The sequence below is a fragment of the Sphaeramia orbicularis genome, unplaced genomic scaffold, assembly GCF_902148855.1.
Source record: "Sphaeramia orbicularis unplaced genomic scaffold, fSphaOr1.1, whole genome shotgun sequence".
NCBI lineage: Eukaryota > Metazoa > Chordata > Actinopteri > Kurtiformes > Apogonidae > Sphaeramia > Sphaeramia orbicularis.
In genome coordinates, this window is record NW_021941459.1 from 137538 (window position 1) to 209626 (window position 72089).

Below are 72089 nucleotides of genomic sequence, written 5' to 3' on the forward strand. Positions count from 1 at the left end.
GCACTTTTCTCTCCAACGCTGCTCCGCTTTCTCTCTCCGTTTCTTTTCCAAAACCGCTCGTTAATAAAGTATTCGTGATCTCTGACGGAGCGACGACGACGAGCGCAGAGACGGAAAGACGCGAACGAGTCCACGTTCAGCGTCTGTAGAAAACAGCAGAACGTTCAGCAGGTTTAGATTCAACAGACTGAAGATGAATCTGCAAAGGAACATGGAATGAACCCTTTAAGGGTCACAGAAAGAAGCACTCCGACGTTCGACATATGAACCTCAGTCTGCTGTAGGTCTGTGGGTCTGCTGGTAACTGGATTTTCTGTTCAGAAACAAAAGAAAACTACTGGTTAACTGATTTTCGCTTTAAAATAAAATAATTAAAACTGAATTTCTGGGCATTTTTCTTTTTCAGTGTCAGAACAGAAAAACCACATTTTAAAAATGGAATCTTTTTGGTTTGTTTTCTCTTTCTAATAACAAGAAATAAAGTTACTAACTGACACAAATGGAAAAATGGACTAAAAATGCCTGTTTTTTTTTTTTCATTTTCTCAGACCAGATGTTGTCGTTTTAAAGGACAGAGCGCTAATGCCTCAGTCACGAAGATTCTTACGAACAATGGGTTTGTACAAATCTTCCAGTTCGTAGACATTCATGGAGGGAGCGTGTCTACAATGTCCAGATTTTGTACGAACTGGAAGATTCGTACAAACCCATCATTCGTAAGAATCTTTGTGACCTCGATGGCATTAGCGCTCTGTCCTTTAAAACGACATCTGGTCTGAGAAAATGAAAAAACAGGTGTTTTTGGTCCGTTTTTCCGTTTCTGTCAGGTACTAACTTTATTTGTTATTAGAGAAAATAAAAATCAAACTGTTTTTTAAATTTGGTTGACCTGTTTTGGCTAATACCATCAAGGTCACAAAGATTCTTACGAGCAATGGGTTTGTACAAATCTTCCAGTTCGTACTAAATCTGGACATCGTAGACACGCTCCCTCCACAAATGTCTACGAACTGGAAGATTCGTACAAACCCATCGTTCGTAAGAATCTTTGTGACTGAGGCATTAGCGCTCTGTCCTTTAAAACGACAACATCCGGTCTGAGAAAATGAAAAAAAAAAAAAAAAACAGGCATTTTTGGTCCATTTTTCCATTTCAGTCAAGTAAGAACTTTATTTTTTGTTATTAGAAAAAAAAATTCTATCTGTTTTTTAAATTTGGTTTATCTTTTCTGACACTGAAAAAGAAAAATGCTTTGAAATTCAATTTTAATTCTTCTACTTTAAAATGAAAATCAATGAACCACTGGTTTTTCTTTTGTTGTTGAAAAGAAAATCCAGTTACCAACAGATCCACGGACCGTTATTAGACGACCTAACGAGACTTTATTACTTTAATGACATTTTTTTGTAGAACATGTAGAAAAATCAAGGTCAGTGAAGTTACCATATTTGGTTCCTTACCAATAAATGGTAAGAAAAAAATTAAAAATTCAAGAAATAAATATAATAATTACAAGAAAAACACATGTAAGGTGAAGTCTGTGTGGGTTCTCATTTATCCAGGTCATTGTTCTTGACAGTTCAGCTGGACCTGGTTTTGTCTCAGTTCTGAAAAAGAACTGAAGAAGTCTGTTGGATAAACGACGAAACCTTTTCAAAAGAGCGAAACTAGTCCAGAACTACCAAGAAGAACATGGAAGGTGAAAGGAACCTTCCTTTGGTCCCCTTAGAACCTTGCTGACCCTGTAGACCACATTGGACCTCAGATTGGGGACTCACTGGAACTGTTACCGTCACTGTCTTGTCATGTATGTGGAAATGACCGAAAATAGTCACTTGCCCAATAAAGGGTTAATGCTCATTTATTCCAGACTATCTCCTTTAAACTCCTTAAACTAAAACAGCTACTTTAAATGTGTTTGAGGAGTTTTATCTGTTATTTTATGACTGAATATAAATAATCGGTGACTTCAGGTCAGTTCATGGTGGTTTTTTGCTTCGATCGACAGAAAAGAAGTGAAACGAGTCTGAACCGACTGAAGGAGAAGACTGAAACTGAGCTGAAACCAAGAAACGACCGTCAGAAGAACGGAAAGAAGGAAAAGAAACGAAAAAAAGATGTGTTTTAGTCCAGGTTGGACCTCAGCTCATGGTGGATCTGAGACAAACACACAAACTAAAACATTTCAATTCACCTTCTTTTAGTTTGGAGTTTTCAACCCAAACAGGAGACGTGAAGGGACGCCATCGGATCAGGATCCAAACCTGTTTAGAAACTGAAACAAGAAGTCTGTTCTTTTCTTCCTGTTTCAGTGGATGTTCGTCCACAGATGAACCTCTAACCCTTGACTTTTTGCTCTGCTTTGGTTTCCACCAACTCCTGAAAAACCCTTGCTTACTTCTGAACTGCAACAGGAAGTGACCGTATTTGGACAAAAGGGGCGGAGCTGCGGGAGCCCAGAGGATCACGGGTGAGCTAATGCTAAACGTTAGCATCCTGACTCCATCAAACATTTGCTCGACAGTTCTGTCACATTGTGTTTTTTTCGCGGCTGAAGTCGAGTCGTTTGTTCGACTGCGATAAAATCAGATCGGATTTAAAACCGAACAGATGGAACGGGTTTATTCTGTTTCATGGTTTTTGTCTCTGCATCTGTTTTTCTTCTTCTCTCTTTTTTACATGTTGTTCCTTTTCGTTTGTTTGTGTTTTGACGCTTTTCGTCGCCTGTTTCCAGTTTTGTTCCATTTCATCCTTTCATTGGTTCTTTGTCGTTTGGTTTTTGTTGCATCTTTGACGTCATGTTTCCAGTGGTTTTCATTTTCTTGTTTCGTTTGTCGTTTTGTCTTTTACTTCTTAACTTGTTTTGGTTTATTTGTTTGTTTTACATTAAATCCAGAATCAGTTCAACCTTCATTTACTTCCCTTGAACTTTATTTTTTCTTTTAAGGACGTGAAGGAACTGAGTCACAGAACCATGATGAGTTTAAGACTTCTGTTCGTCGCCCAGTCCAACAAACACTAGGTCTACTGGTCTACTGGGTTTACTGGTCTACTGGTCTACTGGTCTACTGGGTTTACTGGATCTACTGGGTTTACTGGTCTACTGGGTTTACGGGTCTATTGGGGTTACTGGGTCGACTGGGTTTACTGGTCTATTGGGTTTACCTGGGTCTACTGGGTCACTGGGTTTTACTGGGTCTACTGGGTCTACTGGGGTCTACGGGGTTTACGGGAGCCTACTGGGTTTACTGGGTCTACATTGGTTTACTGGTCTATTGGGTTTTACTGGGTTCTACTGGGTTTTACTGGTCTATTGGGTTTACTGGTCTACTGGTCGACTGGGTTTACTTGGGTTTAACTGGTCTACTGGGTTTACTGGGTCTACTGGGTTTACTGGGTTTACTGGGTCTACTGGGTTTACTGGGTTTACTGGGTTTACTGGGTCTACTGGGTTTACTGGGTTTACTGGGTCTACTGGGTCTACTGGGTTTACTGGGTCTACTGGGTTTACTGGGTCTACAGGGTTTAATGGGTTTACTGGGTTTACTGGGTTTAATGGGTTTACTGGGTCTACTGGGTTTACTGGGTTTACTGGGTCTACTGGGTTTACTGGGTTTACTGGGTCTACTGGGTTTACTGGGTCTACTGGGTTTAATGGGTTTACTGGGTTTAATGGGTTTACTGGGTTTAATGGGTTTAATGGGTCTACTGGGTTTAATGGGTCTACTGGGTCTACTGGGTTTACTGGGTCTACTGGGTCTACTGGATTTACCGGGTCTACTGGGTTTACTGGGTTTACTGGGTCTACTGGGTTTACTGGGTCTACTGGGTTTAATGGTTTTAATGGATTTAATGGGTTTAATGGGTTTAATGGGTTTACTGGGTTAAATGGGTTTACTGGGTCTGCTGGGTGTAATAGTTTTAATGGGTCTACTGGGTTTAATGGGTTTAATGGGTTTAATGGATCTACTGGGTTTACTGGGTCTGCTGGGCTGGTTTTACTGGTTTTGTTGGTTGTATTACATAGTTCATTAGTTTTACTGGTTTTCCTGGGCTTGGTTTGGTGGGTTTACTGGGTTTGTTGAATTCACTAAGAGTTTTCTTGCTGGATGTGCTGGTTTTGCTTGTTCTGGTTCTCTGAGTTCTCCGTGTTCTGGTTCTGTTGGTTCTGGTTCTCTCAGTTCAAAGGTTTAAGTATCTCTGTGTTGTGGTTCTCCGTGTTCTGATTCTCTTGGTTCTCCATCTTCTGGTTCTCTGGGTTCTGCATCTTTTGGTTCTCTGCATTTTCTGTGTTCTGGTTCTCTGGATTCTCCATGTTCTGGTTCGCCGTGTTCTGGTTCTCCTTGTTCTGGTTCTGCTTCTCTCAGTGCGAAGGGTTAAGTATCTCCGTGTTCTGCTTTGCCGTGTTCTGATACTCTGGGTTCTCCATGTTCTGATTCTCTGGGTTCTGCATCTTTTGGTTCTCTGGGTTGTCCCTGTTCTGGTTCTCTGGGTTCTTTGTGTACTGGTTCTGTTGTTTCTGGTTCTCTCTGTGTGAAGAGTTAAGTATGTCTTTGTTTTGGTTCCCTGGGTTCTGGTTCTCTGTGCTCTGGGTCTCCATGTTCTGGTTCTGTTGGTTCTGGTTCTCTCAGGGCGAAGGGTTAAGTATCTCTGTGTTCTGGTTCTCTGGGTTTGGTTCTCTGTGCTCTGGTTCTCCGTGTTCTGGTTCTTTGTGTTCTGGTTCTCTGGGCTGTGGTTCTCTGTGTTCTGGTTCTGTTGTTTCTGGTTCTCTCAGTGTGAAGGGTTAAGTATCTCCATGTTCTGGTTCTCTGTGTTTTGGTTCTCTGGGTTCTCCATGTTCTGGTTCTGCTGGTCTTGGTTCTGTTGGTTCTGGGGCTGTCAGTGCGAAGGGTAAAGTATATGTGTGTTCTGGTTCTGCTGGTTCTGGTTCTCCAGGTTCTCTGTGTTCTGGTTTTCTGTTGTTTCTGGTTCTGTGTGTTCTGGTTCTGTGTGTTCTGGTTCTGTGTGTTCTGGTTCTCTCAGTGTGAAGAGTTAAGTATCTCTGTGTTCTGGTTCTCTGGGTTCTGGTTCTCTGTGCTCTGGTTCTCGGTGTTATGGTTCTGTTGGTTCTGGTTCTCTCAGGGCGAAGGGCTAAATATCTCTGGGTTTTGGTTCTCTGGGTTCTGGTTCTCTGGGTTCTCCATGTTCTGGTTCTGCTGGTCTTGGTTCTGTTGGTTCTGGTGCTGTCAGTGTGAAAGGTTAAGTATCTGTGTGTTCTGGTTCTGCTGGTTCTGGTTCTCTGTGTTCTCTGTGTTCTGGTTTTCTGTTGTTTTTGGTTCTGTGTGTTCTGGTTCTGTTGGTTCTGGTTCTCTGTGTTCTGGTTCTGTTGGTTCTGGTTGTGTTGGTTCAGTTGGTTCTGTTGGTTCTGGTTCTGTTGGTTGTGTTGGTTCAGTTGGTTCTGTTGGTTCTGGCTCTGTTGGTTGTGTTGGTTCTGGTTCTGTTGGTTGTGTTGGTTCAGTTGGTTCTGGCTCTGTTGGTTGTGTTGGTTCTGGTTCTGTTGGTTGTGTTGGTTCAGTTGGTTCTGGCTCTGTTGGTTGTGTTGGTTCTGGTTCTGTTGGTTGTGTTGGTTCAGTTGGTTCTGGTTGTGTTGGTTCTGGTTCTGTTGGTTGTGTTGGTTCTGGTTGTGTTGGTTCTGGTTCTGTTGGTTCTGGTTGTGTTGGTTCAGTTGGTTCTGGTTGTGTTGGTTCTGGTTCTGGTTGTGTTGGTTCTGGTTCTGTTGGTTCTGTTGGTTGTGTTGGTTCTGGTTCTGTTGGTTGTGTTGGTTCTGGTTGTGTTGGTTCTGGTTGTGTTGGTTCAGTTGGTTCTGGTTGTGTTGGTTCTGGTTCTGGTTGTGGTTGTGTTGGTTCTGGTTCTGTTGGTTGTGTTGGTTCAGTTGGTTCTGGTTGTGTTGGTTCAGTTGGTTCTGGTTGTGTTGGTTCTGGTTCTGGTTGTGTTGGTTGTGGTTCTGTTGGTTGTGTTGGTTCAGTTGGTTCTGGTTCTGGTTGTGTTGGTTCTGGTGGTTGTGTTGGTTCTGGTTGTGTTGGTTCTGGTTCTGGTTGTGTTGGTTCTGGTTCTGTTGGTTGTGTTGGTTCTGGTTCTGTTGGTTGTGTTGGTTCAGTTGGTTCTGGTTGTGTTGGTTCTGGTTCTGTTGGTTGTGTTGGTTCAGTTGGTTCTGGTTGTGTTGGTTCTGGTTCTGGTTGTGTTGGTTCTGGTTGTGTTGGTTGTGTTGGTTCTGGTTGTGTTGGTTCTGGTTGTGTTGGTTGTGTTGGTTCTGGTTCTGTTGGTTGTGTTGGTTCTGGTTCTGGTTGTGTTGGTTGTGGTTCTGTTGGTTGTGTTGGTTGTGGTTCTGTTGGTTGTGTTGGTTCAGTTGGTTCTGGTTGTGTTGGTTCTGGTTCTGTTGGTTGTGTTGGTTCAGTTGGTTCTGGTTGTGTTGGTTCTGGTTCTGGTTGTGTTGGTTCTGGTTGTGTTGGTTGTGTTGGTTCTGGTTCTGGTTGTGTTGGTTGTGTTGGTTCTGGTTGTGTTGGTTGTGTTGGTTCTGGTTCTGGTTGTGTTGGTTCTGGTTCTGTTGGTTGTGTTGGTTCTGGTTGTGTTGGTTGTGTTGGTTCTGGTTCTGGTTGTGTTGGTTGTGTTGGTTCTGGTTGTGTTGGTTGTGTTGGTTCTGGTTGTGTTGGTTCTGGTTCTGTTGGTTGTGTTGGTTCTGGTTCTGGTTGTGTTGGTTGTGGTTCTGTTGGTTGTGTTGGTTCTGGTTGTGTTGGTTCTGGTTCTGTTGGTTGTGTTGGTTCTGGTTCTGGTTGTGTTGGTTGTGGTTCTGTTGGTTCAGTTGGTTCTGGTTGTGTTGGTTCTGGTTCTGTTGGTTGTGTTGGTTCTGGTTCTGGTTGTGTTGGTTGTGGTTCTGTTGGTTGTGTTGGTTCTGGTTGTGTTGGTTCTGGTTCTGTTGGTTGTGTTGGTTCTGGTTGTGTTGGTTCTGGTTCTGTTGGTTGTGTTGGTTCTGGTTGTGTTGGTTCTGGTTGTGTTGGTTCTGGTTCTGGTTGTGTTGGTTGTGGTGTGTCGGTGCTTAAGGGTTAAGTCAGTGTGTGTTTCCCGCTCGGCTGCAGTCGGTCGGTGGGTGCAGACTCTCCGCCCCTCCCTCGCTCTCGCTGTCTCCGCTGTAATGAGCTCCAGATGTGGAGCTGAGGACGGGGTTCTGCAGGGGGGGGTTCTGGAGGGGGGGGGGGGGGGGTTCTGGGCTGTAGGCGGTGGGGGAGCTGCCTTGTATGTCATGTGCTGAGGCGAGGAGAGACGCTGTCCGAGGGGACGCTGTCAGCCCTGATGGAGGAGCTGGGCCGGGCCCCGGGGCCACGGGGGGGGGGGGGGGGCACGAAGAAAGGCCACGAGGGGGGGCGGGGGGGCACGAAGAAAGATCCACATCTGGAATCACTTCAGGTCAACCCGGGCCCTGGCCGTGAAAGGTGAGCCCGGGCGCCTGGCAGGGGACGGGGTGGTGGTGGTGGGATGGGGGGGGGGCAGGGGGGGGTGTGTGACAGTGGACATACCACAGTCAGGGATCAGCGACAGCAAAACAAGCAGCAGCACAGAATAAAACAGCAGCAACCAAACACACACATGCACGTTTTAATGTGGACGAGGAGCCGCTGCAGGTCAGACCACTTTAAAGACGGGGGGGGAGAAAAGACCCCCACCCCAACCCAACCCCCCCACCCCCGCCTCACTGAAAGTCCTTCTCCTGTCAAAATAAACACATTCTCAGGAGTTAAACCGCCCAAATTGGAGATAATGAAGTGATGAAAAGCTCCACAAATACTGGTGTTTTCACAGGGATTTTCCTGCTTTTCCATCAGATGAAGATTGGAGAGGATTCCACCGACGACCAACCCCGACCCAAAGCCCGACCCAAAGCCCGACCCAAAGCCCGACCCAAAGCCCGACTCCAACTGCGAAGGTGAAAATTGAAAAATGAGGCTGTTTGTGAGTGTTAGGAAGTGGAGGCGGGTCGCTCCGATCAGCAGATAAGAAGTGAAACGAGTCCGAACCGAGCGGAGGAAAAGACTGAAACTGAGCTGAAACTAAGAAACGACCGTCAGAAGAACGGAAAGAAGGAAACTGAATGTGGAAATGACCAAAAATAGTCACTTAATACTCATTTATTCCAGACTATCTCCTTTAAACTCCTTAAACTAAAACAGCTACTTTAAATGTGTTTGAGGAGTTTTATCTGTTATTTTATGACTGAATATAAATAATCGGTGACTTCAGGTCAGTTCATGGTGGTTTTTTGCTTCGATCGACAGAAAAGAAGTGAAACGAGTCTGAACCGACTGAAGGAGAAGACTGAAACTGAGCTGAAACCAAGAAACGACTGTCAGAAGAACGGAAAGAAGGAAAAGAAACGGAAAAAAAGATGTGTTTTAGTCCAGGTTGGACCTCAGCTCATGGTGGATCTGAGACAAACACACAAACTAAAACATTTCAATTCACCTTCTTTTAGTTTGGAGTTTTCAACCCAAACAGGAGACGTGAAGGGACGCCATTGATCAGGATCCAAACCTGTTTAGAAACTGAAACAAGAAGTGAAAATCTGTTCTTTAATGTCCTTTTATGGACTGAACAGAAATGAACCATTTCATGTTGGTTTTTTTAGAGATGGAAGTTCATATTTCTTCATGTTTAAGTGGATGTTCGTCCACAGATGAACCTCTACTTTTTGCTCTGCTTTGGTCTCCACCAACTCCTGAAAAACCTTCACTGACTTCTGAACTGCAGCAGGAAGTGACTGTATTTGGACAAAGGGGGCGGAGCTGCGGGAGCCCAGGGGACCACGGGTGAGCTAATGCTAAACGTTAGCATCCTGACTCCATCAAACATTTGCTCGACAGTTCTGTCACATTGTGTTTGTTTCACTGCTGAAGTTGAGTCGTTTGTTCGCATTTGCGATAAAATCAGATCGGATTTAAACCCAAACAGATGGAACGGGTTTATTCTGTTTCATGGTTTTTGTCTCTGCATCTGTTTTTCTTCTTTTTTTACATCTTCACATTTTTATCTATTTGTGTTTTTACTGTTTTCATTGCGTCGTTTGTTTCCATTTTTGTTTCATTGCATCTTTTCGTTCATTCTTTCTGTTGTTGAACCATGAAAAATAAAAGTTGACCTTCTTTCAGTTCAGCTTTTGACCCAAACCTGAGGCGTGAAGTGATGAAAACGTCAGCTGAAGGATTCCACCGACACAAAACCACTTTAGAAGCTGAAACCAAAAGTGAAAAGCTTTAAAAACCCAGTGCAGTTGAACACGTTCCTGAATGTTTGGCCGTCTCAGCTGCAGTTTCATCATCTCACCTCATGTTGAATCTGAAACTGAAGCCGATCCAAGTGTCAGATAAATGGAGGAAAACGTCGTCCAAGAACCAGAACCGACTGAGAAAGAAAAGACTGAAGCAACAATAAATGAATCCAAAGCCCGTCGTCCAGCTGAACAGGAACCAAGAGCAGACGAAGTTCGACAGTAAAACACAGAAAACAGCGAGTTCCACTGGAACGCATTCAACTGGAGACGACGTTCAAGAGCAGAATTCAACTGGAAACAGAAAGAAAGAAGATCAGGTTTCAAAAACTGGGACTGAAGATCTGAAAAAGATCTGAAAGATCTGAAAAGATCTGAAAAAGATTAAACTAAGGATCTGAAAAATACACAAAGTGGAGATAAAGAAATGATGAGTTCACTGATGAGCATTTAGTAAAGATTATATCAAATGAAGGCTTTTAAGGAGCTAAACATAGGTACCAGGGAACAGAGGTACCAGGGAACAGAGGTACTAGGGAACATAGGTACTGGAGAACATAGGTACTAGGGAACATAGGTACTAGGGAACATAGGTACTAGGGAACATAGGTACTAGGGAACAGAGGTACTAGGGAACATAGGTACTGGGGAACATAGGTACTGGAGAACATAGGTACTAGGGAACATAGGTACTGGGGAACATAGGTACTAGGGAACATAGGTACTGGGGAACATAGGTACTGGAGAACATAGGTACTGGAGAGCATAGGTACTAGGGAACATAGGTACTGGGGAACATAGGTACTAGGGAACATAGGTACTAGGGAACATAGGTACTGGAGAACATAGGTACTAGGGAACATAGGTACTGGAGAACATAGGTACTGGAGAGCATAGGTACTAGGGAACATAGGTGCTGGAGAGCATAGGTACTAGGGAACATAGGTACTGGGGAACATAGGTACTAGGGAACATAGGTACCAGGGAACATAGGTACTAGGGAACATAGGTACTGGAGAACATAGGTACTGGAGAGCATAGGTACTAGGGAACATAGGTACTGGAGAACATAGGTACTGGAGAGCATAGGTACTAGGGAACATAGGTACTGGAGAACATAGGTACTGGAGAGCATAGGTACTAGGGAACATAGGTACTGGAGAACATAGGTACTGGAGAGCATAGGTACTAGGGAACATAGGTACTGGAGAACATAGGTACTGGAGAGCATAGGTACTAGGGAACATAGGTACTGGAGAACATAGGTACTGGAGAGCATAGGTACTAGGGAACATAGGTGCTGGAGAGCATAGGTACTAGGGAACATAGGTACTGGGGAACATAGGTACTAGGGAACATAGGTACCAGGGAACATAGGTACTGGAGAACATAGGTACTGGAGAGCATAGGTACTAGGGAACATAGGTGCTGGAGAGCATAGGTACTAGAGAACATAGGTACTAGGGAACATAGGTACTGGAGAACATAGGTACTGGAGAGCATAGGTACTAGGGGACATAGGTGCTGGAGAGCATAGGTACTAGGGAACATAGGTACTGGGGAACGTAGGTACTAGGGAACATAGGTACCAGGGAACATAGGTACTGGAGAACATAGGTACTGGAGAGCATAGGTACTGGAGAGCATAGGTACTAGGGAACATAGGTACTGGGGAACATAGGTACTGGGGAACATAGAACATCGGTCCGCTCCTGTGACATTAGTGAAATGATGACAAACTAATGTCCTTTTTTTCAGGTCTCTTCTGCTTTTTGAGTCTAAACCTTTGTTTTACTGTGAAATCAAATGTATAAATGTATAAATGTACAAATGTATAAATGTACAAATGTATAAATGTACAAATGTATAAATGTATAAATGTACAAATGTACAAATGTATAAATGTACAAATGTATAAATGTACAAATGTATAAATGTACAAATGTATAAATGTATAAATGTATAAATGTACAAATGTACAAATGTATAAATGTATAAATGTACAAATGTACAAATGTATAAATGTACAAATGTATAAATGTATAAATGTACAAATGTACAAATGTATAAATGTACAAATGTATAAATGTATAAATGTATAAATGTACAAATGTACAAATGTACAAATGTATAAATGTATAAATGTACAAATGTACAAATGCGTCCAACTCCACGGCTTCTAGCGCTCGGTGCAGATTTACCTCGTGTGTCTTTTTTTTCGTGCCCTCATGTCGTATCTGTGACGTGGATCCAGCTGTAAATAGACCAGGACTAGAACAGAAAAGACATAAAAGACAGAACAGACTTAGACCTGATGAGGAACCAGCGCTAACGTGGACCAGAGGACGCTGGGCGCTAACATGACTGAGGTCAGCGTGCTTCTTGTTGGTTTTTGGAGGTGAGTTCAGGTCAAATCTGGAGGATCTGAAATATTTCTAGTGTTTGTTCACGTCGTCGTCTTCTTCCTACATTCGTCCGATGCCTTTAAATTTGAGCCTCCGTCGTAAAGCGGCCTATTTACGACCACGTGCTGCGTTGGAGGAGCGGCCTCCACATGTGTTTGTGGACGGCGGAGGTTACGAGGGTCTGCCGGCGGCGGGATCCCAACGAGGCCCCGGGGTCCACATATGAGAGGCAGGATTTCCCTGCTCGTAAATATTCAGGTTTTAAGGTGGAAATTTCAGAAAAAGAAAAACACACAAAGCAGCAGCGGCCGGAGGTTTTCTGAAGGAGGCGCCGTAAATCTGGGCTTTATGGACCAGGACTGGGACCAGGACCAGGACCAGGATCCACTACAGAGGCCTAGTATTCAGGTCTGATCCACTGCCTTTACAGCAGGAATATGAACCAGGTCAGACCTGATCCAGACCCTGATCCAGACAAACACAGTCTTTAATATTTTCTTTAACGTAGTCAAACTGTCGTCTGACACCAGAACAGATCCATGTGGCTTAAAGGGGGTCAGGACTGTGGATGTGGTTCAGATCTGGACCTGCTGGTCTCAGGTCCTTTAGACTCTGGATCATAGACTTAAACATGTTCTGCTCAGTGATCTGGACCTTCACATAGATCTGACCCACATAGACCTGAACCACATGGATCTGAACCACATGGATCTGACCCACATAGACCTGAACCACATGGATCTGAACCACATGGATCTGAACCAGATAGATCTGAACCACATGGATCTGAACCACGTGGATCTGAACCAGATAGATCTGAACCACATGGATCTGAACCACGTGGATCTGAACCAGATAGATCTGAACCACATGGATCTGAACCACGTGGCTCTGAGCCTTTTGTTCATCTTTCTATTTTATTGGTCCTTATGTTGGACAGAACGCTCCTGCTCCTCCTTGCGGCTCTTGGACCCTGGTGTTTCAGATTCATGTCCAACACACATAAACAAACAGGTCTGATCAGCTGAGACCTGGACACTTTGTTTGTCTTTCGTTCTAATTGTTTCAGATCCTGTTTTGTCTGTATTTATGTCACTGATCATCGGCGTCAAACTCAATCTGATCCCAAGTGGACTGAACCGAACCGAACCGGACTGAACCAGTAAAATAATAACATAAGAAAATAAGTGCAATTTAACAACAATACGCCTCAGTTTAGCATTTGTTTGTGAATAGATAGTTTGTAAATGTGAACATTTTCACGTAATTTTCCTTTTTTTACACTAAAAGAGAAAAATTTTAGTTGTCATTATCTTTTAATAGACTCTGTGTGTGTGTGTGTGTGTGTCTGTGTGTGTGTGTGTGACATCTCTAACTCCGTACACAGCTGACTGCTTGTGTTTGTCATATTTCTGTATTTCTGCTCACTGCACAGACCAGTGAAAATGGAAAGTTGATCAGACCAATATTTTGGCGGATAGTAATTTTGAGTCCAATAGCCTTAGAATGACGTTGCTATGCCCATGATGGTTGACGGGAAGTGCAGTACCACACTGCATGATGGGAAATGAAGTTTAAAAAAGGAACAACGTATTTACTAACTTCAGTCCCTTTAAATATATTAATAGTTTTTTTTATTTTAAAGAATCCTTTACCAAACAGTTTTTATGTCAGTACTTCTATCTTTTCCCAACAGTCAGTTCTGCTCAGCATCAGAACGACCACATCTAGAACCCGGGGTTCCCCACAGGTCAACGCACTCGTTTATAGGTTATTCCAGTGTTTTTCAACCTTGGGGTCAGGACCCCATGTGGGGTCACCTGGAATTCAAATGGGGTCACTTTAAATTTCTAGTAATTGATAAAAAAAAAAAAAAAAAAACACAAAAAAATTAATAATAAAAATATATGGTGAGTTGAGAAAGACAATCACAATCCATGAAAGACAAACTGTGGTTGTGAAACTGCAGCACTGTGGTTCTGTTTGTGTCACATGTTCACTGTGGTCAGTTTCAGATGCTGCAGCTCTTTCATAATTCCTAGTTTCAGTTCTTGTTTGTTCAGTATTAATTGTCCTCCTTGTAAATCCCAGCTGGACTGACTGGACAGATCCTGAGCCTTTGTGCAGTAATCCACGCCTCTGTCCACAATAATAGACATTATATAGACTAAATGTGTCTAAAATTAACATTTATTTGCAACATAGTATAGTAAACTATTACATGACCAAAAACAAATTAATTTTAGCCACAAAACAAAAAGTCTGTTTTGAATGTCTGGGGTCACCAGACATGTGTGATGTTAAAATGGGGTCATGAGACAAAACAGGTTGGAAACCACTGGGTTCTTCTGTTCTTATTCTACTGGTTCTGATCCACTTCAGATCATATTGGTCTGAATGTGGAACAGGTTCATCCATGGACCAGACTAGACCCTTAGGCAGGCCAGTTTTGGCCCGCGGGCCACATGTTTGACACCCGACACAGATGATTTGTTCTTTTTCTGTCGTTGACGGTTCTCCTCCCAGAACCTGAGTTCCATCCAGTCGTTCAGATCATTCTATAAGGACTTTATAAAACACCAAACTCCGCCTCCAACGTGTGTTTAAGGCTCTTCTACGCTCGTGTGTCGTCATTTAATTCGTCTGATTGGATGAGGTTAAAGCCTCTGGGATAAGACCACGCCCACAACCAGAACATGACAGACAGAAGGTTCTGGATCTGGAACGAGCCCGGGTCAGATCCGTCAAACGTTACTGAGAAACGGGTCGTTGTTTTGTTTTCGTCTGAGTCGACAACATTCTGAACGAACACCTGACGGTTTTCTACAGAAAACAGGAAGTTGTTGGAGTTGGAGCCGCCTCCTCCTGAACCTGAGACGCTCACTCGTTTCCATGGTAACATCCTGTAGTTCTGTCCCGACTGGTTAAATGAGGTCCTGTGGTCTCTGATGTCAGATTCATCATCACGTGTGATTTTCCTGCGTCAGGACACTGGGCTGAAACTAAAAGCAGCTGTTTTCACGTCAGTCTGCTTGGTTTTTCATCTCACATGTTCTAAAAAGGAGAAAAACTAGAGCTGTTGAGATGCATTTTTATTCATATACAAGTTTTATTCTGTTACAAATAAAGGATATGATAAAGGAATGAGGAGGATCTACTGGGTTTGGGTTCAGACATACATCCTGTATACTGGACGAGTACATGAACAAACACAAGGTGTGAAAGTGTGGAAGCTCAGTGGTATAAAAGGAAAGAAAAAACGACAAAAACCAAACTAGAACAGGTATAAATGTCCCCGTCGTCTACGCAGGGGAAGTCTGTGTCTGCAGAGTAGATGTTTATCCGTTCAGTTTATCCATTCAAGGAAAATCCGCATCGTCCCAACGCGAGTCTGCGTCTTCTGAGTCCGAGGACGAGATTAAAAAAAAGACGAAACGCCTCCAGAGACGAAACAAAACCAGGCGCAAGTTTGGAGACAAGACCAAGACCTGGTCCAGGTGCAGGTGGGACCAGGACCAGGGCCAGGTCCAGGACCAAAGAGCAGGGCCAGGTCCAGGTCCAAAGAGCAGGGCCAGGCCCAGGTCCAAGGAGCAGGGCCAGGTCCAAAACCAGGACCAAGAAGCAGGTCCGGGTCCATGAGCAGGACCAAGTCCCGGTCCGGGTCCGAAGAGCATGGCCGAGTCTGGTCCAAGGAGCAAAGCCGGGTTTGGGTCCAGGTCCAAGGTGCAGGACCGAGTCCGGGTCTGGGACCAGGACCAGGTCCGAGGAGCAGGGTTGGGCCCGGGTCTGAGGAGCAGGGCCAGGTCCAAGACCAGGACCGATGAGCAGGGCCAAGTCCGGGTCCAGGTCCAAGTAGCAGGGCCAGGTCCTACTTCAGGACCAAGAAGCAGGTCTGGTTCCATGGAGCAGGCCAGGTCCAAGACCAGGACCAAGTCCCGGTCCGGGTCTGAAGAACATGGTCGAGTCTGATCCAGGGAGCAGGACCGGGTCCTGGTGTGGCTCCAAGGAGCAAGCCCTGGTCCAAGGAGCAAAGCCGGATTTGGGTCCAGGTCCAAGGTGCAGGGCCGGGTCCAGGTCTGGGACCAGGACCGGGTCCGAGGACCAGGGTTGGGCCCGGGTCTGAGGAGCAGGGCCAGATACAGGACCTGGACCGAGAAGCAGGGCCAGGTCCAGGACCGAGGAGTAGGGTCAGGTCTGGCAGGGGCACTGGGACCGGGATCGGGTCCAAGGAGCAGGACCAGGTCTGAGGAGCAAGGCCGGGTCCGGGTCTAGGACCAGGACTTGGTCCGGGTCCAAGGAGCAGGGCTGGGACTGTGTCCTAGGAGCAGGGCCAGGTCCGGGTCCGAGGAGCAGGCCCGGGTCCAGGTCCGGGCCCGGGTCTCAGTTGACGGTGGGGACCTGGTTGAGGCTGTACTCCTTGGCTTTGAGCCTCAGGTTGGCGATGCTGTTGGCCATGTTCATGCCCTGAGACGTGTTGGTGTTGGAGCAGGTGGGCGGGTACGTCGCCATGGCGCTGAGAGACGGGGGAGGGAAAAAACAGGACAGGTCAGATCACCTGGACCAGCTGTGGAAACACACAGGACACAGTCTGAGGACACCGACCCGGTCCTGGAGGTCCACGACCTCCTGTGGGTCTACGTCGGACCACGTGACGCATCGACAGCGTTTCAGACGCAGATGGAACGAACCTGGACTTGAACGAGTTTACAGTCGGAAAACGATTTAAAGGAACAGGACGAGTTCAGGTCTGTCCAACTGTCCAGGGTCAAAACCAGGGAAATTATAACGTTTATAAAAGCAGTGGGCGGAGCAACCGTGACATCACCGGTTTCACATTGTTTTTTTGGTCGAAATAAGTAAATATTTCATCATCATACACTGTAAAAAAAAATCTGTAGTTTAACAGAATTTTCACTGTTTATTTTACAGATTTTTCCTGTATTTTTAAGATACAGGAAAATATCAATGAAATGACAAAAACAGACTGATTTTACATGTCAAATGGAAATTAACTAGGGCTGGGCAAGTTAACGCATTATTACCACGTTAACACATTCATTAAATAACGCCAACGATTTTTTAATTCTCCCGTTAATGCCGTTCTGCCTTTCAGGCAAGTCTGAGTTCATTTATACATACAGACTCTTATTTTGAAACTCATGCTTTTATTTTGGCGCTCCACACACCGGTGCTCTGTGTGAACTGTGCACGAGCTGAGAGGAGAAAAGAGCGAACTGTTCCGACTAATGCTGAACCAAACTGTTTAACTGCTGCAGTTCAGCGCCTGTATGTGTCAGTCATTCTGTTGTTTGATAAATAATTTCACATGTAAACGTGTCGTTAGAAACATGTTTATGAGGTTATTTTGGATGTGGTTATTACAGTGTGTTATTAACATGTTTAAGCTACAGACGTCTTAGTGAGGACAGTAATTTTTCTAACTCCTATTCTTCTGCTTGTGTGCGTGTAGCGATTAGCTGCAGATAGACAACAGGTTTACCAGGAAAAGCCCAAAACTTGTGTCCAAATCTGTTCCTGTAGACTCACTGTAAAACTGACACATACAAACTAAATCTGTCTGAGTTCTGTTCACTGCCTTAGCACATTTACATGGCATTATACATTTAAATGAATGGGAAAAAGACCGCTAGCTTGATGCTAACTTGAATGGGAAAATCCATAGACACGCTAACGATTAGCATTTACAGATTAATTTAAGATTTTCTTAAATTAACCCGTCTTTTTATTCAGTAACAAAGGTTCACATCAGCGGTATTTGATACTATTCATTCTGACAACAACTGAACAGAAAATACTCACAGGCAAACGTTTTTGGGGCCATACAAACAGAGTGAAAGAAACGTGTCTGTTAGTTCCTTCTTATGTCTGAACTGACTACGGGAACACCGCAAGGACAAAACATACGTTAGTACAATTTATTCCCACCACTAGAGGGCCCCCTTTGTTTACTTTGAACAACTGAACATCACATATTATTGTTCTTATTAGTATTAGTACTGATTAGTGGGACTAAGACTCCTGTCAATCACTCACAAGCGTACATAAACATGTGTGGACATAAACATGCGTAACAGTAGCGGTCTGTTCCATGGACATTTTCATTGTAAATGTCTTCAGATGGTGGGGGGGGGAGGACACAGGTGTTTGGAAGCACTGACATGTGCAATTATTTTTATCAGCGGAGTACTGCAGTCTGAAATATCACTGAAAGGAAATACACACTGTTGATGCTGGCACCCCCCCCCCCCCCCCCCCCAGTATAACTATGCTATTAATCGCGATTAATTGTAGAAATTCACGCGATTATTTGCGATTAAAATTTTTAATTACTGCCCATCACTAATATTTATAGGGAATTGGATTGTTTTAATACATGAAAATATTCTTTATTAAACATTAAAAAGTCAAAAAAAAATGTGCAAAAGCTGATGTAAAGTTAGGGCAAAAAACTGTATTTGAATTATGGAAAATTACCATTTTTTTATGAGATGGTTATTCTCTGTTATTTTACAGTATTTTTTCAGGACCCCAGCTGCTGGAATATTACCCTTTTTTTCTGTTTTTTTTTTAGTGTATATTTGAAACGCAATATCAGAAAGTGATAAACTGTGTGAAAACTATGAAATAAAAACATTTTAATGCAGCTAATCTGATGTTTTCTCAAATTTTAACATGCTCTATTACTAGTTATTACTCACTTTATGGAGATAATTTGCCAAAAAAAAAAAAAAACAGTTCTGTTTAAGAAAACTGTTAATTATGGTCTAATAACAATTAGCAATTGATTTACACTCGAACATGTTAGACATTAAAAAGTCAAAAAAATATGCAAAATCTCATGTAAAGTTAGGGCAAAAAACTGTTTTTAATTCTGGAAAATTACTGAATTTTTATGAGATGGTTATTTTCTGTTATTTTACAATATTTTTTCGGCACCCCTGCTGCCGGAATAATCCTGTTTTTTTACTTTTTTTTTTTTTTTTTTTTTTACAGTGCATTTATGCAGATTTTACTCGACATCTTCCAACGCTGAATAAGACATAAGTACGTTCCTCTCCTTTTAGCTCTGCTTTGGTCTCCAGAAAACCTTCATCGGTTTTAGACTTGGGTCAGAAGTGGTCATATATGGACAAAAGGGGCGGAGCTGCTGGGGCATGAGGGGTCATGTATGAGCTAATGCTAAATGCTAGCTAACTGACTCAGTAAAACAAACTTTAGCAAATATTTGTGTTAAAAAAGTCATGTTACGTCATGTGGAAATATTAAACCACACCCACAGTAGAGCAGCCACCTGTCAATCACACCTGTCAATCACATTTTCTGTGGGACCTGATTGGGCACATGTCCACCTCTGATCCTCGCCATCGTGTCCAGATGAAAACCATCGGCCGGCTGTAGATTCGACACCTGACCCTTCGTTTCTGTTTCAGACGTCAGACATTTTAAAACCGTTTTTTTTTTATCCTGATGCGACAGGAAACACGTCTCACATGACCAGTGATGTCATTAGCCTCCTGGTCATGTGACACATCTTTTATATCTCAGATTATTTCTGAAACATCAGCATGAACGGATTTTTTTTTTTTTCAGCAGCAGCAGCAGTCAAATCTGAATCTGATCCGTGACTGGTGGTTACACCTGTCAATCACAGACTTAACCCCTCCCTCTGTGAAAACACCTGAGAGTAGCCACTTTTCCATCGGACAGATGCGCAAAACTTTAGCGATATTTACTAAATGTCGAAAAAACACAAGTGCATGATGTCGGTTTTTCCATTAAATCACAAATGCGATGATTGATTTATTATCGTGAATGAATTTGAATCTAGAACGCTCATTACCCCTTAATCTGGTACGAAATTCTAAAATGATTGGGTTTTGATTATTCATTTATTTATTTATTTATTATACTCGTTTGTTTTATTCTTGTCCTCAGACTGTTCTGTTCATCCTCTTTAACCTGCAGGTTTTTCTTTTTTCCTTCTGAACAAATGTTTGTTTTTACAGAAACAAAGACTGAATTTACTCTGTTCACTTTTACCTCAGAGCAAAAGACATGATATAAAACTACATGTATTTGGTTCGTTTTCTTTAATAAGATGCTTTTTTTTAAACTGTAAGCTCTGTATCCATAAAACTACTCAGATAAAGTAGAAATTGATTGAAAAAACCTGCCCAGACTGATCAAAAAACAGGAACAGAACCATTGGTTTAGAAATAGAAAAAACTTAAATACAAAGAAAAAACACACATAGAGGAGCAGGAAATGGGTTGAAATGTGCAAAAACAGCTGCGTGGTCCTTTAACAACATCAGAAACACATGAAGAAAATGACATTTAATTAAAAAACAACACAATAAAACTAAAGATTAGGGCAAAAATAAAACACAGACTGGTTAGAATGAGAGTTTAACAGATTAAATCTATTTAAATGTGAACAAACAGCAGGAAACAGGACGTTAGTGGATGCAGGAAAGTGCAGTAAAATGCAGTAAAGTGCAGTAAAGTGCAGTAAAGTGTAATAAAGTGCAGTAAAGTGCAGTAAAGTGTAGTAAAGTGCAGTAAAGTGCAGTAAAGTGCAGTAAAATGCAGTAAAGTGCAGTAAAGTGTAGTAAAGTGGAGGCGTACTTGTTCTCTGTGGGCAGCATTTTCTGTGGAACTCTCACCGGCGCCCCCTCCGCCACCGGATACCAGCTTTAGGATCATATAAGGGTTCAGGTTAGAGGAGCATCAGCAAGAAAAAGGAAGTACCTAGAACCAACAGAACCAGAGGAACCACAGGAACCAAAGGAACCAGAGGAACCAAAGGAACCAGAGGAACCAACAGAACCAGAGGAACCAAAGGAACCAGAGGAACTAAAGGAATCACAGGAACCAAAGGAACCAGAGGAACTAGAGGAACCATAGGAACCACAGGAACCAGAGGAACCACAGGAACCAAAGGAACCATAGGAATCAAAGGAACTAGAGGAACCAAAGGAACCAGAGGAACTAAAGGAACCAGAGGAACTAAAGGAATCACAGGAACCAGAGGAACCAAAGGAACCAGAGGAACTAGAGGAACCATAGGAACCAAAGGAACCACAGGAACCAAAGGAACTAGAGGAACCAAAGGAACCAGAGGAACTAAAGGAACCAAAGGAACCAGAGGAACCAACAGAACCAAAGGAACCAGAGGAACCAGAGGAACTAAAGGAACCAAAGGAACCAGAGGAACCAACAGAACCAGAGGAACCAACAGAACCAAAGGACCCAGAGGAACCGAAGGAACCAGAGGAATCAACAGAACCAAAGGAACCAGAGGAACCAACAGAACCAAAGGAACCAGAGGAACTAAAGGAACCAGAGGAACCAACAGAACCAAAGGAACCAGAGGAACCAACAGAACCAAAGGAACCAGAGGAACCGAAGGAACCAGAGGAATCAACAGAACCAAAGGAACCAGAGGAACCAACAGAACCAAAGGAACCAACAGAACCAAAGGAACCAACAGAACCAAAGGAACCAGAGGAACCAAAGGAACCAGAGGAACCGGAGGAACCAAAGGAACCAGAGGAACCAACAGAACCACAGGAACCAACAGAACCACAGGAACCAACAGAACCAAAGGACCCAGAGGAACCAGAGGAACCAGAGTCAGCAGAGTCCCATAAAATGTTGCCCGTCAGAGCTCAGTTCATGTTGCTGTGGTGTCGGGTGACGCTCGGGGTCAGAGGTCAGCGGTGGATTTAATACGCTTTGTTTTCACATTATCACCTTGTCAGGGCGGTCACATGATCTGACGGTGGCAGAGGGGATTGTGGGTAAAACAGAGGATGTTTGGGTTCATTTGATCAGAAGGAAACACAAACACCGAGTTAGAGACGAGACGAACGCAGACGAGAAGACTGAGCAGATGATTGACAGGTGTGACTGGGACACTTTTATCAACAGACGTGTCGTAGTAACGTCAATATGTTTTTATACAGTTTGTTTTCAGTTTTTTATTTGCATTTTTTTGAATTTCATCAATTTGATCCATAAACAAAAATACCAAATACCCAATAACTGTCATATTTTTAACCCTTTAAATGCCATGTTTGGAATGGAAACTAACTACATTTTTTGATGCAAAAAATAGTTTTGTTTTGGGTTTTTTTTGTTTTTTTTTTTTTTTTACAAAACTTCTGAATTCTGACCTGAAACAATTTATTAAAAATAATCTGACCTTTAATAACATGAAGTGTAAAGTGTGTATAATACGCTCACCCTGATACCAGAAGGTTAAATAAAGAAATACATTTACATTTGAGGATTATTCTACCAAAAACAGAGAAAACTGAAGAAAAACTGTCTGTTTTCAGTCCAGTCTATCCTTATCTGAACATAAACCAGTGTGTCCATCCACTGTCACTGATCCAACTCCATGGGTTTTACTGGTGAATCAGTGTTGGAGAAGATGACGGTGTTTCCACGGTAACTACGGAGCCTCTGAACGTCCAAATATGGTCATATCTGATGACCATGAAAAGATGAAGAACTGTATTTTACACCAATTATTTCAAGATATTTCTTCAATTTTGTTCTGTTTGTAGCTTATTTTGTTCTTGTTGATTTTTATTTATCTATTTATTTATTTTTTCATTTTATTGACTACTGTGGCTGTTCTGGTTCATTTTATTGGCTATTTAATTAATTTTCCTTAATTTTTGTTACATTTTGGATTATTTTGTTTGTTTTTCAACATTTTCTTGCCTGTTTTATTATTTTTTTCTTCAATTCTGTTCAGTTCGTGGCTTATTTTGTTAATATTACTTATTATTTTGTTGATTTATTGTTAATATTCCTTTCATTCACTATGTTGGCTGTTTTTCATTTATTTCTTATTTAATGTTTTTTTTTTTACTTTATTTTATTCAGTTTTTTGCTTATTATTTTCACACTTTTTATCACTTTATAATTTTTTTTTTTTTTTTTTAATTGGACAGTGTTTCCACGGTAACTACGGAGCCTCTGAATGTCCAAATATAGTCATATCTGATGACCATGAAAAGATGAAGAACTGTATTTGACACCAATTATTTCAACATTTTTCTTAAATTTTTGATTGTTTTTGTTTATTTTGCAACATTTTCTTGCATATTTCATTATTTTGTCTTTGATTTTGTTCAGTTTGTAGCTTATTTTGTCAATATTATTACTTTGTTGATTTATTGTTAATTCATTCATCCATTTATTTATTCACATATCTGTTAAAACCAACTTTAAAAACAAAATTTTGCATTTACATTATGTAAAATGTGAAATTTTTTTCCTTCTATAGTTCAAGCAGATATAATTTGCCCCCCCCCCCCCCCCCGAAAAAATGCTGTAGCAGATAAATTAACACATGATTTTGTTCATTTTTTTTTTTTTTTTTCTACATAATTTTGGCTCTATTGTGTTCATTTTGTTGAGTATTTTGTTCATTTTTGCTCATTTATTCATGTTTTATTAGACAATTTTTGTGAATGAACATTACAAAAAATAAAAAAAAATGTTCTATCAGATAAATGAACATATGATTTTGTTCAATTTTATAAATTTTCTCAGTCATTTTGGCTCTATTTTGTTCATTTTGTAGAGTAGTTTGTTCATTTTTGTTCATTTATTCATGTTATACTACGCAATTTCCATTTTTAAAAATTACACAAAATAAGTAACTAAGTGTAGAAACATTAAATTTTGCATTGATTGATTCATTCATCTGATTAATGACGACGACAGAGAAGAGGAATCAGCTTCAGAGACCGATGAAAGAAGAAAAACACTGAACCGCTCATGGGTTAGTTTACAGTCAGAGAACATGCCTCACATTTCCCATCAAGCTTAGAGTCACAGAACCAGAACCAGAAGAACATCCAAGTCCCTGAAACCCTGTGCAGGTCCAGAGCTCAGCAGGATCCGACCCAGGACACATTATTAAACAGACATCAGTAAACAGAGGGACTACTTCCAGCGGCGGAAGGGTTTATTTCCTGCAGGTGAAGGTGGACCGGACCGGACCGCAGCCCAGAGTCCAGGTGGATCAGAGGAGATGAAGCCCAGGAATGAGGAGAACCAGCGGCTTCGCACAGGAAATGAAAGCATAACAGCGTCTGTTGGTTTGATTTACATCCGCCTTTTCTTTCATTAACGTCTGCGCTTCGCCTCCTCATCCCTCCGTCCAACACTCCCACCTTCCCTTCTATATTCAACCTTCTATCGTTTTCATCCTGTGGGTCTGATTTCTCCTTCTGTTCTTTTTCGTCTTTATTTCCGTCCTTCAGATCCTCGTCAACGTTCACTGACCCTGGGTTTGTTTTTCATTTTATGACTTTGTTTTCAGTCTAGTTTTTATTTTCACTACTTTTGTAAAAATACAGAATCAGGTCTAATATGGAGGTAGATTTGTTCCTTTATTATTCAATCAAAAGGGAAGTTGAATAAAAAAAAAAAAAAAAAAGAATTTCAATCACAAAAAACTTCACTTCAATAATAAAAAAATCCTTTTCAATCTAAGAAAAAAGTGTTTGAATGCCAAAAAAAAAAAAAAAAAAAATTGAGACCCAAAAAATTGCATCTGAACACCTTTTTTCTTTGATTGAAATGTGTTTTTTTTTAATGAAGTGAAGTTTTTGTTTTTTTTTTAATTGAAAATATATTTTTTTTATTGAAGTGATATTTTTTGGGATTGAATAACATAAATAATAAAGACACAAATATCAGACCCACATTATAGCCCACATACAAAAAAGATGACTTTAATCAAAAAGTCTCTTTCAATAAAAAAAAACAAAACTTTTCTATCAAAGAAAAGTGTTTAAATGCAATTTTTTTTTTTTTTTTTTTTTTTTTTTTTTTTTTGCATTCACACACTTTTTTCTTTGATTGAAAAGTTTTTTTTTTTTTTTTTTTTTTTTTTGATTGAAAATAATTTTTGGGATTGAAGTCATCTTTTTTGTAGGAGTAGGATATTTGTGTCTTTATTATTCAATCCCAAAAAATATCCCTTCAATTTAAAAAAAAAAAAAATTTTTCAATTTAAAAAAAAAAAAAAACCTTCAATAAAAAAAACCTTTTCAATCAAAGAAAAAAAGTGCTTGAATGCAAAAAAACAATTTTTGAAATCCAAACAATTGCTTTTAAATGCTTTTTTCTTGGATTGAAAAGGTTTTTTTTATTGAATATGTCTTTTTTTTTACTGAAGTGATATTTTTTGGGATTGAATAACATAAATAATAAAGACACAAATATCATACCCATAATATGGCCCACATACAAAAAAGATTACTTTAATCAAAAACATTATTTTCAATAAAAATAAAAAATAAAAAAAAAACCTGGGATTGAATAATAAAGACACAAACATCCTACTACAAAAAAGATGACTTCAATCCAAAAAAATATTTTCAATCAAAAAATAATTCAATCAAAAAAGCAACAAAATAAAAAAAATAACATTTTCAAAGAAAAAAAGTGTTCAAATGAAATTTTTTGGATCTCAAATATTCTTTTACATTCAAACACTGTTTTTTTGGATTGAAAATATTTTTTTTTGGTTAAACCAATAAAGTACCAAATCTCCCTTCAGTCTTAAATTCACACTTTTCTTCCTCTGTTTGTCTGATGTCAGTTTGTTTATTAGTTTATTTAACTCTGATGTGGGGTTGTTAGTTGTTTATTAGTTGTTCATTAGTTTGTTTGTTTGTTTGTTTGTGTGTTTGTGCAGTTGGGGGTGTTACCTGTAGGGGGCGGCGCTGCCCCAGGACAGGTAGTCGTTGGGTCTTGGCGCCGGTCGGGGGACGATGGGCTGTTCCACCGCCGTCACGTCGCCTGAATACGACTTGAGCAGGGAGGCGTTTTTACTGGCGAGCATCGCACGCTCGTTCCGACGAAACTTAGCTCTTCTGTTCTGGAACCAAACCTGAAAAAAAAAACAAAAAACACAACAACGTTTAGAAACGATTTAACCTGAAGAAGAAGAAAAAAGAAAACACACCAAACAAACAAGAGGATCATGGGAAACATCTGTTAATGATGCGTTCACTGAACCACCTCCACATATTCCCTAAAGGTCGAACCATGTGACATTTAAGGCTCAGACTGTTTAGTCTCCGCCTCCTTTTCACTCAGCCAATGGAGTTGATTCAATGATGATCATGTGATATAGAAAAATTAAACACGATCTTCCTGCTGTTTCACTGCGGTTTTGTTCTAAAACACACAAACAGTAGAACATCGTAAATGTTCTCCAGCAGGGGTGTCCAACACTACGGCCCGTGGACCAAAACCAGACGCCAAAGCTGTCCAGGGTGGACTACACTAACGTATTTTTCTGTCTTCACTGGGTAGACCCTCTTCTAAACCCCCCTGATGCTCCATTCAGTAAATATCTGCAGCCAGAGCGTCGATTTTTAACTCAGTTGTGTTTGAGTTTATCCTATGAACTGCTGCGGCACTGACAGTATTTCTGTTTCTGTCCATGGCACCTGGTACCAGCTGTGGTCCAGATGTCCTGGTACCAGCTGTGGTCCAGGTGTTCTGGTACCAGCTGTGGTCCAGATGTCCTGGTACCAGCTGTGGTCCAGGTGTTCTGTACCAGCTGTGGTCCAGGTGTTCTGGTACCAGCTGTGGTCCAGGTGTTCTGGTACCAGCTGTGGTCCAGATGTCCTGGTACCAGCTGTGGTCCAGGTGTTCTGTACCAGCTGTGGTCCAGGTGTTCTGGTACCAGCTGTGGTCCAGATGTCCTGTACCAGCTGTGGTCCAGGTGTTCTGGTACCAGCTGTGGTCCAGGTGTCCTGGTACCAGCTGTTGTCCAGGTGTCCTGTACCAGCTGTGGTCCAGGTGTTCTGGTACCAGCTGTGGTCCAGGTGTCCTGGTACCAGCTGTGGTCCAGGTGTTCTGGTACCAGCTGTGGTCCAGATGTCCTGGTACCAGCTGTGGTCCAGGTGTTCTGTACCAGCTGTGGTCCAGGTGTTCTGGTACCAGCTGTGGTCCAGGTGTTCTGGTACCAGCTGTGGTCCAGGTGTCCTGGTACCAGCTGTTGTCCAGGTGTCCTGTACCAGCTGTGGTCCAGGTGTTCTGGTACCAGCTGTGGTCCAGGTGTCCTGGTACCAGCTGTGGTCCAGGTGTCCTGGTACCAGCTGTGGTCCAGGTGTTTTGGTACCAGCTGTGGTCCAGGTGTCCTGGTACCAGCTGTGGTCCAGGTGTTTTGGTACCAGCTGTGGTCCAGGTGTCCTGGTACCAGCTGTGGTCCAGGTGTTTTGGTACCAGCTGTGGTCCAGGTGTCCTGGTACCAGCTGTGGTCCAGGTGTTTTGGTACCAGCTGTGGTCCAGGTGTTCTGGTACCAGCTGTGGTCCAGGTGTCCTGGTACCAGCTGTGGTCCAGGTGTTTTGGTACCAGCTGTGGTCCAGGTGTTCTGGTTCCAGCTGTGGTCCAGGTGTCCTGGTACCAGCTGTGGTCCAGGTGTTTTGGTACCAGCTGTGGTCCAGGTGTCCTGTACCAGCTGTGGTCCAGGTGTTTTGGTACCAGCTGTGGTCCAGGTGTCCTGTACCAGCTGTGGTCCAGGTGTTTTGGTACCAGCTGTGGTCCAGGTGTTCTGGTTCCAGCTGTGGTCCAGGTGTCCTGGTACCAGCTGTGGTCCAGGTGTTTTGGTACCAGCTGTGGTCCAGGTGTCCTGTACCAGCTGTGGTCCAGGTGTTTTTGGTACCAGCTGTGGTCCAGGTGTTCTGGTTCCAGCTGTGGTCCAGGTGTCCTGGTACCAGCTGTGGTCCAGGTGTTCTGTACCAGCTGTGGTCCAGGTGTCCTGTACCAGCTGTGGTCCAGGTGTTTTGGTACCAGCTGTGGTCCAGGTGTTTTGGTACCAGCTGTGGTCCAGGTGTCCTGGTACCAGCTGTGGTCCAGGTGTTTTGGTACCAGCTGTGGTCCAGGTGTTCTGGTACCAGCTGTGGTCCAGGTGTCCTGGTACCAGCTGTGGTCCAGGTGTTCTGGTACCAGCTGTGGTCCAGGTGTCCTGGTACCAGCTGTGGTCCAGGTGTTCTGGTACCAGCTGTGGTCCAGGTGTTCTGGTACCAGCTGTGGTCCAGGTGTCCTGTACCAGCTGTGGTCCAGGTGTTTTGGTACCAGCTGTGGTCCAGGTGTCCTGGTACCAGCTGTGGTCCAGGTGTCCTGTACCAGCTGTGGTCCAGGTGTTTTGGTACCAGCTGTGGTCCAGGTGTCCTGGTACCAGCTGTGGTCCAGGTGTTTTGGTACCAGCTGTGGTCCAGGTGTTTTGGTACCAGCTGTGGTCCAGGTGTTCTGGTACCAGCTGTGGTCCAGGTGTCCTGGTACCAGCTGTGGTCCAGGTGTTTTGGTACCAGCTGTGGTCCAGGTGTTTTGGTACCAGCTGTGGTCCAGGTGTCCTGTACCAGCTGTGGTCCAGGTGTTCTGGTACCAGCTGTGGTCCAGGTGTCCTGTACCAGCTGTGGTCCAGGTGTCCTGGTACCAGCTGTGGTCCAGGTGTTCTGGTACCAGCTGTGGTCCAGGTGTCCTGGTACCAGCTGTGGTCCAGGTGTCCTGGTACCAGCTGTGGTCCAGGTGTCCTGGTACCAGCTGTGGTCCAGGTGTCCTGGTACCAGCTGTGGTCCAGGTGTCCTGTACCAGCTGTGGTCCAGGTGTTTTGGTACCAGCTGTGGTCCAGGTGTTCTGGTACCAGCTGTGGTCCAGGTGTCCTGGTACCAGCTGTGGTCCAGGTGTTCTGTACCAGCTGTGGTCCAGGTGTTCTGGTTCCAGCTGTGGTCCAGGTGTCCTGGTACCAGCTGTGGTCCAGGTGTTCTGTACCAGCTGTGGTCCAGGTGTCCTGTACCAGCTGTGGTCCAGGTGTTTTGGTACCAGCTGTGGTCCAGGTGTTTTGGTACCAGCTGTGGTCCAGGTGTCCTGGTACCAGCTGTGGTCCAGGTGTTTTGGTACCAGCTGTGGTCCAGGTGTTCTGGTACCAGCTGTGGTCCAGGTGTCCTGGTACCAGCTGTGGTCCAGGTGTTCTGGTACCAGCTGTGGTCCAGGTGTCCTGGTACCAGCTGTGGTCCAGGTGTCCTGGTACCAGCTGTGGTCCAGGTGTTCTGGTACCAGCTGTGGTCCAGGTGTCCTGTACCAGCTGTAGTCCAGGTGTTCTGGTACCAGCTGTGGTCCAGGTGTCCTGGTACCAGCTGTGGTCCAGGTGTCCTGTACCAGCTGTGGTCCAGGTGTTCTGGTACCAGCTGTGGTCCAGGTGTCCTGGTACCAGCTGTGGTCCAGGTGTTTTGGTACCAGCTGTGGTCCAGGTGTTTTGGTACCAGCTGTGGTCCAGGTGTTCTGGTACCAGCTGTGGTCCAGGTGTCCTGGTACCAGCTGTGGTCCAGGTGTTTTGGTACCAGCTGTGGTCCAGGTGTTTTGGTACCAGCTGTGGTCCAGGTGTCCTGTACCAGCTGTGGTCCAGGTGTTCTGGTACCAGCTGTGGTCCAGGTGTCCTGGTACCAGCTGTGGTCCAGGTGTTTTGGTACCAGCTGTGGTCCAGGTGTTTTGGTACCAGCTGTGGTCCAGGTGTCCTGGTACCAGCTGTGGTCCAGGTGTTCTGGTACCAGCTGTGGTCCAGGTGTCCTGGTACCAGCTGTGGTCCAGGTGTCCTGGTACCAGCTGTGGTCCAGGTGTCCTGTACCAGCTGTGGTCCAGGTGTTTTGGTACCAGCTGTGGTCCAGGTGTTCTGGTACCAGCTGTGGTCCAGGTGTCCTGGTACCAGCTGTGGTCCAGGTGTCCAGTACCAGCTGTGGTCCAGGTGTCCTGTCTCTCTGTAACTCATCCCGTCCTCTGCTCAGGCTGTGCATGTACAGGCTGTAACTGACGATATTTAGTGTAATCTATTACTTATGGGACACATTTCAGTTTCACAGAGCAGCAGGCGATCAGTGGAGCTCCAGTAACAGAAACACAACAGAAGTGGGTTTGAGTTGAAGCTGGAGCTGGAGCCGGGTCAAAGCCACCAATAGAAACTCTTCTGTCATCCATCGGCGTAGGCCCCGCCCTTTAACTGCACTTAAATTCACAAGCCAAACTTTGGAAGTTTTAAACCAAAGTTTTGAACTCATAAGCAGAGAGGACTGATTTCTAAACAAAATGATGGTTTTGTTGTGACTGACACTGACCGTCTTCTGCTCTCACATCTATTCTTTTTCATTGATGAATAAAGAAGCACATTTCTCTCCATAGCGGACTGGACCCTTTGGTGGGCCAGATGTGGCCCCCGGGCCGCATGTTTGACACCTGTGATATAATCTCTCAGTTTTTATGTTCTTATTGAAGTGGTCCGGTCCGTTTCCGATCAGAAAGTGGAACCTGAACTGAAGCTTGTGTTTTATTTCATGCAGTTTCTTCTGGGACCAAACACACATGAACGGAACTGAAACCAAACTTTTTACCGACTTCTGCTTCGTCGACAACAGTGAGTGAAAACCCAGTCCACGGGTGGGTTTAGAGTGCTGGTCTGGTTCTGACGCTGGTTCTGATGGGATGTTGGAGGCTGTGAAATCAGATCCTTTATGGGACTGTGTGACGTTGTGCTTCAGGAATGAGCCCACAGTCTCTTCTATCAAAGGCTCGGTGCTCGGCTCTGCTTCGCATTAATCACAGATGTTCAGCTTCTGCGTCCAACGGCAGCCTGTCCTGAAGCCCAGACCCAGTTAGAACAGTGATCCAGACCCAGTTAGAACACCGATCCAGACCCAGTTAGAACACCGATCCAGACCCAGTTAGAACACCGATCCAGACCCAGTTAGAACACCGATCCAGACCCAGTTAGAACACCGATCCAGACCCAGTTAGAACACCGATCCAGACCCAGTTAGAACACTGATCCAGACCCAGTTAGAACACAGATCCAGACCCAGTTAGAACAGTGATCCAGACCCAGTTAGAACACCGATCCAGACCCAGTTAGAACACTGATCCAGACCCAGTTAGAACAGTGATCCAGACCCAGTTAGAACACTGATCCAGACCCAGTTAGAACAGTGATCCAGACCCAGTTAGAACACAGATCCAGACCCAGTTAGAACACCGATCCAGACCCAGTTAGAACACAGATCCAGACCCAGTTAGAACACTGATCCAGACCCAGTTAGAACAGTGATCCAGACCCAGTTAGAACACTGATCCAGACCCAGTTAGAACAGTGATCCAGACCCAGTTAGAACACAGATCCAGACCCAGTTAGAACACAGATCCAGACCCAGTTAGAACACCGATCCAGACCCAGTTAGAACACTGATCCAGACCCAGTTAGAACACCGATCCAGACCCAGTTAGAACACCGATCCAGACCCAGTTAGAACAGTGATCCAGACCCAGTTAGAACACAGATCCAGACCCAGTTAGAACACAGATCCAGACCCAGTTAGAACACAGATCCAGACCCAGTTAGAACAGTGATCCAGACCCAGTTAGAACAGTGATCCAGACCCAGTTAGAACACCGATCCAGACCCAGTTAGAACACCGATCCAGACCCAGTTAGAACACAGATCCAGACCCAGTTAGAACAGTGATCCAGACCCAGTTAGAACAGTGATCCAGACCCAGTTAGAACACCGATCCAGACCCAGTTAGAACACTGATCCAGACCCAGTTAGAACAGTGATCCAGACCCAGTTAGAACAGTGATCCAGACCCAGTTAGAACACCGATCCAGACCCAGTTAGAACACCGATCCAGACCCAGTTAGAACACAGATCCAGACCCAGTTAGAACAGTGATCCAGACCCAGTTAGAACACTGATCCAGACCCAGTTAGAACACAGATCCAGACCCAGTTAGAACACTGATCCAGACCCAGTTAGAACACCGATCCAGACCCAGTTAGAACACAGATCAGAAACACAAACCAGACACCAGAGCAGCATCTGACCCAGATTTAAACGAACACGACCAGAACATCAGAGCAGTTGACCCAGCAGGACACCACACCTTAGAGCACTGGTTCTGAACTGGACCGGGTTCAGGACCCAAAGACCAAACCAAACCAGACCAGACCAGACCAGACCCACATGTATAAAAGTTCTATTTAATAAAAGACGGTGAGTTTAGAACCTGAGGTAATACAGAATATAAACAGTATGAAACCAAACTGACCAGCAGGGGGCGACAACTTAGACCGCTGGTTCTGACCCAAGGTTAGAACAGTTCTGGACTTTTACCTCCGCTAAGGAGGTTCTGTTTTTGTCAGCGTTGGTTTGTTTGTCTGTCTGTCTGTGCAAGATAACTCAAAAAGTTATGGATGGATTTGGATGAAAAATTCAGGAACTGTTGATACTGACACAAAGAACAAATGATTAAATTTTGGTGGTGATATTATAGTTTAGTTTTATTTAGTTTTGAATTTTTTTTCTCTAATTCAGTTCGTTTTAATTCATTTTTAGAGCAGGCTTGATAGTTTTTATTAGTTTTCATTTTCTTCTAAATGCTTAGTTTTAGTTTAGTTTTAGTATTAAGTTTAGTTTAGTGGTCTCTTTTCTCTTCTTCTCTGTGCTCCTATTCAAATCAATCCCAGACAGGACTCTGCTGCTTTAGTCTCCATGTTTCCAGGTAGAGTGGGGACCAGAAGACGACTGGAAACCACAAGTGAACACAAGTGACGGAGCAAAAAGTGTCGTATGGAGACAGCACAGAAAACTGAGAGAGACAAAGAAATCCATTTAACATCAATCTGACAAAGATGAAAACAAAGGGAATTTTATCCATAATTTTTATCCGTTTTAGTTAGTTTTGTAAACACACAATGCAGTTTCAGCCAGTTACCACTTTTTTCTTTTACTTACAGTTTGTATTTATTTCAGTTAACGAAAATGTTTTTACAATTCTAGTTTTCATCATTTCATTAGTTTTTGTTAATGATAATAACCTTGTTCTGAACTGGACCAGACCAGACCCACTTGTATAAAAGTTTTATTTAATAAAAGATGGTGAGTTTAGAACCTGAGATAATACAGAATATAAACAGTATGAAACCAAACTGACCAGCAGGGGCCACGATAAATATGGAAATATTCCCTTTAAGGCCCAAAACACAGTCTTTGAAATCTCTCTGACAGGACATTTTAGAGACAATGGGACAGACTAGTGTTGGAAAATCACCCACATTTTTACTTTTCAATTCATTTTTGCTTTAGTTGGACCACAAGGGATTATCCAAAACAAGGAGCTACTTCATATTGAAATAAATGTTGGAATGTCAATCAATTCAAGTTCGTTCTCTACTCTACTAGTACTACTCTACTAGTTCATTACTGTGTTTTGACCCTTTAAAGGGTTCATATTAATGTTGCATTCAAGGCCACCCATAATTTGTGTTTTTCCAACCTTCTACTGGTGAAAATCCTCTGGAATGTCAGTCAAACCCGTGACTTCCCACCCGTGAACTTCAAGGTTATTATCGTCAATGAAAACTAACGAAATCACAAAAACTGGAATTGTAAAAACATTTTCATTCACTGAAATAAATAAAAACTGTAATTAAAAGAAAAAACGATAACTAACTGAAACTGTATTGTGTGTTTACAAAACTAACTAAAACGGATAAAAATTATGGATAAATTTCCCTTTGTTTTCATTATGTCAATGTCAGATTGATGTTAAATGGATTTCTTTGTCTCTCTCAGTTTTCTGTGCTGTCTCCATACGACACTTTTTGCTCCGTCACTTGTGTTCACTTGTGGTTTCCAGTCGTCTTCTGGTCCCCACTCTACCTGGAAACATGGAGACTAAAGCAGCAGAGTCCTGTCTGGGATTGATTTGAATAGGAGCACAGAGAAGAAGAGAAAAGAGACCACTGAACTACAACTGAACTACAACTGAACTACAACTGAACTACAACTGAAATACAACTGAACTACAACTGAACTACAACTGAACTACAACTGAACTACAACTAAGCATTTAGAAGAAAATAAAAACTAAAAAACTATCAAACCTGCTCTAAAAACAAATTAAAATGAACTGAATTAGAGAAAAAAAATTCAAAACTAAATAAAACTAAACTAGAATGAAAATCCAAAACTATTAGAACCTTGGTGAACTCGTACTAGATCCGTGTTTTCCCAGTTCCGAGCTCTGACGTCATGTAGCCTGTGAAACTACAGTGGCGCCCCCCCATGGATGCGGTGTTTATGCAAATTATTTATTAAAATAAGGTATTGCTCTGACGTTACTTATCTGCAAATGTTCTGCATAAGCAGCAGCTGCTCTAGTGTTAGGACAAGAATAAAGTAATCCCAAATACCTATCCAAATATACAAATAACTATACATATATACACACACACACACACACACACACACACACACACACACACACACACACACACACACACAGTACCGGTCCAAAGTTTTAGAACACCCCAATTTTTCCAGTTTTGTCTGTAAATTCCAGCAGTTCCAGTCCAATAAACAGCTGGAAATGGTACAAAGGTAAGCGGTGAACTGCCAGAGGTAAAAAAAAAAAACAGAAAAAAGGTAAGGTTAAACAAAACTGAAAAACTAGAAGCACCTGTGGAGCGCAGACCTCCACCAAGACAGATCAGTGTAGCAGACGAATTAACACATGATTTTATTGATTTTTGTTCATTTTCTCAATGATTTTGGCTCTATTTTGTTCATTTTGTTGAGTATTTTAGTCTTTTTTTTTTCATTTATTCATGTTTTAGTACGCAATTTCCATTTTTATAAATTACAAAAAATTTAAAAAAAAAAAAAAAATGCTCTATCAGATAAATGAACACATGATTTTGTTCATTTTTGTTCATTTTTCAGTGATTTTGGCTCTCTTTTGTTCATTTTGGTGAGTATTTTGTTCATTTCTGGAGTATTTTGTTCATTTTTTTCCTTTTATTAATGTTTAGTACGCAATTTCCATTTTTAAAAATTACGAAAAAAAAAAAAAATGCTGTAGCAGATGAATTAACACATGATTTTGTTCATTTTTGTTCATTTTCTTGTTGATTTTGGCTCTTTTGTTCATTTTGTTGAGTATTTTGTTCATTTTTAGAGTATTTTGTTCATTTTTGTTCATTTATTCATGCTGTAGTACGCAATTTCCATTTTTAAAAATTACAAAAAATAAAAAAAGCTCCATCAGATGAATGAACACGTCCATGTAGCAGGTCACCATAAACTGTGCGTCAGACATTTTTCATTTCACTACAACAACAAAAGCACTTGAACGCAGCACGCTGGTAATTTCAAATTCACAAATGGAAAAGCTCATCTTCCCGACTGCACCTGAAGGCATCATCAAAATCCAACAGATTCAACTGGTCACATTTTATGAAACAGGAAATTAAGTGTTTTCATCGAACATTTGTTGGAACATGTGGAGTTTAAGGAGCCGACATGTTACAGAACCATCGCAGACAAAGAGTCGATCATCTGCGTTAAAATAAAAACAGAAAACCTCCCCAGAGACAAAACAACGGCCGGCACCGAAGCAGGGGATTGTGGGAAACGTAGGTTCATGGAGAACACAGATGTTATCGTTAAAGTCCAATCCTCCGGGAGAAAAAGGACAAGGTTTGTAACATATTTCACCTCCTTTATTGAACAGATTTGAACCTCCTCGTGTTTTCATCGGCGGGTTTATGGATCTGAGTCCAAAAAAACAAAAAAAACACAGAACAGACACGAAACAGAGCTGAAACGACTGAAAAAACAGCAGACACTGAACAGAACCTGGATCAGACGCACGAAACAAACAGAACAAGAAATATTATAAATACAAATAACAAATAATAATAAACAGAAATATTATAAATACAAATAACAAATAATAATAAACAGAAATATTATAAATACAAATAATAAATAATAATAAACAGAAATATTATAAATACAAATAACAAATAATAATAAACAGAAATATTATAAATACAAATAATAAATAATAAACAGAAATATTCCACTGATCTAATCTGACAGTGATTCTGTTCATTAAACGATGAAACCAGAACCAGAACCAGACTTGAACCAGAACCAGACCAAATCAAAAGCAGACCTGAACCAGAACCAGACCAGGACCAGATCTAATCCAGATCCAAACCAAACCAGAAACAAGCCAGAACCAGACCTGAACCAGAACCGAACCAGACCAGAAGCAGATCTGAACCAGAACCAAACCAGGACCAGACCTAATCCAGATCCAAACCAGACCAGAACTAGACCTAAACCAGAACCAACCCAGACCAGAAACAAGCCAGAACTAGACCTGAACCAGCACCAAACCAGAACCAGACCAGAGGCAGACCAAACCTGAACCAGAACCAAACCAGGACCAGAAGCAGACCTGAACCAGAATCAAACCAGACCAGATCAGAACAAAACCTAATCCAGATCCAAACCACACCAGAACCAGACCAGAAGCAGACCAGACCTAATCCAGATCCAAACCAAACCAGATCAGAACCAGACCTAATTTAGATCCAAACCAAACCAGAACCAGACCAGACCTGAACCAGAACCAAACCAGACTAGAAACAAGCCAGACCTAGACCTGTACCAGAACCAGACCAGAGCCAAACCAGACCAGAACCAGATCTAGGACCGAGCTAACGTAAGGCGACTGATCTGGATTTGACAGATGGACATGAACCCACAGAAACCCCGCCCCCTAGTGACCAGCTGCAGTGTAGGCTCCGCCTCCTCAGCTAAAATAAGAACTCAAAGGCCACGCCCACCACATTGATCCACAGGTGATCTCAGATTACAGGAAGGTTCATTTTTCTGATTGGTTTGTTTTACTTGGTTATAAAAACCTAAGGTGATTGACAGCGGTGTCGACCAATCACAGCCCTGAATCAGTCTGCAGAGCAGCCATGAGCCAATCAGGAGGCAGGGGCGTGTCCCTGTGTTTACTGCTCAGACTGTGGGCTCACAACACGCCAGCAATACGGAAAATACACGCAAGCAACGACACAACAAAACACACACAACATACAAACAACATGACAAATACACAGTCGCCGTGGAAACAACAATGTGGGCGTCACCTGACATAAAATGACTGAAAATTAAATCGTCATGATCTTTAAATGATTAAAACTGATCAATGAACCTGAATCAACACAAAAAACTATGAATAAAATAAAAAAATATTAAATATTTAACTATAACAGACGTGAAACATGAAGAGAAACTAAACTGATCCGACCAATCAGACGACAGGATTAATATTTAATACATGCGTCAGCATTATGACCCCGCCCCCTGAAGAGGAGATAAGGGCGATCGTTTTTGGTTCGGTTTGTTTGTTTGTTTACACTTTAGCAGCAAAACTATTGGTTGAATTCAGACCAGATTAGGTTTACTGATTACCAACAGTCACTTTTCCACTGAGCCACAAATTACGTGAATAGAACTTGTGCATAAAAATTTGTTTAATGGAAAAACAACAATTTTGCCCAAACTCTGGTTTTTCGATAAAAAGTTTTTGTGCTGGAAAGAGGTGGTTTTTCAGGCGTAGCACAACTGGTATATCATACAAAACTTCAACGGAAAGACCTTTTTCCACAACTAGAGTCACATGAAATTAAAAAAACACTGATTAAATATAAAAATAAATAAATAAATAAATAAATACATTTTTTAAAAATTAATTAATTAATTAATTAATTTTAAAAAATTAATTAATTAATTAATTAATTAAAAAAAAAAAAAAACACAGATGTTGACGGACAACAAAAGAAGAAGAGTTTTAAAAGAAACGTGCCGGTATGAGTGGACACACCAGGAAACGGAAACATCTTTTAATTTAGTACAGGATAGAGGGGTAATATAGAATAACACTGAATATATCTGTAAATCAACACAATATTTATGGTCATGTTTATGGAATGACTTCTCGTGTCATCTCGCGATAATAAATAAACAAATCATCGCATTTGTGATTTAATGAAAAAAACAACATTACACACGTCTGTTTTTTCAACATTTAGTAAATATCGGTAAAGTTTAGCGCAGATGTCCGATGGAAAAGTGACTACTGACCCTGAATAAATCTGATTACATTTTGGGGAAAGTAGGTCAAAGTTCAAATTTTGTATGTTTTTTTTTAATCTTCCCATTTACGTAGAATGGGCGAAAAACGTGCGAGGGGCGGGGTTTGTTGTGCCAGCACCACTGGTTTAAATCTGTTCACGTGTAGAAAACGTGTGTTTCTGTGCATGTATGAAATAACTTCAACCACACAGAACAAACTAAACATCAGCTGTTTTACCCTTTGACCCAGTTTGTGGTTCATATTTGATATTAATTAATTTGGTTTAATGTGGAGTTCAATCAGAATCCTGTAAAAATATAACCAGGTTTTTTTTTAGATAATAAATCAAATCAGTGCAAAAATAAAACAGGTTTAACATTTGGTCAGATTCAGGTTCAGAGTTTGATTCATTTCATGTTTGTTCATTTATGAAATAAAACGGATTAAAATGATGTTCATTATGTTTGTATTTATTGAAACGTGGAAAATATTTAATGAAACAAAAAGAGAAACTGAAGAGTAGACAAAAAATAAAGATTTAATCTGAGCGTTTGAACTATGGTTCTGTGGTACCGGGTCTATGGTTCTGCGGTACCGGGTCTATGGTTCTGCGGTACCAGGTTGTGTGGTTGTGCGGTTGCGGGTGGGCGGGGCTCGTACCTGGACCCGGGCCTCGGTCAGGTTGACCCGGCGGGCCAGGTCCTCCCTGACGAAGGCGTCGGGGTAATGCGTCCTCTCGAAGACCCGCTCCAGAGCCTGAAGCTGAGAGCTGTTGAAGGTGGTCCGGTTCCGACGCTGCTTCCTCTTCTTCTTCTCCTCTGTGTTCATCTGTTCATCTACGGGAAAAACAGGAAGAAGAAGAAGAAGAAGAAGAAGAAGAAGAAGAAGAAGAAGAAGAAGAAGAAGAAGGTGGTGAGGTTCATGAACCAAACTGACATTAATCTGAGTCCAAACAGCACTGATCACTAATCACTGATCACTAATCACTAATCACTGATCACTAATCACTGATCACTAATCACTGATCACTAATCACTGATCACTAATCCTTGAACTCATCCACAGCTGTGTCATAACTGCTCATGTGAACCTGAACTCTTTCCTTCATTAAATCCTGTTCATCTGGTTCTGATCCAAACACATAAATTACACATGAAACTCAGATGGTTTTGTTAGAATCTGCTTTAGTTTCATTGTTTTGTGTTTGTTTCCAGATCCTCAGTTTTCTGCTTTAATCCTGTTTTTTCTTTTTTTTTTTGTTTTATTGGTTTGTTTTATGTTGAATATTGATCATAAATCAGGTTCATTTATTGAAAATTCACTGAGTTTCGGTGGATTTTCATTTTTGTTGGTGTGATTAATGATCAATAATAAACATTATTAAAAACCCACAGGAAACGACTCATCAGTTCAACTATTGATTAGATTTTAGAATCAATAGGTTTGACCCTTTGATTACAGATAATTTCATTCTCATGTAAATTTTTGAATAAAACTAAAAACATTTAAAACCTCATTTACATCTGATTAACAAACTGATTTGTTATTATCATTATTATTATTATTATTATTATTATTATTATTATTATTATTATTATTATTATTATTATTATTATTATTATTATTCATCCTGGTGAATCTCATTTACAACAGTCATGTTTTACACAGAAAAACATGATGATCAATGAAAACAATGAAATAAATATACAGTTAAATTCCAAAATATGAAGCGTTTCAAAATATGTATATATATCATCATATATAAGAGCTGATCTGAATCCTGATTAATTTTATAATAATAATAATAATAATAATAATAACAACAACAACAAAGTATAATATAATATAATACAATATAATATAATATAATATAATATAATATAATATAATACAATATAATATAATATAATATAATATAATATAATATAATATAATATAATATAATATAATATAATCCAACTGATAAAACAGAACAAAATAAAACCAATAAAAAATGAAAAACGAGGCTGAGTTAAATCTGAAACATGAAAAAACACTCAATTAAGATGATTTAAAGTCAGACTGAAACGTCGTCAGTGATTTTAACGAAACAACGAACTCATTAAATGACAGACGCCAAGGGGCGGAGCCTGAGGTGATATTTGACTGACAGCTGTGGATGACCTTTGACCTTTAATTCTATGACCCTTTAACAAACAAATATTCTATATTCAATATTCTATAATAATTCTGAATGAAACCAACAGGAGCCGACGTCAACAGTGTTAGAGTCGACCTGTGATCCAGGGGGTGTCGGTTCGATTCCCAGACTGATCTGCCCTTGAGCAAAGCATTTAAAGCAGCGGTGTTCCTGCCGGTTCAACCCACGAGGCGGATACAGAGTGTGTGTAAGTGTGTGTGTTAGTGTGTGTGTTAGTGTGTGTGTAAGTGTGTGTGTAAGTGTGTGTGTTAGTGTGTGTGTTAGTGTGTGTGTAAGTGTGTGTGTTAGTGTGTGTGTAAGTGTGTGTGTAAGTGTGTGTGTTAGTGTGTGTGTTAGTGTGTGTGTAAGTGTGTGTGTTAGTGTGTGTGTAAGTGTGTGTGTAAGTGTGTGTGTTAGTGTGTGTGTTAGTGTGTGTGTAAGTGTGTGTGTTAGTGTGTGTGTAAGTGTGTGTGTTAGTGTGTGTGCAAGGGTGTGTGTTAGTGTGTGTTAGTGTGTGTGTAAGTGTGTGTTAGTGTGTGTGTAAGTGTGTGTGTTAGTGTGTGTTAGTGTGTGTGTAAGGGTGTGTGTTAGTGTGTGTTAGTGTGTGTGTAAGTGTGTGTTAGTGTGTGTGTAAGTGTGTGTGTTAGTGTGTGTGTAAGGGTGTGTGTAGTGTGTGTGTTAGTGTGTGTGTAAGTGTGTGTGTTAGTGTGTGTGTTAGTGTGTGTGTAAGGGTGTGTGTTAGTGTGTGTGTTAGTGTGTGTGTAAGTGTGTGTTAGTGTGTGTGTTAGTGTGTGTGTAAGTGTGTGTAAGTGTGTGTGTAAGTGGGTGTGTTAGTGTGTGTGTTAGTGTGTGTGTTAGTGTGTGTGTAAGTGTGTGTGTTAGTGTGTGTGTTAGTGTGTGTGTAAGTGTGTGTAAGTGTGTGTGTAAGTGTGTGTGTTAGTGTGTGTGTAAGTGTGTGTAAGTGTGTGTGTTAGCATGGGCGTTTTTAGCCCATTTTTGGGGGTGCTGAAGCCCCCCCCCCCTAAATTGATTCCCAGCACCCCTAAAATATTTGAAGGTTGCTGAAATGTTTCTTTTTTCTTATTTACTTTATGTCCATTCTTAACATGCTAGAAAAATGTCAAAATCATACACAGTACATGGTTGAAACATAATATTGTGTGTGTGTTTTTGTGTGTGTGTGTGTGTGTGTGGTTTTTTGTGTGTGTGTGTGTGTGTGTGTGTGTGTGTGTGTGTGTGGTTTTTTTTTGTGTGTGTGTGTGTGTGTGGTTTTTTGTGTGTGTGTTTTTGTGTGTGTGTGGGGGGTTTGTGTGTGTGTGTGTTTTTTTTTGTGTGTGTGTATGTGTGTGTGTTTTTGTGTGTGCAGATAGGAACATGTGATTATCGACTTCGTGTAAATTTATAAAAAGCTTTAAATTAGATTAAAACAAACTGTGAAAATTCATCTGTTTACATTAAATTAACGCCTTCATAAATAAAATACTGATATTTAACCTGAGTTTGTGTAAATAATAATACATTTTTATTACATAATAAATCTGTCACTTTATGATAAAATTAAACTGAAAAAACAAAGAAAAACTTAAATAAACTAGAAGCACTCGGAGAGCGCAGACCTCCGCCAAGGCTGATCAGTGGGCCCCCCCCGCCCCCGAATACCACCAAAATTTAATCATTTCTTCCTTATCCCATTTCCAACAAACCCTGAAAATTTCATCCAAATCTGTCCATAACTTTTTGAGTTATGTTGCACACTAACGGACAGATAAACAAACAAACAAACAGACAGACAGACAAACAAACAAACAAACAGACAGACAGACAAACAAACAAACAGACAGACAGACAAACAAACAAACAAACAGACAGACAAACAAACAAACAAACAGACAGACAAACAAACAAACAAACAGACAGACAGACAAACAAACAAACAAACCCTGGCAAAAACATAACCTCCTTGGCGGAGGTAATAATAACTAACGGATGTGAAAAGTTTCAGTGAATAAATAAATATTTAAATGGTTTTGTTTTATTACCATAAACTTTATTATGTAATAAAAAGCAGAACCAACGTCACTGAGATCCATTTAAATATAAACTAACTAAATATTATTTTATATGTAAATATATTAATATAATTATACATTCATTTTGTTCATTCTGTTCATTTAATGTTTTCATCGTTTAGTTTCAGTATCAAACTGAAAATGACGGAAAAATATTAAAGAGGATTAACATGAACATATTAGATCAAAACCATCCGTATTTATTTATCGCCAATAATTAAATCATTGATCACTGATCAGTGTTTGAATATTTAACAGTTCATTTATTTATTTATTTAAACTGTTTTATTATTTCTGTAAATGTGTTTATCTGCTGTTAAACATGTATCAACTCAAGAACACATTAAACAGTAAATATCATGTGTTCATTTACTGATTGAACCGCACTGTAAAAAAAAATAACTCGTAAAAAAAACAGTGTTATTCCGGCAGCAGGGGCGCCAAAAAAATACAGTTAAATAACAGAAAATAACCATGTCATACAGTTTTTTGCCCTAACTTTACATGAGATTTTTCTTTTCTTTTTTTTTTTTTTTTTACTTTTTAATGTTTAATAAAGAATATTTACATGTATTAAAACAATCCAATTCCCTATAAATATATATATATAAATAATTTTCAGTGAGACTCAGTTGTCCAATCCACTGATAAAAACTGTATTTGGACAGTTTATCAGTGCTTATACATGTTATACATTCACAAAAATACATTTATTCAACATGTTTGTTGTGAAACCTCCTGTAATTACACAAGATATTTGTCAATGAACAAACAAGTCTGGTTCAACTGACAGAACAAATACTTCTGTTACTGTTAACTGTCAGTAATTTTATCTCATTTTATTTATTTATTATTTTTTATAGTATTAAAGTTTTGATTAACAGTTTAATCTCATAAATAGAAAAGAAATATTTGTGAAATTATGATACATTTGCAAATGTATTTTAATTGTATTTTTCAGTGAAAAAAAGAAAAAAAATTCTTTTAAAAAATGGAAATTTTATGGTTATTCACAGTTACAGTTTTTTGTGTTATTTTCCATTTGACATGTAAAATCACAGTCTGTTTTTGTCATTTCATTGATATTTTCCTGTATCTTAAAAATGCAGGAAAAATCTGTAAAATAAACAGTAAAAATTCTGTTAAATTACTGATTTTTTTTTTACAGTGTGTATTGATCTCCTGTTTGATTATGATTATTATTATTATTATTATTATTATTATTATTATTATTATTATTACTACTAATCTATCTTATTAACTTCTTTTCTCTTCATCGTTGGGTTTGAGTTATTGTTAATGTTTATGTTAAAGAAAATTAAATTAAAGAATCGATGGATTTAAATCTGGAAAACGAGGAAAGTTTCCGAAACGTCCAAAATAAGAACAGTGACCTCTGACCCCTGACCCGGTTCATTAAACGTTTCAGATTCAGTGAAACTACAGAAGGTTTAGAAATGTGACGTTTGTGAATCTGACACAAACATCAAACACAAACCAGAACATTTTCACCGTTTCCTGTTAAAGCTTCATCCTTCATTAAACTGATTATTTCTGTTTGAGACGCCTTCATCATCATCATCTTCATTTTCATCATCAGTTCACATTCAGACTAAATCTGTTTCCAGTTTCGTTCTGTTTCTTTTTCTGGACTCAGATCCAACCTGAGCTGAAGCTGAAGCTGAAGCTGAATGTGAATCTGAAGCTGGAGGATGAGGCCGTTCCTCCTCAGGTTCCTCAGATCAGCTTCATCTGCTGCTTCTGTTTAAATCAGGGGGGTCAAACATGCGGCCCGGGGACTAAATCTGACCCACAAAGGGTCCAGACTGGACTGGGGTGGATTTATGACATAGAAAGATTACACTGAAGATATGAACGATTATTTCAGCTCCGGTTCCACATTCAGACCAATTCAGTCTGTAAAATACAAACTTCATAACCAGTAAATAATGATAACTCCAAAATGTTCTGTGTAAATGTCAATATTTTCATTTAATTTTACTGTATTTACACTAAAATAAAAAAAAGAATAACCTGAACAAATATGAACGACCTGAAATGTCTTAAAGTGTATTTGTACTAATATTCTGTCTGTTATTAAATATTTGTGTATTTGTAGATCAACTGTGATCTGTACAATATAATAAACATGTGTAAATGATAAACTAAAACAGAATATTGATAAAAATACACTGAAGATATGAATGATTATTTCAGCTCCGGTTCCACATTCAGACCAATTTAATCAGTAAAAAACTACTATATTCACCTGTAAGTGATGATAACTCCAAAATGTTCTGTGTAAATGTCAATATTTTCATGTAATTTTACTGTATTTACACTAAAATTAACTATCATTTCTAAAAAAAACAAAAAAAGGAAGAACCTGAACAGATATGAATGACCTGAAATGTCTTTAAAAGTGTATTTGTTCTAATATTCTGTTATTAAATATTTGTGTATTTATAGATCAACTGTGATCTGTACGATATAACAAACGTGTAAATAATAAACTAAAATAGAATATTGACAAAATAACACTTATTTTTCCTAATAATTTCCAGTTTGTTCATGTTATTCACATTATTTTAAAGGATCGTTTGTAGATGTGAACATTTTCATCATGTAATTGTACTTTTTTTCGCTCTAAAACACAGAGGACAGTTTGTATTTGACATTATTTCTAATTATTATTCTGTTTTTATTTTTCGTACTGGGTCGACCTTGTGCGGATCAGACTGGGCTGAAAGTGGAACCTGACACCCACGGCTTCAGTTCAAACCAGTCCCATTCAACTGAAATCCACCAGCGTTCGTTAAATTAAAACTGAACAAACTGAAAAACGACGCAACGTGTTCCAGGAACAGAAGAAAACGACGGAGCAGAAAAACAGAGGATTTAGTAAACGATTAGAACCTGAATGAAACTGGAAACGATCTGAATTCACTAATGATGGTTTAGAGTTGATTCAACAAAATAAAACACACTTATCACAAAGACTTTATACTAGAGTCCTATTTAGTCAGACTTTATTTATATTTATTAATAGTTTATTAATTTTTATCAATACTTTTTTCATATTTTATTTATAGCTTATTAATATTCATAGTAATTAATACTTCATTAATACTTTATTCATATTTATTCATACTTTAATACTTTATTCACACTTTATTCATATTTAATTCATAGTTTATTAAATTATCTGATTGTTTATGTTCATTTTAACACAAGAACATTTACTTTTGCTTTTTTTTTTTTTTTAAATCCTGCGTTTAGTTCATTCATCCTAAAAAAAACTGTAAAATTCATAAATAAATCTATATTTCACACAATAAAGTTTTTCTTCTTGTTGCTTTAATGTCTCACATTGTTCCTGTTGTTTCTATATTAAATCTGAATTATTATTAATTTTATTTATTATCGTTCATTTTTTGGGGTAAAATCTGAACCTGAACCACGTTAAGGATTATTTCACTGATGCTGCATTTGGTTCATATTTATTTTATTTTAAAAACACTTTCATCTGTTTTTACCTCAAGTATCTTTTCATTTATTTTCACTGAAACAACAACATTCAAATCATTATTACTGAAAACATTGAATTAACACAGATTCATCAGTTTATTAACGTTACTGGTGTCATTTTAAGGGTTAAATTCTACATTTTAATCTGTTTTTCTTTAAAGTTGATTAATAATTTTACCTTTTTGAGTCTGATTTTTTTTATTTAAATAGAGAAGGTTTATTCATGTCTGTCATCAACTGTTCCAGACTTTATTTTAATCTGATTTATCATATTTTACAATACTATGTTTGACTATATTATATTATATTATATTATATTATATTATATTATATTATATTATATTATATTATATTTGCTGAACAACTAAACAAATGCATGTTTGTTTGTTTGTTTGTTTTTTACAATCATTTGTCCACACAGATTTAACTATGAAAATAAAAAAGTTAGTGTAAAACTGTTGTAACTGAATAGACTTTGATTTTTCTGTTTTTTTTTTTTTCTACTGATGTTTTTTACATTTATACACATGAAACTAAATTTAAATATTTGATATAAATCTATATTTAAAAGCTTAATGAATAAAATTATATTTGATTAACAACATTCATTAAAACTCAAAAAGCTCATTTGTGGATTTTATGAAACTACATTTGAGTTTTATTATATTAAAGTTTTTAACATTTCATTTCATCTTCTTTGGAGGAAATAAACTCAGTTCCTGGAGTGAATGTGTTAAATGCATGTGAATTATGTTGAATGTGTCAAATGTGGTTAGTTTGTGTTTTTGGATAAAACAGAGTTTAGGATTAAACCAAAACCATCAAACACTGGAAGAAAACCAGGACCTCTGCGTTTGACCTCAAACTAACACGAACAGACAAGCAATTCAGTTTCACAGCAGCAGCTTTAATTATTATTATTATTATTATTATTATTATTGTTTTGATTGTTTGTGAGGCGTCTTTGAGTGTCCAAAAAAGCGCTACATAAGTGTGATGTATTATTACTATTATTATTATTATTATTATTATTATTATTATTATTATTATTATTTAAAGGCCAAATCTCTCGCGCATTAGAAAATACGTTATTTAGGTTGAATTAAGGCGGATTTACGCAGAAACCTGCGGGTCTTTGCGGGTCTTTTGGGGTGTTCGCAGACCCAGGTGTGTTTCAGTGAATTAAACAGAACTGTTTCTTTCACTGAGGTTTGGACTCAGAGAAGCTTTTAACTCAGTCTGAACCAAAACACCACCACCACCACCTTCCTCTGCAGACACGAGGCCTCCGCCTGATCACACCGACCCCGGTAATGGACCGCGGGACCCGGACCCAGAACCAGACCCGGTCCGGTACGAGCCGGATCACGGAGGACCACGAGAAAAAAAAAAAAAAAGACCGAGAAACGGAGGAAAACCAACAACCAGAGTTTGCTGTTGAACTGGTTCCAGACCAGACCCAGTTGAACCGGTTCAAGGGTCCCAGGTCTGGGTCCAGATGAAAATGCGGAACATTATTGTTTTTTCTGCGTAAAAGTTCAGACGCACGCACTGTTCCGCAGTAAAAGCCGCAGAGCCAACATGCGCAGAGGGTCCCAGTGTCAGCCAATCACAGCCTGTTATTTGAGGCCTTAATTGTTGGCGCGAGGACACGCGCGGTAATTATGACAAATGATTAGAGTCTGATTTTGTGAAAGTGTTTGACAGCTTGAAAATAACCGTGAATTAACGACGTGACCCCGAACTTCCTTCCATCCGTCAGCCCCCGCGCGCACGTTTAAGCCCAGAACCAACAAAAACAAGCATTAAACTAAAGCAGGCAACAGGCAACAGCTACAGGCAACAGGCAACGGGCAACGGGACACCGGAACCATCAGACACACGGGCCCGGGAGGCGGAGGACCGGGAGGACCGGCCCGGTACGCACCAGCACGGGTTAGGGTTAGGGCGGCGTCCGCGAGCCTCAGCCCAGTTTAATCTCCAGTTTAATTTACACTTGAACAGTTTTAACAGTTTAATCCACGGATTAAAATCACACTGTGGGGTTTTCAGGCCCAACCATGCTGGATCCAGAGTCTGCTGAAACCGGACCCGGTTTGACCCGATTAAAAAAACCACAGAAGTTTAATTTTCATCAGATTCACTGAATTAAAACAAATGAGAAAAACAAGAGCCTGAGCAGAAATAATAATAATAATAATAATAATAATAATAATAATAATAATGATAATAATAATAATAATAATAATAATAATAATAATAATAATAATAATAATAATAATGATGATGATAATAATAATAATAATAATAATAATAATAATAATAATAATAAATCCAAACAGCTGAACCTAAACCCGGTTCTGTTAAACCGGCCCTGGTTCTGTGGGTAAGAACCGGGTTAGTTCTGCTCTAGATCTGGACCGGACCGGTTAGACTCGGTCTTGTTTTCAGGCATAAGACCTGAACCCGTGGGTCCAGATGTTGGGCTGAACCGGACCAGACCCCCTTCTGCACATGCTCACACAGACCACTGTTAGTTTGAGTGAAGTTTAAGAAACCCGTGTTTTGCCCCAGAATTAAAAGGTGGAACCGGTCCGGTCCGGTCCGGGCCGTCGGTGGCTCGGCTCGGTAGCTGTGAGGCCCCTCCGGGTCCCGTGTGTCCGCCAAGGCCCCATACCTCAGTGACATCACAGTGTTAATGGTGAATTAATGGCCGTTTTGGGGTCGGGGTTCGGGGTGGGGGTGGGGGTCCGTCATGGATGATGCATGGCCCAGACCCCAGGGTCCTTCCACGGGTTCTGCGCAGCTCCATTCATGCGCTCCGCACGCGGACGCACGAGCCAGAACATAATGAAAACAAATGCCCCCACCCCCCACCCCACCCCCGTCCACCAGCAGTTTAACCTCGTTTCCCTACATGTAACCCGGGCTCGCCCGGCCCGGCCCGGCCCGGCCCGGCTCGGCTCGGCTCGGCTCACTTACTCTCCTGCTGGGTGGTGTCGCTGCCGCTCGTCAGCCCCGGGGACTCCAGCAGACTCCTGCCCGCCTCCCCGACGCCGTCGTCCGCCTGCGTGCCGACCATCTCCCCGGCCTCCTCCAGGTCCAGCAGGTGGCTGACCGAGAAGTTCTTCTTGGCCTGCAGGGTGTCCAGGTTGGCCGTGAGCGGACTGTCCAGGCGGCCGGAGATGGACGGAGGCCTGTCCATCACATGCGCATAACTAGAAGTCATGACGCAGACGGGGAGCGCGAGCGGAAGAAGCGGAGCGGCAAAAAGGAGAAAAAGGAGAAAAAGAAGAAGAAGAAGAAGAAGGAGGAGGAGGAGGAGGAGGAGGAGAAGCGGCAGCAGTAGATCCGCTCATGCAGGTCCGGACCGCGGCTCCGGACGCACACAGACCCGGCAGACGCGCCTCCACATCCGCTCTGAACTTTTTCTCCTGGAGGTTTTTCCAAACAAACCAAATCCATGCGGCGCAGGCGCAGCCGCGGATCCAACCGAGAAGACGCAGGCGCAGGTCCGGAGGGTTTTCGGCGGAGAAGTCCTCTGAGCAGCTCCTTCCTCCGGTGCTCCAGTCACATCTGGACCCGCAGAGCCTCCGCTGCCGCTGCTGATCACCACCAGATGCGCAAAAAGCTCCGAGTGCGCGCAAAGCGGAGCTCAGCTGCGCTATGCGCGAGGAGGCAGGGCGTCAGCGCCGCGCCTCCGGGACGCGCTGGCCTATAGTCTGCCTCCCCCCAGTTAATGGGACTCCCCGGGTCATTACGTGGCACAGTCTTCAAACCTCCTCCTACTACTACTACTGCAGGCCGAACCAGGCCGAACCAGGGTTTAGATTAGACCCGGTTCTGACACCGGTTAAACCCACTAGGACCGGACAGAGGTGGAAGGACTGGCATCCAGGGGCGTTGAGAGGGGGGGGGGGGCACTGGACTGGTCCAGAACTGAACTCAGTCCAAGTAAAGCTGAGGATGAACTCATGTTCAGGTTTATTCCACTGTCCATTCAAACTAAAGCTGAGGATGAACTCGGTTCTAACAGAACACATGTTTTAGAACATGTACTGTTCATATGATTCAGAACCAGATCAACATAAAAACACCAACTCTTTAAGAACCAGGATGTAAACCAGGGCATCCCAAGGCCCAAATGCATCCCCCCAAAGGTTCCAGTCCGACCCCTGGGATGAATTTCCAAAGTGTATAAATTCCACAGTCCAGGCTGTGGAACTCATGTTAGTGTGGGTTCCACATCCAGACCAATCTGATCTACAGTCCAATAAGAACAGCAGAAGAACCCACACAGAAGAACCACTGCAGATTTACTACTGGGTTTGATGGAAAAAATAATATTACATTATGTCTGAAAATAATGACAACTGCACATGTTTGTCTTTGTTTTGGTGCAAAAAATCACATTAAATGATGAAACTCTTTCCATTTCCAAACTCTCCTGTACCAATAAAATGTGAATAACCTGAACAAATGTGTCCAACCTGAAATGTCTGGATTAAATTCAGTCCAGTTTGAACTCTTCTCTTCCTGTTCCTCAGTGTTTAGTGTCTTTGGAGATCTGATCCAGAATGCACATGGACTAATGAGAAGTGGAGGAAGAAGACTGAGAAAATTAAACTGATTTTTCTGAAGAAATTTCAGTTTTTCAGGTTATTCACATCTTTTTTGTTTGAATAGTTTATAAAAGTAAGTATTTTCATAATTTAATGGGTTTTTTTTGCACTAAAACACAGACGTAAATTGTCAGTTGTCATTATTTCTGGGTTCTTCTGTTCTTCTTTTCCTGGCTGGGTCCACTGCAGATCAGATCAGACTGAATGTGGAACCTGAAAGAACAGCAGTTTGAGAACCCTGGGTTAAACCCACCAGAACCGGACAGAGGTGGAAGGACTGGCACTCAGGGGCATTGAAGGGGGGGGGGGGGGGGGGTCCCTTCCAGACCAGCACCAGAGCCAAAGACACTGGACTGGTCCAGAACTGAACTCGGAACCAAATTAAAGCTGAGGATGAACTCATGTTCAGGTTTATTCCACTGTCCATTCAAACTAAAACTGAGGATGAACTCGGTTCTAACAGGACGCATGTTTTAGAACATGTACTGCACTGTAAAAGCAAACCTTTAGAATCCACTCAATAAAAGTCAGGGAACAATTTACATTCATTTTGGTTGAGTAGATCTGACCCAGATTTGGAGTAAAATGTAACTAAATTTAACAGCTGTAACGCACTAAAAGAAATGAGGTAAACTCCACCAATTACACAACAAATTACTCATAAAGAGTGAGTAATATAAACACTTAATGATTAATAGAAATATGTTCATCTGTTTAACTCTTATTAATAAATCCTCAGTGTTACTAATGAACCAGTACTAATCTAAAGTACTCCAAAACAGTCATAATAGACTCAGACCCCTGAGAGTTAACAGACTGACAAACACAGGAAGGACAAGGCACTGAACCTCTAACCCTAGCAAATATGTGAAGAACCACAAATGATCACTTCACTCTGGAACTACATTTTTACCACCCCTGTTTAAATAGTGATGTGACGTTCACGAACGAGTCAAATCTTTTGAACGGCTCTTTGAAATGAACAATGGGAACCGAGTCTTTGTAAAGAGCCGTTCATTTTTATTTATTTATTTATTTTTTAAGGAGGGAGTGTCCGACTGCCTGTCAATTTAGTGTCACTGGGGAGGCACTGGGCAGGAGGAGAATGTTCAAGCAGAAAAAAAAGAGGGCACTGAGCATGTCTGATGGAAGAAGTTAGCAGTTTGAAGCATGAGGTGAGCATACTGGAGGAGGCGGAGCTGGAAGACTGGAGGAGGCGGAGCTGGAAGACTGGTCGAAACCGGAGAAAAGTTTGAGAGTGAGTGAGTGAGCACCACACATTTATTGTTGTTGTTGTTTTGAGGAGAATAAAATGTTATTTCTAGTGCTGGGCAGCAATTACATTTTTTAATTGCGATTAATTCTGTGGCGTTCTGTGATTAATCGCGATTAATAGCATAATTATATGGGGGGGGGGGGGGGGTTTGCGGCATCAACAGTGTGTATTTCCTTTCAGTGATATTTCAGACTGCAGTACCCTGGTGATAAAAATAATTGCACATGTCAGTGCTTCCGAACACCTGTGTCCCCCCCCCCACCATCTGAACACATTTCAAATGAAAATGTCCATGGAACAGACCGCTACTGTTACACATGTTTATGTCCACACATGTTTATTTACACTTGTGAGTGATTGACAGGAGTCTTAGTCCCACTAATCAGTACTAATACTAAAAAGCCCAATAATATGTGATGTTCAGTTGTTCTAAGTAAACAAAGGGGGTCCTCTAGTGGTGGGAATAAGTTGCACTAACGTATGTTTTGTCCTTGCGGTGTTCCCGTAGTCAGTTCAGACATAAGAAGGAACTAACAGACACGTTTCTTTCACTCTGTTTGTATGGCCCCAAAAACGTTTGCCTGTGAGTATTTTCTGTTCAGTTGTTGTCAGAATGAATAGTATCAAATATCTGTGATGTGAACCTTTGTTGCTGGATAAAAATATGTTGTAAATCTTAAATTAATCTGTAAATGATAATCGTTAGCGTGTCAATGGATTTTCCCATTCAAGTTAGCATCGAGCTAGCGATCTTTTTCCCATTCATTTAAATGTATAATGCCATGTAAATGTACTAAGGCAGTGAACAGAACTCAGACAGATTTTGTTTGTTTGTGTCAGTTTTACAGTGAGTCTACAGGAACAGATTTGGACACATGTTTTGGGCGTCCGTCTTTTCTTGTTAAACCTGTTGTCTATCTGCAGCTAATCGCTACACGCACACCAGCAGAAGAATAGGAGTTAGAATTGTACTGTCCTCGCTAAGACGTCTGTACTTAGTCTGAACTAGACAGCGAGCTAAACTGAACTGACGATGCCAGATCTGTGCTCTGAAGTCTGCACCTTTAATGTCCATACTTGACATCATGCAGACTGACAGAGTGAAACTATAAAGACAAAATAATTCAGTTAGTTATGTCTATTAATGATATACATATTCACAGAGAAAGCATAGATGTAATTATCCTAAACTTAAACTGACTGCTAATCCAACAGTCACATGGTAAATGAGTCCAGGTTCGTTCAAAGGCTGGAATATTAAACACAACCAATGAATTTACATCAGCTGAACATGAGCCTGCAGAAAGAATTAGCAACCCATCTGCGACTCCTAGCATAAACCAATTAGCTGAAACATGTTAATAACACACTGTAATAACCACATCCAAAATAACCTCATAAACATGTTTCTAACGACACGTTTACATGTGAAATTATTTATCAAACAGAATGACTGACACATACAGGCGCTGAACTGCAGCAGTTAAACAGTTTGGTTCAGCATTAGTCGGAACAGTTCGCTCTTTTCTCCTCTCAGCTCGTGCACAGTTCACACAGAGCACCGGTGTGTGGAGCGCCAAAATAAAAGCATGAGTTTCAAAATAAGAGTCTGTATGTATAAATGAACTCAGACTTGCTTCAAAGGCAGAACGGCATTAACGGGAGATTAACAAAATTGTTGGTGTTATTTAATGAATGCATTAACGTGGTAATAACGCGTTAACTTGCCCAGCCCTAGTTATTTCATCAGAAAATGTTTTATTTTCTTCTTCATTTTTCCTCTACAGACTAGTCCACAGAATGGACTGGGATGTTTTTGCTCCAGTTCCATCATTTGTCTAATGTCACCTCTCATGTCATGGATTTAACCCACACATTTGAACTAACGATTCTTTTTTTATGGTAAGATAATATTTACTGCTGTGCCAATTAAACACCTTTAAAATGGAATGTCAATCATCACATGTAGCCTATTTAGTCATTAACGCACTGGTGTTTCAAAATAAAGAAAAAAAACATGACAGAGCCAGTCTGTTGGACGACTCTTTTCAGTGAACGACTCCTGATTGAACGACTCCTTTCAAAGAGCCGACAGTCCCACCAGTCTGTTTAAACACCACCACAGACATCATGAAACAAAGGAGACACTGAGCTCATGGTCCAAGAATCTGCAACTCAGTAGAAATATTCATTCAACAAAAAGTGTCAAACACACCAAAACTGTGCAATATATAAAAGAACAACACTTCTGATCCACTCAGAACACTGTAGAACACATGTAAACTGTCCACACTAGTTTGTCCTAATGCATGCTGGGAAACTCCCCCCAGCGGCTCCTCCGACACGTCACAATCTTATGGGGTAGATCTGATGAGATTATTTTAAGTAGCAGTTGTTCCTGTTAACAGATGGTGTATGTAGAACTGAACCAGTCTGAACAGATTTTACTGATAATTATTAGTGCTGATTCAAATGGAAGTGACGTCCAGAGTTTGGACTGACCAGCACCTGAGTGTTCAGAGGATTCAGAACCAGATGTGGGTCAACATAAAAGCACACACAAACTCTGTAAGAACCAGGATGAAAACTATAAGAGGGTCTGAACAGACCTGACAGTGAACTAAACAAACTGGGTTTTATTAAACTGAGCTTAGTTCTGTGGATTAACCCTTTCATGCACAGTGGTCACTCCAGTGGTCACTCCAGTGGACAGTTCTTCTGCAGCTGTTCTCTGTATATTCATGGGTTTGGTTGTTTTAGTTCCATATCAGCCAACACAGTGGACACTAATGCACCATCCCATAATACACCGACATTCAGACCATTACTGTAACTGCTGCTTCTGATAAACCTGATCTGCAACATGTTTGAGTGGAAATCAACTGCTAATTGTTATTAAAGCATAATTAACAATTTTCCTAAACAGAACTTTTTTTTCTGCATATTATCTCCATAAAGTGAGTAATAACTAGTATTAGAGTATGTTCAAATGTGACAAAACATCAGATTAGCGCCATTACAAATGTTTTTATATCATAGTTTTCACACAGTTTATCACTTTATGATATTACGTTTTAAATATACACTGTAAAAAAAAAAAAAAAAACCTGTAAAAAAAAAACAGTATTATTCCGGCAGCAGGGGCGCCGAAAAAATACTGTTACATAACGGAAAATAAGCATCTCATAAAAATACGGTAATTTTCCATAATTCAAATACAGTTTTTTGCCCTAACTTTACATGAGATTTTGCATATTTGTTTTGACTTTTTAATGTTTAATAAAGAATATTTTCATGTATTAATCCAATTCCCTATAAATATATATATATATCAATAATTTTCAGTGAGACTCAGTTGTCCAATCCACTGATAAAAACTGTATTTGGACAGTTTATCAGTGCTTATACATGTTATACATTCACAAAAATACATTTATTCAACATTTCTGTTGTGAAACCTCCTGTAATTACACAAGATATTTGTCAGTTAACAAACAAGTCTGGTTCAACTGACAGAACAAATACTTCTGTTACTGTTAACTGTCAGTAATTTTATCTGGTTTTATTTTTTATTTATTTATTTTTTTACAGTATTAAACTTTAAATTAACAGTTTAATCTCATAATAGAAAAGAAATATTTGTGAAATTGCAATACATTTGCAAATGTACTTTAACTGTATTTTTCTGTGAAAAAAGAAAAAATGTCTTTTAAAAAATGGAGATTTTATGGTTCTTCACAGTTAGTTTTTTCGTGTTATTTTCCATTTGACATGTAAAATCACAGTCTGTTTTTGTCATTTCATTGATATTTTCCTGTATCTTAAAAATACAGGAAAAATCTGTCAAATAAACTGAAAATTCTCTTAAATTACAGATTTTTTTTTTTTTTTTTTTTTTTTTTTACAGTGTATGTTTCTCTGCTTCAAAAATTAAACACATGATGTCCAGCTGACTTTACATTTTTGTAACTCCACGAAAAAAAGGTTCATAAAAAAAAAAAAATTCTGTCACATTGTTTGTTTTCATGCATAAAGAGGAATAAAAACACTCAGGAAAAAAATCTTGACTAAGGTTTTCATAATTCATGCATGAAAGGGTTAAAGTACCTGCTTATTGATCCTGTTCCCAAATCAATGACTTAATTATCAGTAAATTAGAAAAATAAACACCTACGATGGACAGAAAACATCCAGTCCCAGTTATTCCCATAATCACAGGTCGATAAAACAAACCTGATGAAAACATGGTTAACTGACCCAGACCTTCCAGGACCCTCTGCAGTGTCTGTGTGGACCCCCTGGGGGATGGAAGTCAGTCTGTCTCATCAGATTTGAATTAGAAAAGCCTCTGAATTTCTAGCACTGAATATTTTTGCATTGAATATCTGAATTTTTTCGACATCACATGACCAACCTAATGTAACTGGATTGGCTGGCTGGCGGTTCAGCTTTAGATAAAATCATTGCTTATCCGTGGTGTCCCGGATGTGTGACTGGAATGTTTTGCATCTGAATTTTTGCAACTGAATTATTTGCTTCTGAATTTGTTATTCTAAATTTATGAACATAGTAAAATTGAGAGACAAAAAAAAAATCAGATATTTAATTTCGTAAACAATGATGAATACTGGAAACTGTGTGTTTTTAACCCAAACTGTCAGAGCTGATGGACTGGAAGTGGGTCGACCTTTGACGGATGCACATTCTTTCATTCACTCACAGATTTGAATATTTCTGTTTTCAATTAATTAATCAATTAATTCAAGATTTTGTTTTGCTTAATTCAAGATTTTTTTTTCTTATTTCAATATTTTTTTGCTTATTTCAAGATATATTTTTTTTTTGCTTAATTCAAGATTTTTTTTTTTACATTTTTTTTTACTTCAAGATGTTTTTTAAATCAAGATTTTTATTTTTATTTTTTGCTTAATTCAAGATTTGTTTTAAAAAAAATTTTTTTACTTCAAGATGTTTTTTAAATCAAGATTTTTTTATTTTTTTTTTTGCTTAATTCAAGATTTTTTTTGCTTAATTCAACTTTTTTTTTTTTTTTGCTTAATTCAAGCAAAACAATCTGCCAATGGAACAAGTGAAAACATTAAATACTCAATAACTGTCATATTTTCAACCCTTTAAATGACATGTTTATAATGAAAACAAACCATATTTTTGGATGAAAAAACACAAAAATCCTTTTTTTCCCACCAATATTCTGCATAAAAATTGTTATTTATTTTTTATTTCTTCCTCCTGTCATCTGTCAGTGATTGACACCAACAATGACAATATTAGAAACTGTGTGTTTTTACTTTTTGTACAATTTTATATTGTATTTTATTTAACTTTTTAGTTTCTGTCATTTTATATTCGCTCTGTTCTTATTTTCTCATTGTACACACAACGACATTAGAGTCTGTTCTATTCTATTCTATTCTATTCTATTCTATTCTATTCTATTCTATCATGTGACAGGTGTTAAATGTTCCTTTCCTGTGGGTGGTTCTGATCCGGTTCCTCTGCTGTAGTTCTGTTTCTGAAGCTGAACCTGAATTCAGGCCTGTTTCCTCAGATACGAGGTTTCCACAGAACGGATGATGATCGTACGGAACATGACGCACCAGTAGAACCCACACAAACATGTGTACGAGGAACCACAACCATCATCATGTACTGTAGTACCCTACTGTACCCTACTGTAGTCACCCTATTGCAGTACTCTTCAGTAGTACCCTACAGTACTGCAGTATCCTTCTGCAGTAGTATCCTACAGTAGTAACCTACTGCAATAGTACCCTGCAGTACTGCAGTAGTACCTTACAGTAGTACCCTACAGTAGTAGTACCCTTCAGTAGTACCCTACAGTAATAGTACCCCTACAGTAGTAGTACCCTTCAGTAGTACCCTTCAGTAGTAGTACCCTTCAGTAGTACCCTACAGTAGTAATACCCTACAGTAGTAGTACCCTACAGTAGTAGTACCCTTCAGTAGTACCCTACAGTAGTAGTACCCTTCAGTAGTAGTACCCTACAGTAGTACCCTACAGTAGTAATACCCTACAGTAGTAGTACCTTTCAGTAGTACCTTACAGTAGTACCCTACAGCAGTAGTACCCTTCAGTAGTACCCTACAGCAGTAGTACCCTTCAGTAGTACCCTACAGTAGTACCCTACAGCAGTAGTACCCTTCAGTAGTACCCTACAGTAGTACCCTACAGCAGTAGTACCCTTCAGTAGTACCCTACAGCAGTAGTACCCTTCAGTAGTACCCTACAGTAGTACCCCTACAGCAGTAGTACCCTTCAGTAGTACCCTACAGCAGTAGTACCCTTCAGTAGTACCCTACAGCAGTAGTACCCTTCAGTAGTACCTTACAGTAGTACCCTACAGCAGTAGTACCCTTCAGTAGTACCCTACAGCAGTAGTACCCTTTCAGTAGTACCCTACAGTAGTACCCTACAGCAGTAGTACCCTTCAGTAGTACCCTTCAGTAGTACCCTACAGTAGTACCCTACAGCAGTAGTACCCTTCAGTAGTACCCTACAGCAGTAGTACCCTTCAGTAGTACCCTACAGCAGTAGTACCCTCAGTATACCCTACAGTAGTACCTACAGCAGTAGTACCCTTTCAGTAGTACCCTACAGCAGTAGTACCCTTCAGTAGTACCCCTACAGTAGTGCCCTACAGCAGTAGTACCCTACAGTTAGTACCCTACAGCAGTAGTACCCTTCAGTAGTACCCTACAGCAGTAGTACCCTTCAGTAGTACCCTACAGTAGTGGTACCCTACAGTAGTAGTACCCTACAGTAGTACCCTACAGCAGTAGTATCCTACAGTAGTACCCTACAGCAGTAGTACCCTTCAGTAGTACCCTTCAGTAGTACCCTACAGCAGTAGTACCCTACAGTAGTACCCTACAGCAGTAGTACCCTTCAGTAGTACCCTTCAGTAGTAGTACCCTACAGTAGTAGTACCCTACAGTAGTACCAGCTACAGCAGTAGTACCCTACAGTAGTACCCTACAGTAGTAGTACCCTACAGTAGTACCCTACAGCAGTAGTACCCTACAGTAGTACCCTACAGCAGTAGTACCCTTCAGTAGTACCCTTCAGTAGTACCCTACAGTAGTGCGGTGTACTTGTACTGCTCATACACAGGTTGGTGGACGTTAAATCAGTGTCAGTTTCAGTGCAGCTCAGCTGAAGCCTCAGTAAAAGGTGACGTTTCTCTGGGTTTGAAGCAGAAAAACTCCTGAAAACTGAAAGGTGACTTCTAACCCCAGAGCTGAGCGGGTCGGGGGGGTTGGGGGTTTTGGGGTCGGGGGGGGTCGGGGCTGGGGGTCATGTGTTCAGATGGCAGCCGTGGGCTCTGGGCTGGGAGCTGCCGTAGACATCCCGGAGCTTCCAGGCCTGATCTGGGAAAAGAACACTTGATGCCATCAAAGGCAGCAGATTGAATCCAGATGTGGGCTGGGGTTCTTTCCATGGATTTAATGAAGGCGCACGGATAGAGGAGACTTTTTCATCATTAGTTTTCCCCCCAGATTCTCTTTTCCTGCCTACAAGTCCATTCCGGTGCCAGCTCGAGCAGAAAAAAGAAGAGAAGAAAAAAGGCCTCCCATATCTGGGGGGGGTCCTGGTGGGGGCCCCCGCCTTTGTTGGGCCTCATGTGAAAGTGGCCTGTTCGCTAACGCTAACGTTCGTCTGCGTCCAATGGAAAGGTCCGAGCTGTGCGTTTGGAAAATGCCATCCTGCACAGCTGACGTTAGCGTCAGGAGGCGGCGACTGCGTTCCACTCCGACGGTAACGGATCGCAGACGCAGATTCCATTTGTCTGACGTTTGTGTTCGGTCAAAAAAAAACAACAAAAAAAAGGTGAAATGTGCAGGTTTCTGAAACATGGACGTCCTCTGTGAGTGAATGAACCCTTCAGTGTCCAGGTGAGCAGATTCTACACACTGGACTCCTCCTCTTATTAAAAGTCTGATTATTTTACACAATTTGTTCATTTTTGTTTGATTTTTAAAAATTCTGATCCATCCATTAAAACCATCCCATAATAAACAGAGGCTCCATAGTTACCAGTCAGTGGAAACACTGTCATCTTCTACAACACTGATTCACCAGTAAAACCCACAGAGTTGGACCAGTGGCAGTGGATGGACACTGGGTTTATGTTCAGTTCATGACAGACTGGACTGAAACAGACACTGTTTATTCAGTTTTCTGTGTTTTTGTTAGAATAACCCTCACCTTTAACCTGAGCTTTAATGAACATCGACAGGATCAGTGAATTAAATATAAGAAACAAACTGATGTTTACTGGAAAAATGCAAAATACAGAGGATTATTTTATAATAAATGGTGATAAATCACTTAGGAAATGTTAAATATAGAGAGAAAATCATTTGTGAACTGATACAAAGTAACACTGGGTCTTCATGGGTTAACCCTCTGGTGTCCAGGTGAGTATGTTATGCACACTCTGTACTTCATGTCATAAAACGTCAGATTATTTTTCATTATTTGTTTTAGGTCTGAATTCAACAGTTGGTCATTTTTGTCTGATTTACAAAAAAAAAAAATTCTGATCCATCCACTAAATCCATCCCATAATACTCAAAACTCACCTGTTCAAACTTGTATTTTCTTGAACCTCTTTTTTTTCTCTGTGTTCTTTTTATTTTGTTTGTTTGTGAAGTGTCTGAGTGTCCAAAAGAGCACTATATAAGTATTATTATTATTATTATTATTATTATTAATAATAATAATAATAATAGTAAGAAGAAGAAGAAGAACAAGAAGAAGAAGAACAAGAAGAAGAAGAATAAACAGTGTTAAATTCCTGCACTAACACCCTTCTACCAAGTGAGTACAAAATACACACATTTAACATTTGACCTGGAACCAAAAATAATAATAATAATTTGAACCAGTGTTGGTGTGAATCACAGACAGATGGACAGGAGAAAAAAATTTAAAAATAAATTTTATGTCAATATTGGCAGAAAAAAAGTTTTTTAGTTTTTTCATCCAAAAATATGGTTTGTTTTCATTACAAACTTGTCATTTAAAGAGTTAAAAATAGGACAGTTGCTGAATATTTGGTATTTTTGTTTATGACTCATGTTGATGAAATACAAAAAAAAGTAAAAACCTGTAAACAAAGTGTATGGAAAACATTTTGATGTTAGACCAGTGCTGTGTTTAGATGACACCAGAGGGATAAAGAAGCTTCAGGATTCACTAGAAAAAGAATTTAAAACAGAAATATTCAAATCTGTGAGTGAATGAATGAATGTGCATCCATTAAAGGTCAAAGGTCAAAGGTCGACCCACTTCCAGTCCATCAGCTCTGACAGTTTGGACTAAAAACACAGTTTCTAATATTTGTCATTGTTGGTGTCAATCACTGACAGATGACAGGAGGAAGAAATAAAAGAATAAACAAGTTTTATGTAGAATATTGGGGGAAAAAAAGTTATTTTGTGTTTTGTCATCCAAAATATAGTTTTGTTTTCATTTCAAACAATTCATTTAAAGGGTTGAAAATATGACAGTTATTGAGTATTTAGTGTTTTCACTTGTTCCATTGGCAGATTGTTTTTGCTTGAATTAAGCAAAAATAACAAACAAACAAACAAACAACAAAACAAAACAAAACTTGAATTACGCAAAAAAAAAAAGAATTTAGCAAATAAATAAATAAATAAATAAATAAATCTTGAATTAAGCAAAGAAAAAAAATCTTGAATGAAGCAAAAAAAATCTTGAATGACGCAAAGAAAACCAAAATCTTGAATTAAACAAAAAAATCTTCAAGTAAGGAAAAAAATCTTGAATTAAGCCCCAAAAAATGTTAAATTAAGCAAAAAAATGTTTGAATTAACAAAAAATATTGAAATAAGCACAAAAAAAACTTATGCAAAAAAAAATCTTGAATTAGGCAAAAAAAATCTTGAAATAAGAAAAAAAATTCTTGAATTGAGCAAAAAGAAAATTGTTGAATTAACCAAAAAAAAATCTTGAAAGAAGCCAAAAAGAAAAAAAAAACTTGAATTAAGCAAAAAAAAAAAAAAAAAAATCTTTAATTAAGCAAAAAAAAAATCTTGAATTAAAAAAATCTTGAAATAAGAAAAAAACTAAACTAAACTAGAAGCACTCGGAGAGCGCAGACCTCCGCCAAGGCTGATCAGTGGTCCCCCCCCGTGGGCCCCCCCACCCCCGATCACCACCAAAATGTAATCATTTCTTCCTTATCCCATTTCCATCAAACCCTGAAAATTTCATCCAAATCTGTCCAGAACTTTTTGAGTTATGTTGCACACTAACGGACAGACAGACAGACAAACGAACCCTGGCATAAACAGAACCTCTTGGCGGAGGTAAAAACTTGTCATTTAAAGGGTTAAACATACGACAGTTACTGAGTATTTGGTATTTTTGTTTATGACCCACGCTGATGAAATACAAAAAAAAAAGTAAAAAAGTTCAAAACAAACTGTACAGAAACATGTCGGTCTTGTCTGGGTGCGACTGGGTGCTTCGTGTGTTCGTCTGGACCTGAGGTCAAAGGTCGTGGGTTTGAGCCCAGACGACGTGAACGTGAAGGAAAACCCTCTGAGCGTCAGGACAATTAGAGTCCAGATCTGGATCCTGATGGTCCACTGACCGGAGACGTAGACCTGCAGAGTCCACACGGGGGTCCGCGTGGAGGTTTTCATGACGCGGTTCCTCCAGGTCCACTGCAGACCCCCGACCAGACTGAAAAACATGTGATTAGAAAGAAAAACCAAACAGAGACGACGTGAACTCACATCAACATCCAACAAACGCATGAAAAACTGAAGGGTTTCGGAGGAAAGTGTGGATGTTCCACTGGTTTTTCATTTCAGACGAACTCAGACCGGACGCTGGTCTGTGTGTGTCTGTGAGTTCGTCTGAATCCAGTCTGACCTTAAAGAGGTTCAGAAAACAGAAAAACAAACGTTTAAAGTCTGAAGGAGTCGACTCAACAGCAGCTTTAAAAACCCTTCAGAACGACAGCAGCCAACAGCGTTCCTCTGCAGTTTGGACAAACGTTTGCATCACGTTCATGAAACTACAAGGTTTTCAGGAAAAACCAGGACGAGCCGGTTCAGTTCTGCAGGACCCGGGTCCAGATGGTGGACCTTCAGGAGAATGTAACCCTGAACCTGAACGCTCAGATCCGTGTAGAATTCAACATGTGATGCTCATGGGTTTGGATGGTTTTTGTTTTTAAACGTTGAAACTTATTTAAATTCTATTTGTTTCTCGTCTGTTTCCACGTATCGCATAAAGACTGTGTCCACCGTCTGACTGAGCAGCAGAAAACAGACAAGATGAAATAAATGTAAGGACGAACAGCACTTTAACCCCGGATGGAAAGAAAAGCTTTAAAAAAGGACGTCCAGCTGTTGTGTTCTTCTGTGTTTGTTCTAATTTCAGCTTTTTTCAGTGACTTGGTTCTGACCTGTTCTTTTTTTATGGATTGTATGAGTTATTTAAAATTACAGAACAAGACGATATAACCTCGACTTCTTCCAGTTGCATTTCAGACATAAAGTGATGAAGTAGTTCAACACTGTGTTCTTTGTCTCAAACTGGAAAAGTCTACATCTGACCCAGTGGATTTGTGTCATTTCTGTTCCAAATATCTGATCACATTTAAAATCAGACAGAATCACCTGAAGACGAACTGTTCACTGAGATAGAACTGATTTACAGACAGATCTGCAAAATGTGACGTACACTCATCTGAACAAGAGCAGTTTCACTGGTTCCACTGGCAGATGTTTTTTTCCTTGAATTAAGCAAAAAAAATCTTGAATTAAGCAAAAAAAAACAAAACAAAAGTTGAATTAAGCAAAAAAACAAAAAACAAAAGTTGAATTAAGCAAAAAAATAAATAAATAAATAAATCTTGTATTGGTAAAAAATAAAAAAATAAAAATCTTGAATTAAGCAAAAAAAAAAAAAAAAAAAATCTCGAATTAAGCAAAAATATCTTGAATTAAGCAAAAAACCAAAACAAAACAAAAAAAACTTGAATTAAAAAAATAAATCTTGAATAAAAAATAAATAAATCTCGAATTAAGAAAAAAAATCTGCCAGTGGAACCAGTGAAACTGCTCTTGTTCAGATGAGTGTACGTCAGATTTTGCAGATCTCCTGTCTGTAAATCAGTTCTATCTCAGTGAACAGTTCGTCTTCAGGTGATTCTGTCTGATTTTAAATGTGATCAGATGTTTGGAACAGAAATGACGCAAATCCACTTCTGAAGATTTAGATTTTTACAGTGTACACTTTGTTATTTCCTTCAATACTTTCAAATGTTCTGTTTAAATGTTTGGTTTCTCTTTGTCTTTCGTCCACCTTTAACCCTTAAACACCCAAACGTCCACCTGTGGTGGTCTGTAGTGGGTCAGAGTCTGGACCTGGACCCAGAACCTGTTGGACACGTCAGTGGACTCAGACATCTACCCGGCAACAGGTGATGCGTTGCAGAGGAATCCTGTGATTGGTCCAGTTTTTATTAGTGACATGAACCATCAAACATCAGTGAAATGAACCCCTTTACAGTCCACAGCCCAGACGGACCCACATGTGGGGTCCAACCTGTGGATCCGGACCCACATGTGGGGTCCAACCTGTGGATCCGGACCCACATGTGGGGTCCAACCTGTGGATCCGGACCCACATGTGGGGTCCAACCTGTGGTTCCGGACCCTGTGAGGACTCCTGAGGTCACGTTAAGGACCTCAGTACGAAACCGAACGTCCCACATCAGCTGATTCATCCTGTCACATGTGGGTTTTTCAGCATTTCATCTGTAAACTTAACCCTCCTGTTTTCTTTTCCCATCATCCTTTGTGTTTTTATTCTACATTCTACGCTGTAAAAAAAAATAAAAATCTTTAATTTAACAGAATTTTCACTGTTTATTTGACAGATTTTTCCTGTATTTTTCAGATCCAGGAAAATACCAATGAAATGACAAAAACAGACTGTGGTTTTACATGTCAAATGGAAAAGAACAGGAAACAACTGGAACTGTGACAAAGCATGAGATTTCCATTTTTTAAAAGATTTTTTTTTATTTTTTCACAGAAAAATACAGTTAAGATACATTTGCAAATGTATCATAATTTCACAAATATTTCTTTTCTATTCATGAGATTAAACTGTTAATTTAAAGTTTAATACTGTAAAAAATAAAAAATAAAAAAATAGAAGCAGATAAAATTACTGACAGTTAACAGTAACAGAAGTATTAGTTCTGTCAGTTGAACCAGACTTGTTTGTTCATTGACAAATATCTTGTGTAATTACAGGAGGTTTCACAACAAAAATGTTGAATAAATGTATTTTTGTGAATGTATAACATGTATAAGCACTGATAAACTGTCCAAATACAGTTTTTATCAGTGGATTGGACAACTGAGTCTGACTGAAAATTATTTATATATATATTTATAGGGAATTGGATTGTTTTAATACATGTAAATATTCTTTATTAAACATTAAAAAGTCAAATAAATATGCAAAATCTCATGTAAAGTTAGGGCAAAAAACTGTATTTGAATTATGGAAAAATTCAGCATTTTTATGAGATGGTTATTTTCTGTTATTTTACAGTATTTTTTTGACACCCCTGCTGCTGGAATAATACCTTTTTTTTTTTTTTTTACAGTGTATTTCTGAATGTGTTTTGTGTTGGATTTAATCTTGTGATGATCACACACTTAAAACCTCCAAAAAATAAAACCCACTGACTTTCCCAGTACAAGTTCAGAATAATGGGCTGAACCTACAAATGCAGACACGAGTAAAAGCTCATAAATAAACCTGTTCAGTCCAGGAACCTTCAGAACATCTTCATCTGTTCCTGTCAGAACTCCATCCCATCATGCAACAGTTTATCAGACGTTCACAGATAAAAACCATCATCCTGTTGGATTTGGTTCCAGTTGAATTTGACTGATGGGTTTCAGAAACTCAACCTTCATGTGTGGGTTTGGCCTCGGAAACCTCAAGAGTTTGAGTTTATTCATGAATTATGTGTTTTTTATGTTTGGATGAAGAATAAAAGGATTCATTACAGGCTTTTATTGAACATCTTAATAATACTGTCATTAATTCTCAAATTAAACTAATTATTATGCAGTAAAGGATGAATGTCATTTACAGATTTATGTCTAAATTTAACACAAAAACACCTGAAATATTATTAGTATTAAATCTACACCGGTTCTTCATAAGTATCATCATTAATGTCTAATTATTCTGCAGTTTAAGGAGGATTTTTCCTCCTGAATGAGATGAAAACAAACTAGAAGCAGATAAACATTTAAAAGTTTCAGTTCAAGGGAAAAGAATCAGAAGAAATCTAATCAAATCTGATCCATTAAAAACCAAAATAAAAGGAGTTTAATGACATTTGGGTTCAAGTCCAACTGGACTGAGACGGTCTGATTTAGGACTCGGATCCAAATGACCAGAACCAGTACCAGTACCGGTACCAGGACCGGGACCAGAACGGGGTCGGACCGGATCCGGATCCTCGGGTTTTAAACCGGATCTGACAGTAAATCAGGCTTTGGATTCAGGTTCAGACTCAGAACTGGGTCTCCTTCAGAACCGGTTCAGACCGCCTGAGGATTCGGGTCCGGGTGCCGGTTTGGTGGTACCGGTCTGTGGTCCCGGCTCCGGGGCTGACTCTAACCGGGACCACTCGGCCCCGTCAGTCGGCTCTGCGCCGGGATCCAGATGGCGCAGGTCCGGCGGTCCGGTTCGGCCTCGGACCGGGGGGGGGGGGGGGTTTGTTAACGGAGGTTAAAACAGAAACAGATTTATTTATTTATTTATAGAAACGTTTGACTCGTTTCTGGATTAAAAACACTGAATTAAAATTTAATTTGACGCGTTTTTTCTTTTTCTTTCTTTCTTTTTTTTTTTTTCTTGTTTTCATCCCAGTTTGATCTGGATTCTGTTTCCGTCTGGGACCCGTTGTTTCTCTCTCTCTTTTATTTTATTTTATTGTATTTGTTCTAATATTTCCATGTGACTCTAGAATCAAACATCATTTCGTGTCTGAAAACTTTTCATCACATTCAATGCGTTTGTTGTTTTTTATTCTGTGATCTTATTTATTTGTTTTTTGTTTTTTTTTTTTAATCATTTTAATTATTTCCTGTTAAACATTTAAACAAGCGGCTCCAGTGACACGGGTCATTTTTTTTTTTTTTTTCCAAAATCCTTAAATAGGCCTGCACTTTTTAAGATTTGATCTATTTTCTGTTTAGTTAAATGTAAAAACCAAACATTAAATAACTGTATATTTTTTATTCATTTGTTTTTTATTCAGGGTCAATAAAACTCAGCTTTTCTTATTTGATGTTTAATATTTTATTTTCTGTTTTTATAAAGTGAACTGGTTTATTATTGCGTTCACAGATTAAATACTGTCCAAATGTTGGAATGAAATTATTTAGTTTTAATGAAATAACATAAATTCTGTACAAATGTAATAAAATAAATAAATAAATGAATAAATAAGGAGTGAAGCTGCAGTGAAATGATTTTAAAGGTTTAATGGAATAAAAACAGGTCAGTTATTTAAAGTCAGAGTCTCAGTTCAGTCTGATTTTATAGAAATAATAAAACATGACTGGTCGTTTTATTGGATTTAATTGCGAATTATGATTTTAGATTTTAATTCATGATGAAACAGGCAGAAAATCTGAATAAATGCGGAAGAGCGGATCAAAAATCTGCACAAATGCTGCAGGTTTGTTCACATTAAACCTGATTTTAACGCGTAGATGATGTTTTTAAATTCACGCATGTGTAAAATTAATGCGTTTTATTGAATGTGACAAATAAACGTGAATGGATGAGACATAAAAGTGTTGAATGAAAGTGAATAAACAGTTGTGTGTTTGTGCAGAAACTGTCTGTTCAGTTTCAGGCTGTTCGGTAGTTTTTACTTTTATTGTGTGTAAATGAATCGCAGCTGTTTGATCAAATGCTTCTTCTTCTTTTTCTTCTTCTTTTTTCTTTTCTTTAATGAGTTCTTTTGTTTCGGTTCAATCTGCTCCTCATTAACGCAACACGCGCACTTTACGCACTTTACGCAGCCGCATTAATTCACCGCACAGAGGTTCATTAAAAGCAAAAACACGCACAAAAACCAAAGGGAACGACAGTCCATCAGTCACTATTTAACCCGGGTTAGCTGGACTGGCACGGCTTCGGAATCAGGTTTAAGTCTATGGAAGATCTGGTCCGGTTCTTCTGGTCCATCTGAGTTCTGGTTCTGGGTCCTCCTCGGTCTTAAAGTTCTCATTTCTTCTTTTTCTTCTGGATGTTTTTGTTCGTCTCCATTTTTGAGTTTTTCCACCAAACATGACTTTTCTTTTTCTTTTCTTTTTCTTTCTTTTCTTTTTTTTTTTTTTTTTTTGCTCCTTCTAATCCTCCGCTCCGGGTCCGGGTCCGGCTCTGATCCGGTTTCGGGGTCTGTGTGGGACTCATAAATCACACCAAACTTCACAAACCTCCGCGGAAACGCAGAGCGCGAAAGGACTGGTTGAACCGGGACGAACCGGGACAGAACGGCACGGATCCGGGTGGACGCGTGCCCGTGCGTCAAGACGCACAGCGCGCGCGTTCCTTTGTCTTCCTTTTGTTTTGTTTTGTTGTGTAATTGTTTTTCACTGATGCTGAACATGTGGAGTCGGACTCAGACCAGGTCTAAGACCAGGTCTAAGACCAGGTCTAAGACCAGGACTCAGACCAGGACTCAGACCAGGACTCAGATGCAGTAAAAATACTCGGATGGAAGTAAAGTTACACATTATAACAGAAGTACAAATAGAAAGTTTGTTCTAAATGTAATATTTCTGTCATAAAACTGCAGTAAAAGTATGAATATCAGAGTAAAAACACTGCAGCTCCTGTATTTATATCAACTGAATTTTAATTATTAATGAATTAATGTTGTTCATGTTTAAAGACTCTTTTTATTTTTTATTTATTGTTAGATTTATCAGAACTGATCATTAAATTATTGATTTATTGATTCAGGACAAACACTGAGAATAAAACCTCATGATCTGATTCTACTTCAAAAACACACACACACAAACATAACAAACCAGTCATTAATACAGTAATTAACAGTTATTTAGCTGAATGTGTGTAATTATCATTTAATGTGTTCATGTTTAAACACTCATTAACATGTTTAACTTTATAAAGAGGATTTAATACATTCATCAGTTTTAAGCAATAATCAATATAATGAACTATAAGTAAAGTCTACACATTTATTGATGGTTTAATTTTAATCGGAGTCATAAATTAAAATAAATATGTTTGTTATCAGTCAAACAATTATGTGAACTTAAAGTGTTTTAATAAAAGCTGTGAAATGATTGGACGATCCCTTAGTCCAGATTTAATTAATGATTATTACTGGATTAATTAACATTCATCCCTCAGTGAACACATTAAACATGTTCATCAAATAAGGATTAACCTGCTGTTATTAAGGTTTATTACTGCATTAATTAATGTGTCTTTATTGTAAATGATTGATTATTGCAACATTATTCACCTGTTATTAGTTTATTTACATTAATTAATGCAATATAAAACAATGGCTAACAGTTTATCATTTATTATTTTCATGTTGACTGATGTATTTATTTACATACTTAAAAGTTTAAAGATGAACTGGACACATTAATTAAAGGTTAATTAACAGTGAGTTAACACTTGTTACTGCCTTTATTAATATAAATGAATGTGTTTTTAATAATTTACTGTAATTGATCAGTCATCAGATTTTAAATAAACCTCTTTCATTTTAAAGTGTTTTCATCAGTTCCATGTAGATGAGATGTGATGATCGTTTGTTGACGTTAATGAAGTCGTTTAATCTAAATCTAATCTAATCTAAACCTGATCAAAGTTTTATTTGGACAGACTTAGTTCCAGTTGGTGAAAAAACGGAGCTGCTTTTACCGATAAACGTTCATGTGTGATTTTAAAGTGTGAAATAATCAGAGGTTTGGTTTGTTTTTCTGATTTTCAACATGTGATTATTTCATCAGTGATCGTGTCTTTATTATGGAACAGATTGAAATGGTCTGATGGGCTGTTTACCACCGATGGCAATTATGGTGATATTTTTAACGTCGGCTCAGATGAAATGATCCATTTGTCAGTTCAACTCATTTTAGTTCAGGTCCAAGACCAGACCAGTAAAATAATAATCATATAAATCATGTCAACAAGCTTTTCTTTCTGTTTTAAGGTGGAAAAAAAGTACGATTACATGATGAAAACATTTACATTTACAAACTATCCTTTAAAAAATGTGAATAACATGAACAATCACAAAAAAAGATATTTAATAAGAAAAATAAGTGCAGTTTTTTTTAATATTCTGCCTCAGTTTATCATTTACACATGTTCATAACGTACAGATCACAGTGGATCTACAAATACACCAAACATTCAATAACAGACAGATATTAGTATAATTACATTTATTTTTTTATATTGTTCACATTATTCACATTTTGTGAAAGCATAGTTTGTAAATGTAAACATGTAATTTAATTTTAAACTAAACAAAGAGAAAAATTTGGATTTGTCATTATTTATAGCTTATTATGATCGTATTTTACCCCTTTTTATTTTGTTATATTTGACCCCTGATTATAAAAGAATGTTAATATCTAAAGTGTAATTGTTGCATTTCACAAATCCATCCCAAGGTTCTGGAACAGACCTTCTGCGGGTCAGTTTAAGTGTTTGTTGATTAAAGAACAAATAAAAACAGGAAATTAAATAAAATCCAGTCAAACATGGGTGGGTTTTAACGGGTCATGTGACCGTGGCAGGGTAAACCAGGGTGTGATTTGAGTGGTGGTTCTGCACTGTAAAAAAAAAAAAAATCTATAATTTAACAGAATTTTCACTATTGATTTCACAGATTTTTCCTGTATTTTTAAGATACAGGAAAATATCAATGAAATGACAAAAACAGCCTGTGATTTTACATGTCAAATGGAAAATAACAGGAAAAAACTGGAACTGTGAAGAACCAGAAAATTTACATTTTTTAAAAGACATTTTTCTTTTTTCACAGAAAAATACAGTTAAAATACATTTGCAAATGTGTCGTAATTTCACAAATATTTCTTTTCTATTTATGAGATTAAACTGTTAATTTAAAGTTTAATACTGTAAAAAAAAAAAGAATAATAAAACCAGATAAAATTACTGACAATTAACGGTAACAGAAGTATTAGTTCTGTCAGTTGAACCAGACTTGTTTGTTCATTGACAAATATCTTGTGTAATTACAGGAGGTTTCACAACAAAAATGTTGAACAAATGTATTTTTGTGAATGTATAACATGTATAAGCACTGATAAACTGTCCAAATACAGTTTTTATCAGTGGATTGGACAACTGAGTCTGACTGAAAATGATTTATTTATATATTTATAGGGAATTGGATTGTTTTAATATATATACAGGGTGGGGAAGCAAAATGTACACTGAACATTTAGTTGTTTTTCTCAGCAGGCACTACGTCAGTTGTTTTGAACCCAAACATATACTGATGTCATAATCATACCTAACACTATTATCCATACCTTTTCACAAACTTTTGCCCATATGAGTAATCAGGAAAGCAAACGTCAAAGAGTGTGTGATTTGCTGAATGCACTCGTCACACCAAAGGAGATTTCAGAAATAGTTGGAGTGTCCATAAAGACTGTTTCTAATGGAAAGAAGAGAATGACTATGAGCAAACTATTACCAGAAAGTCTGGAAGATACTATTAAAGAAGAATGGGAGAAGTTGTCACCCCAATATTTGAGGAACACTTGGCACAAGTTTCAGGAAGCGTGTGAAGGCAGTTATTGAGAAAGAAGGAGGACACATAGAATAAAAAACATTTTCTATTATGGACATTTTCTTGTGGTAAATAAATTCTCATGACTTTCAATAAACTAATTGGTCATACACGGTCTTTCAATCCCTGCCTCAAAATATTGTACATTTTGCTTCCCCACCCTGTAAATATTCTTTATTAAATATTAAAAAGTCAAAAAAATATGAAAAAATCTCACATAAATTTAGGGCAAAAAACTGTATTTGAATTATGGAAAATTACTGCATTTTATGAGATGTTTAAATTCCATTATGTAACAGTATTTTTTTGGCACCCCTGCTGCCGGAATATTACCTTTTTTTTTTTTTTTTTTTTTGTTTATACAATGGTGGTTCTGGTTCTGGTCCGGAGCTGCAGCAGAACCACCTCGGACCAGGACCGGACCCCAGTCCTGCAGTAAAAGCGCTGGTTTGTTAAACGTGTGAAGGAACATCAAACGTGTCCCGAGTCCGAACAGACACGACGCCGCTGGTTTTTTCTTTGTTGAAGCTTGGTTCGTCGGCAGCGCTGCTTTTACGGCTTCACCTTCAGACGAACACGTGTGACCGTAAACGTCTCACAGCTCTTACACAAACACTTTACAACCGACCACAGAGTTTCCTCAGCGCCGAGGATCATCTTACCCCTAAAAGAATCACAGCGTTCTCTGAAAAGCTGCTCTTTTGCTCCTTTATTT

General features: G+C 39.5%; 1 protein-coding gene across 2 annotated transcripts; it reads right to left on the reverse strand.

Annotated features, from left to right (window-relative positions):
* Window positions 1-14777: 14777 nt before the first annotated feature.
* On the reverse strand, window positions 14778-49181 carry LOC115415841 (paired mesoderm homeobox protein 1). Of its 2 annotated transcripts, XM_030129489.1 has the most exons (5): window positions 48507-49181; window positions 38409-38584; window positions 25463-25644; window positions 20349-20414; window positions 14778-16213 (listed from the first exon to the last, which is right to left on the reverse strand). In XM_030129489.1, exons 1-5 carry the CDS (start codon window positions 48751-48753, stop codon window positions 16081-16083), a joined length of 804 nt encoding a protein of 267 aa, XP_029985349.1. In that variant the 5' UTR covers window positions 48754-49181; the 3' UTR covers window positions 14778-16080. The 2 variants fall into 2 exon arrangements, with proteins under 2 accessions (XP_029985349.1, XP_029985350.1); XM_030129490.1 differs by lacking the exon at window positions 20349-20414 and having other exon boundaries at window positions 48507-49176.
* Between the last annotated feature and the right edge of the window lie 22908 nt (window positions 49182-72089).

Coding starts and splice junctions, on each gene's coding strand:
- LOC115415841 (XM_030129489.1), bottom strand. CDS start 48,753: ATGACTTCTAGTTATGCGCATGTGATGGACAGGCCTCCGTCCATCTCC. Junction 38,585..48,506: donor CGACACCACCCAGCAGGAGA/GTAAGTGAGCCG, acceptor TTTTTCCCGTAG/ATGAACAGATGAACACAGAG. Junction 25,645..38,408: donor TGACCGAGGCCCGGGTCCAG/GTACGAGCCCCG, acceptor TTTTTTTTTCAG/GTTTGGTTCCAGAACAGAAG.